Here is a 72,089-nt window from a genome sequence, read left to right on the forward strand (position 1 = left end):
TTTAGGTCTGGTTGGCTTAAAATATTCAGTCGTATAATTTACTTTCTAGTGTATTCTGTCGGCACTATCTATAATAACTGCCATGGTGACTCCCTTACATGGACGAAGTTTGGTAAATTGATGTTGATGTAACCATGTAAACATTGGCGTCCGATCACAGAGAGCTTGGGGCAATGCAGATTGTACTGGCCAAGGTGAGAGAAAGCAGCACTGCATCTATACTGTCACAACAAATATTATAAAAACAGACATTTTGAGTCCCCTTGCGTAGCTTTAATGGAGCGGTAACTGCCTCAAATTCTTTCCTACAATACAACAGTGACTACACTTCAAAAGTACCTCCTTAGCTGTAAAGGAGAGGTTGAGTAGATTGGGACTCTACTCATTGGAGTTCAGAAGAATGAGAGGCGATCTTATTGAAACATATAAGATTGTGAAGGGGCTTGATCGGGTGGATGCGGTAAGGATGTTCCCAAGGATGGGTGAAACTAGAACTAGGGGGCATAATCTTAGAATAAGGGGCTGCTCTTTCAAAACTGAGATGAGGAGAAACTTCTTCACTCAGAGGGTAGTAGGTCTGTGGAATTTGCTGCCCCAGGAAGCTGTGGAAGCTACATCATTAAATAAATTTAAAACAGAAATAGACAGTTTCCTAGAAGTAAAGGGAATTAGGGGTTACGGGGAGCGGGCAGGAAATTGGACATAAATTTAGATTTGAGGTTCGGATCAGATCAGCCATGATCTTATTGAATGGCGGAGCAAGCTCGAGGGGCCGATTGGCCTACTCCTGCTCCTATTTCTTATGTTCTTATGTTCTTAAGGATGTCATGAGGTTGTGGGAGACACTATACAAACGAGAGTTCCCTTCTTCTTTTAATTCAGGGAGACTCCAGGACAGTCAGGGAGGGTTGGCAACTCCTACGGTACAGCGAGAAAAGATGCGGAATGGGCACAACAAGTGGCGAAGGGGGGGCGCAGCACCGTTCGGGACCTCGCCCACCCCTCAATGTCATGGATGCTATTACCTGCTCCCTGCACCAACACCGCCCCCCGGCCCTCCCCAGTGCTCAGAGGCTGGCACTTTCAGGATCTGAATCGCAGACTTCAGGAGGTGGGGGGGTTTTAATACAAGTGTGGCGTTGTTTTAAACATTAGTTCCTTTCCTAAATCTGACAGGATTAGCATTTTCTCTGTATACTGACGTTTAAGCACTGCTGAGCCTTCTGCAGCCAGTCAATAAACATGCGAAGGCAAGCAATTCCTTCAGAGTTATCATGAAAGCCCCTCAGGATCAGCAACTGATATAAATTATTTTAAAGGAGCCCGGTCTTCGGAGATATTTTTTTAAAAAACCAGTTCAGCAAACCTTTTTCTTTTCTTTTCGTCTTTGTTGCGTGTCAGCCGTGGCTCAGTGGGTAGCATGCTCGTGTCTGAGTCAGTAGGTTGTGGGTTCAAGTCTCACACCAGATCACAACATCTCGGCTGACACTCCAGTGCAGTACTGAGGGAGTGCTGCACTGTCGGAGGTGCCGCCTTTCAGGTGAGATATTAAACCAAGGCCTCGTCTGTCCTCTCAGGTGGCTGTAAAAGAAGAGCCGGGGAGTTCTCTTGGGCCAATATTATCCCTCAACCAACATCACTTAAGAAAAGAACAGATTATCTGGTCATCGTCACTTTGCTGTTTGTGGGAAGGTCTTTGATAAGGCACTGCATAGTAGACTCCTGACTAAGGTCAGAGCATGTCGTGTCAGGGTGTCTCAGTGCCACTGCGCGCTGTCCCTGAGGAGGCTGCGGTGGGGATGAGACCGTCACCCATCTCCTTCTGGAATGTGCCTTTGCAAAGATGGTCTGGAGAGAGATGCAGTGGTGTTTGTCCCGAGCAGCTCTGTAACACAGGATTCTGTGCGCTACAGGCTGTTCCCCGGGATGCGCACTGATAACAGACATCAACTGCTGCTTGGAAGACCTTTGGTCTAGCCCGAAACTTGCTGGTCTTCCAGTGCAAGGAGCTGTCCTCGACTGGGTGTTGCAGGCAGGGACATGAAACTGGGTGTGGCCGCCACAAAGGGTCTGTTGGGAGAGGCCATCATTTACAGCCCTCCTGTCATTGTATACCAAGGGGCTGGAATCAGGGAAAAACCCCCTCGGGAAGAATGTAAACTAACAAATGAATGTAATGCATCTGTAATTAATAAGCTGCATTGATTGTAATGCAAGGAGGCACCCTAGAGTGTCATGAACTGAATTATCATGTACGATGTGTAACTGTATTGTTTGAATCATATTTGAACTGTACTTTATGTATCTTGTAAATTGTATAATCTGTATCGTCTAGATTTGAAATGTAATATGGCAACTGTATTATATGCATCGTTACAAATTTTGTGAATAAAGTATATTCATAAAATTTGTAAAAGTTGTTATGATCTGGAATGCACTGCCTGAGAGGGCGGTGGAATCAGATTCAATAGTAACTTTCCAACGGGAATTGGATAAATACTTGAAGGGAATTTACAGGGCTATGGGGAAAGAGCGGGGGAATGGGACCAATTGGATAGCTCTTTCAAAGAGCCGGCACAGGCACGATGGGCCAAATGGCCTCCTTCTGTGCTGTACCTACTATGATACAAGGAGTAGTTGAGGCGAATAGCATAGATGCAGTTAAGGGGAAACTAGATAAACACATGAGGTAGAAAGGAATAGAAGGCTACGCTGATGGGGTGAGGTGACGAGGGTCGGGAGGAGGCTCCTGGGGAGCATGAACACCGGCATAGAGTTGGGCTGAGTGGCCTGTTTCTGTGCTGTACATTCTATGTAACAAATTGGCTGCCGCATTTCCGATATTACAACAGTGACTGCATTTTGCTTCATTTGCTGTAAAGCGCTTTGGGACGTCCATAAGACCACAAGACCATAAGAGATAGGAGCAGGAGTAGGCCATTCGGCCCCTCGAGCCTGCTCCGCCATTCAATGAGATCATGGCTGATCTGATTTTTACCTCAACTCCACCTTCCTGCTTTTTCCCCATATCCTTTGACTCTTGCTGATCTAAAATTTGTCTAACTCAGCCTTGAATGTATTCAATGACTCAGCCTCCACAGCTTTTTGGGGTAAAGAATTCCAAAGATTCACGACCCTCTGGGAGAAGAAATTCCTCCTCATTTCCGTCTTAAAACGGGCGACCCCTTATTCTGAGACTATGCCCCCTAATTTTAGATTCCCCCATGAGGGGTAACATCCTCTCAGCATCTACACTATCGAGTCCCCTCAGAATCTTGCATGTTTCAATAAGATCTCCTCTCATCCTGAGGTCCTGAAAGGTGTTATATTAACACAAATCTTTCTTCTTTACCCTTCCTCTCTCGCAGTGGCTATTCATGTGGGGGTACAATTCCATAGGGTTTCGCACCCCTTCCCCTCTCCCCCACCTCTGGTAACTTGCTCCAGGGGGCTATGTTTCATCTGCAAGTCTAAATGGTGAGCCTCGGTGGGCCATTCTCTCATGGCGGGGGGGTCGCATAGTAAATCAACCTGTGCTTGACCTATCAGCGAGCATGGACTATCCTGGAGATCGACGGGCTGAATGGCCTATTCCTGTTCCCATGTTTCCTATATTTAACTGCAGCGCCCCCTACTGCTGCCTTAGCTCAGATCAACTAACAGTCAGGGCACCAATCCAGGGCCACAAGATTTACTGATACTCACATAATTCAGCTGTACGTCAAGGCAGGCTTAATTATTTTTATATTAGATTGCGTACAGATGATGCAGTGGTGTGAATCACATAAGGATCAGAGAAAAAGAGGGAAAGAAAGAGAAGGAGCGAGAGAAAGAGGGAGAGAAAGAGAGAGAGAAAGAAAAAATGAAATTACATTAATATAGTGGCTTTCACAAACTTAGGACGTCCCAAAGCACTTTTCAATCAATGAAGTACTTTTGAAGTGTAGTCACTGTTGTAATGTAGGGAACGAGGCAGCCAATTTACACACAGCAAGATCCCACAAACAGCAATGAGATAAATGAACAGAATGTCTTTTAGTGATGTTGGTTGAGGGATAAATATTGGCCCAGGACATCGGAGAAAACTCCCCTGATCTTCTTCTGAATAGTGCCATGGGATCTTTGACGTCCACCTGAGAGGGCAGATGGGGCCTCGGTTTAATGTCTCAGCCGAAAGACGGCACCTCTGACAGTGCAGCACTCCCTCAGTCCGCCTGAAATATATGCTCAAGTCTTTGGAGTGGGTCTTGAACTCACAACTTTCTGCCTCAGAGGCGAGACTGTTAACACTGAAATATTGCTGACATGCTACATTGTAGCAGAGTGAGGGATGCACAAGAGGCCAGAACTGGAGGAGCGCAGAGATCTCGGAGGGTTGTAGGGCTGGAGGAGGTCACAGAGATAGGGAAGGGGGGCGAGGCCATGGAGGGATTTGAAAACAAGGATGAGAATTTTAAAATCAAGGCTTTGGTGAACCGGGAGCCAATGTAGGTCAGCGAGCACAGGGGGTGATGGGTGAACGGAACTTGGTGCGAGTTAGGATACGGCCTGCAGAGTTTTGGATGAGCTCAAGTTTATGGAGAGTGGTGGATGGGAGGCCAGCTAGGAGAGCATTGGAATAGTCTCAAACTTTCCAGCCATGGAACTAAAAAAGCAGCATGGGTAAATAATAAAGATGAGACTGACTGTCTAACAGATCCAGGCCCATAAACATCCAAATCATCTTTGGGACGATTTTCTCTCTCCGCTCCTGAAGACGCCGAATCAACACTAGGACACTTTTCCAGCGATGCCACTAACCAACCCTCCCACCCCAAATACTTGACTGGGTGGTCATTCTTCAGGCTTGGGTTAAAACAGCGAGTGTTATCAGGCTATTCAACATGTACAGGCATCACCACCCAGCCCACCCCTGCTCTCACTAAACGACCACACACACGGGGGCCTTGATCTTGACTTTGTGCGAGAGTGTAAAACGGGTGACATCGTGTCTGCAGCCCGTTGGAGTCAGCAGAGATTTTAAAAATAGGATTAGAGGGGAGCTGAGGAAGGTTAGAGGGGAGCTGAGGAAAAACTTCTTCACCCAGACAGTGGTGGGGGTCTGTAACTCACTTCCTAAAAGGATGGTCGAGGCAGAAACCCTCAATTCATTTAAAAAGTACCTGTACATGCAGCTGAAGTGCCATAACCTACAGGGCTACGGACCAATGCTGAAAAGTGGGATTAGGCCGGGTGGTTCATTTTTTAAAATTCGTTCATGGGATGTGGGCGTCGTTGGCGAGGCCGGCATTTATTGCCCATCCCTAATTGCCCTCGAAGGTGGTGGTGAGCCGCCATCTTGAACCGCTGCAGTCCGTGTGGTGAAGGTTCTCCCACAGTGCTGTTAGGAAGGGAGTTCCAGTATTTTGACCCAGCAACGATGAAGGAACAGCCGATATATTTCCAAGTCGGGATGGTGTGTGACTTGGAGGGGAACGTGCAGGTGGTGATGTTCCCATGTGCCTGCTGCCCTTGTCCTTCTAGGTGGTAGAGGTCGTGGGTTTGGGAGGTGCTGTCGAAGAAGCCTTGGCGAGTTGCTGCAGTGCATCCTGTGGATGGTACACACTGCAGCCACTGTGCGCCGGTGGTGAAGGGAGTGAATGTTTAGGGTGGTGGATGGGGTGCCAATCAAGCGGGCTGCTTTGTCCTGGATGGTGTCGAGCTTCTTAAGTGTTGTTGGAGCTGCACTCATCCAGGCAAGTGGAGAGTATTCCATCACACTCCTGACTTGTGCCTTGTAGATGGTGGAAAGGCTTTGGGGAGTCAGGAGGTGAGTCACTTGCCGCAGAATACCCAGCCTCTGACCTGCTCTTGTAACCACAGTATTTATATGGCTGGTCCAGTTAAGTTTCTGTTCAATGGTGACCCCCAGGATATTGACGGTGGGGGATTCGGCAATGGTAATTTTCGGCCGGCGCGGACACGATGGGCAGAATGGCCTCCTTCTGTCATAAATTTTCTATGATTCTATGATTCATCTATGAGACCTAAAACAGGCTGGCGACTCGCCATCGCCCGTTTTACATCACCGCACAAAGCCGAGATCTGCCCCGTGTCCTGTCTCCAGCAGGAGTCCCTGGACAGTGATCAGGAGCAGGAAACGTGCCTGAGTTAAGAGCGATGGGTCTAATTTCAGCCCCCATCCCCTCCGACTACTGAGGGCACCGACTCAGTCAGATGGAGGGATCGATGCTAGGCCCACCTGCTTCAAAGACCTCGGCTACCGCTGGCTGTGTATTGATTCGTGAGGCCACAGGTGTCGCTAGACACCAGGTTTCTGTTCATCAAACGACCCCAATGTCACGTCAGGTCGGAAACAAGTTTTAATCTTTTGACTTTGTTCTGCTTAGTCCGTTGAGCAGGCCTGTGACTGGGAGGTGCATGGGGCCTATCAGCTAATTGCAGCTGTTAACGAGCAGTCACAGACTATCTAACCAGCAGCGAGTAATCAAGCACAAACCTCATGGAACCACAAACCTCTCCTCTGCAGTTTCTGTCACGTCAGCAGGCTGATTGTTGTATTCAGTGAGCACGTGCACAATGTCTTCAAAGGGATGTTCACAGTCAGGGGTTGGATTGTGTGTCTGTACAGCCGACGTTCAACGGACATTAACAGGTTCCGAAAATCAGAGTGACTTTATCGTGACTTCTGTTTAACTGGGAATTTTTATTCCCCTCCTGATTTCTTCATTTCTTGAATTGCTTTCTTTCTAAAGACAAAAAGATTTTCTTTCTGAGTTTCGTGCTCAGCAAAGGGGACGAGTGTTTTTTTTTGGGAATGGAATGCCTTCTGATTTTGGATATCCAGGGGCGAAATGAAGGGTTGACCACTTGTTATAGATCCCGTCCTGATATTCAGTACCATTGCTTTTATTAGCTGAGGCATAGAATATAAGAGCAGGGAGGTCATGCTGGAACTGTATCAAACAGTAGTTAGGCTACAGCTTGAATATTGTATACAGTTCTGGTCACATTACAGGAAAGATGTGATTGCATTAGAGAGGGTTCAGAGGTGATTTACGAGGATGTTGCCAGGACTGGAGAATTTTAGGTATGAGGAAAGATTGGATAGGCTGGGGTTGTTTTCTTTGGAAGGCTGAGGAGAGATTTAATTGAGGTGTACAAAATTATGACGGGATTAGACAGAGTGGATAGAAAGGATCTATTTCCCATGGCAGAGTGGTCAAAAGCCAGAGTGCATAGATTTTAAAGTAATTGGTAGAAGGATTAGAGGGGAGTTGAGGAGAGTTTTTTTCACCCAGAGGGTGGTGGGGGTCTGGAACTCACTGCCTGAAAGGATGGTAGAGGCAGAAACCCTCAACTCATTTAAAAAGTACTTGGATGTGCACTTGAAGTGCCGTAACCTACAGAGCTACAGACCAAGAGCTGGAAAGTGGGATTAGGCTGGATGGTTCTTTTTCGGCTGGCACAGACACGATGGGCCAAATGGCCTCTTTCTGTGCTGTAAATTTCTATGATTCTATGAATGTGATACACCCGTTTTGCGCTAATCCCAGTGTCAACATCAAACACTCCCAGATCAGATACAGCACAGGTTAGATACAGAGTAAAGTTCCCTCTACACTGTCCCATCAAACACTCCCAGATCAGATACAGCACAGGTTAGATACAGAATAAAGTTCCCTCTACACTGCCCCATCAAACCCTCCCAGATCAGGTACAGCACGGGTTAGATACAGAGTAAAGTTCTCTCTACACTGTCCCATCAAACACTCCCAGACCAGATACAGCAAGGGTTAAATACAATTTAGTGTCAATTGATGCTGAGCTGGGCCAGTCTTGTGCTGTGGATCTATGCAGAGGTGAAAAGCAGAGCCCACTGCAATCACTCATCACATATAGTGGATTCCCAAACTCAATTCTGTGGAATGCGATTGTTGAATTCCCATCGTGAGAGGGCTAACTGGAATAATTGGGAGAAGACACGGGAGACTCAAACTACAGTCCTCCTGTAGCACACTATAACTGACTCAGATTATGGAGTGTAGTGTTACAAATATGCAGCAAAATATTGGCACAGGAAAGATGCAGATTGGAGTTTGGAAGCATTGTCCCCTGACACAGATTGACCCTCTCCCAGCCAGAACATATCGAGTTTCCAAACTCCAGTCCACACCAATGAAAAGGGAATCAATTGTGCCCTTTTATTCAATGTTTGCTGTCCATATATAAAAACAGAGACTGAGATACCGGCCGAGGTAAAGCACCATATGGAAGTGATATATTCCCTTCTATGCATTGTGTAATGTACATTTACAGGAGCTGGTGCTGAGACACACAAACAAACATTAATACTCACGTACGTACACACACCCAAAGAGGAAGTGAGGGGAGAGGATGGTGCCCACTGACATACTCCCCTAACAGCACTTTATTACTGTTAATTGTTCATTGCTAATCCGTGCAGGCAAAACCCTTACTCAGCACTGAATCAAGATACAAGGTGTGAATCATTCGGACACACTGACGTGAGTGTGGTCTCAGAATGCACAGTGAGTGGTCAGTGTGGTCTCAGTGTGTACAGTGAATGGTCAGTGTGGTCTCAGTGTGTACAGTGAGTGGTCAGTGTGGTCTCAGTGTGTACAGTGAGTGGTCAGTGTGGTCTCAGTGTGTACAGTGAGTGGTCAGTGTGGTCTCAGTGTGTACAGTGAGTGGTCAGTGTGGTCTCAGTTTGTACAGTGAGTGGTCAGTGTGGTCTCAGTGTGTACAGTGAGTGGTCAGTGTGGTCTCAGTGTGTACAGTGAGTGGTCAGTGTGGTCTCAGAATGTACAGTGAATGGTCAGTGTGGTCTCAGTGTGTACAGTGAGTGGTCAGTGAGGTCTCAGTGTGTACAGTGAGTGGTCAGTGTGGTCTCAGTGTGTACAGTGAGTGGTCAGTGAGGTCTCAGTGTGTACAGTGAGTGGTCAGTGTGGTCTCAGTGTGTACAGTGAATGGTCAGTGTGGTCTCAGTGTGTACAGTGAGTGGTCAGTGTGGTCTCAGAATGTACAGTGAATGGTCAGTGTGGTCTCAGTGTGTACAGTGAGTGGTCAGTGTGGTCTCAGAATGTACAGTGAATGGTCAGTGTGGTCTCAGTGTGTACAGTGAGTGGTCAGTGTGGTCTCAGTGTGTACAGTGAGTGGTCAGTGTGGTCTCAGTGTGTACAGTGAGTGGTCAGTGTGGTCTCAGAATGTACAGTGAATGGTCAGTGTGGTCTCAGTGTGTACAGTGAGTGGTCAGTGTGGTCTCAGTGTGTACAGTGAGTGGTCAGTGTGGTCTCAGAATGTACATTGAATGGTCAGTGTGGTCTCAGTGTGTACAGTGAGTGGTCAGTGAGGTCTCAGTGTGTACAGTGAGTGGTCAGTGTGGTCTCAGTGTGTACAGTGAGTGGTCAGTGAGGTCTCAGTGTGTACAGTGAATGGTCAGTGTGGTCTCAGTGTGTACAGTGAGTGGTCAGTGTGGTCTCAGTGTGTACAGTAAATGGTCAGTGAGTGGTCAGTATGGTCACTTTGTGTACACTCAATGGTGTTTAAATTGTTTTTTCAGTGAACAGCATGCGGTCAGTGTAGAGTGTGTGGTCAGTGTGGCCTCAGTGTGTACAGTGAGTGGTCAGTGTGGTCAGTGTAGAGTGTGTGGTCAGTGTGGTCAGTGTAGAGTGTGTGGTCAGTGTGGTCTCATTTTGTACAGTGAGTGGTCAGTGTGGTCTCTGTGTGTACAGTGAGTGGTCAGTGCGGTCTCAGTGTGTACAGTGAGTGGTCAGTGTGGTCTCAGTGTGTACAGTGAGTGGTCAGTGCGGTCTCAGTGTGTACAGTGAGTGGTCAGTGTGGTCTCAGTGTGTACAGTGAGTGGTCAGTGTGGTATTCGTGTTTACAGTGAGTGGTCAGTGTGATTTCAGTATGTACAGTGAGTGATCAGTGTGGTCTCAATTTAAGCATTGAGTTGTCAGTGTGGTCTCAGTGTGTACAGTAAATGGTCAGTGAGTGGTCAGTATGGTCACTTTGTGTACACTCAATGGTGTTTAAATTGTTTTTTCGGTGTACAGCATGCGGGTAGTGTAGAGTGTGTGGTCAGTGTACAGTGTGTGGTCAGTGTGCAGTGTGTGGTCAGTTTACAGTGTGTGGTCAGTGTGCAGTGTGTGGTCAGTGTACAGTGTGTGGTCAGTTTACAGTGTGTGGTCAGTGTACAGTGTGTGGTTAGTGTACAGTGTGTGGTCAGTGTACAGTGTGTGTTCGGTGTACAGTGTGTGGTCAGTGCAAAGAGTGTGGTCGATGAACACTCATTGCTTAGTGTGATCAGTGTTATAAAGAGTGGTCAGTGTACATTTTGAGATCAGTGTACAGTGAGTGGTCAGTGCAGTCAGTGTTTTCAGTGAGTGATCAGTGTGCGGTCTCAGTGTGTACAGTGAGTGTTCAGTGTGTACCTTGACTGGTCATTTTGTATAGAGTGTACAGCAAATGGTTAGTGTGGTCAGTTCTTGTCTTGAATTAAGAATATGATCAGTGTATAATGTGGTCTCAGTGTGTAGAGTTAGTGGTCAGTGTTTATAGTGAGTGGTCAGTGTGGTCTCAGCACGTACAATGAGTGGTCAGTGTAGTCATTGTCTACAGTGTGTACAGTGAGTGGTCAGTTTGTACAGTGAGTGGTCAGTTTGGTCTCAGTGTTTATATTGTGTGGTCAGTGTTTACAATAAGCGGTCAGTGTGGTCTCAGTGTGTACACTGAATGATCAGTGTGATCTCTGTGATTACAACGATTGGCAGTGTGATCTCTCTGTGTACAGTAAGTGGTCAGTGCGGCCAGTGTTTACAGTGAGTGGTCAGTTTGGCCAGTGTTTACAGTGAGTGGTCAGTGTGGTCTCAGTGTGTACAGTAAGTGGCCAGTGTGGCCTGTGTTTACAGTGAATGGTCAGTGTGGTCAGTGTTTACAGTGACTGGTCAGTGTGGTCAGTGTGTACAGTGAGTGGTCAGTGTGGCCTGTGTTTACAGTGAATGGTCAGTGTGGTCAGTACTTACAGTGAGTGGTCAGTGTGGCCTGTGTTTACAGTGAATGGTCAGTGTGGTCAGTACTTACAGTGAGTGGTCAGTGTGGTCTCAGTGTGTACAGTGAGTGGTCAGTGCAGTCTCAGTGTGTACAGTGAGTGGTCAGTGTGGTCTCAGTGTGTACAGTGAGTGGTCAGTGCAGTCTCAGTGTGTACAGTAAGTGGTCAGTGAGTGGTCAGTGTGGTTTCAGAGTGTACAGTGAGTGGTCAGTGTGGTCTCAGTGTGTACAGTAAGTGGTCAGTGAGTGGTCAGTGTGGTTTCAGAGTGTACAGTGAGTGGTCAGTGCGGTCTCAGTGTGTACAGTGAGTGGTCAGTGTGGTCTCTCTGTGTACAGTGAGTGGTCAGTGCAGTCTCAGTGTGTACAGTAAGTGGTCAGTGAGTGGTCAGTGTGGTTTCAGAGTGTACAGTGAGTTGTCAGTGTGGTCTCAGTGTGTACAGTGAGTGGTCAGTGCGGTCTCAGTGTGTACAGTGAGTGGTCAGTGTGGTCTCAGTGTGTACAGTGAGTGGTCAGTGCGGTCTCAGTGTGTACAGTGAATGGTCAGTGTGGTCTCAGTGTGTACAGTGAGTTGTCAGTGTGGTCTCAGTGTGTACAGTGAAGGGTCAGTGCGGTCTCAGTGTGTACAGTGAGTGGTCAGTGTGGTCTCAGTGTTTACAGTGAGTGGTCAGTGTGGTCTCAGTGTGTACAGTGAGTGGTCAGTGTGGTCTCAGTGTGTACAGTGAGTGGTCAGTATGGTATTCGTGTTTACAGTGAGTGGTCAGTGTGATTTCAGTATGTACAGTGAGTGATCAGTGTGGTCTCAATTTAAGCATTGAGTGGTCAGTGTGGTCTCAGTGTGTACAGTAAATGGTCAGTGAGTGGTCAGTATGGTCACTTTGTGTACACTCAATAGTGTTTAAATTGTTTTTTCGGTGTACAGCATGCGGGTAGTGTAGAGTGTGTGGTCAGTGTACAGTGTGTGGTCAGTGCACAGTGTGTGGTCAGTGTACAGTGTGTGGTCAGTGCACAGTGTGTGGTCAGTGTACAGTGTGCGTTCAGTGTACAGTGTGCTTTCAGTGTGTGGTCAGTGTAAAGTGTGTGGTCAGTGTACAGTGTGTGGTCAGTGTAGAGTGTGCGTTCAGTGTACAGTGTGCTTTCAGTGTGTGGTCAGTGTACAGTGTGTGGTCAGTGTACAGTGTGTGGTGAGTGTACAGTGTGTGGTGAGTGTAGAGTGTGTGGTCAGTGTACAGTGTGTGGTCAGTGTACAGTGTGTGGTCAGTGTACAGTGTGTGGTCAGTGTACAGTGTGTGTTCGGTGTACAGTGTGTGGTCAGTGCAAAGAGTGTGGTCGATGAACACTCATTGCTTAGTGTGATCAATGTTAAAAAGAGTGGTCAGTGTACATTTTGAGATCAGTGTACAGTGAGTGGTCAGTGCAGTCAGTGTTTTCAGTGAGTGATCAGTGTGCGGTCTCAGTGTGTACAGTGAGTGTTCAGTGTGTACCTTGACTGGTCATTTTGTATAGAGTGTACAGCAAATGGTTAGTGTGGTCAGTTCTTGTCTTGAATTAAGAATATGATCAGTGTATAATGTGGTCTCAGTGTGTAGAGTTAGTGGTCACTGTTTATAGTGAGTGGTCAGTGTGGTCTCAGCACGTACAATGCGTGGTCAGTGTAGTCATTGTCTACAGTGTGTACAGTGAGTGGTCAGTTTGTACAGTGAGTGGTCAGTTTGGTCTCAGTGTTTATATTGTGTGGTCAGTGCTTACAATAAGCAGTCAGTGTGGTCTCAGTGTGTACACTGAATGATCAGTGTGATCTCTGTGATTACAGCGATTGGCAGTGTGGTCTCTCTGTGTACAGTAAGTGGTCAGTGTGGCCAGTGTTTAAAGTGACTGGTCAGTGTGGTCAGTGTTTACAGTGAGTGGTCAGTGTGGTCTCAGTGTGTACAGTGAGTGGTCAGTGTGGTCTCAGTGTGTACAGTGAGTGGTCAGTGTGGTCTCAGTGTGTACAGTGAGTGGTCAGTGTGGTCTCAGTGTGTACAGTGAGTGGTCAGTGTGGCCTGTGTTTACAGTGAGTGGTCAGTGTGGTCAGTGCTTACAGTGGGTGGTCAGTGTGGTCTCAGTGTGTAAAGTGAGTGGTCAGTGTGGTCTGTTTGTACAGAGAGTGGTCAGTGTGGTCAGTGTGTACAGTGAGTGGTCAGTGTGGTCAGTGTGTACAGTGAGTGGTCAGTGTGGTCAGTGTGTACAGTGAGTGGTCAGTGTGTAAAGTGAGTGGTCAGTGCAGTCAGTCTGTGGTCAGAGTGGCCTCAGTGCGTACAGTGAGTGGTCGGTTTGGTCTCAGTGTGTACAGTGAGTGGTCAGTGTAGTTCCTTTGTGTATAGGGAATGGTCAGTGTAGTTTCAGTGTGTACAGTGACTGGTCAGTGTGGCCACAGTGTGTACAGTGAGTGGTCAGTCTGGTCTTTTTCTGTGTACATTGCATGGTCAGTGTGGTCATTGTGTACAGTGTGTATAGTGAGTGGTCAGTATGGTCTCAGTGTTTATATTGTGTGGTCAGTGTTTAAAATAAGTGGTCAGTGTGACCTTAGTATGTACATTGAGTGGTCAGTGTGATCTCTGTGATTACAGCGATTGGCAGTGTGATCTCTCTGTGTTGAGTGAGTGGTCAGTGTGGCCAGTGTTTAGAGTGAATGGACAGTCTGGTCTCAGTGTGTACAGTGAGTGGTCAGTGTGGTCTCAGTGTGTACAGTGAGTGGTCAGTGTGGTCTCAGTGTGTACAGTGAGTGGTCAGTGTGGTCTCAGTGTGTACAGTGAGTGGTCAGTGTGGTCTCAGTGTGTACAGTGATTGGTCAGTGTGGTCTCAGTGTGTACAGTGAGTGGTCAGTGTGGTCTCAGTGTGTACAGTGATTGGTCAGTGTGGTCTCAGTGTGTACAGTGAGTGGTCAGTGTGGTCTCAGTGTGTACAGTGAGTGGTCAGTGTGGTCTCAGTGTGTACAGTGAGTGGTCAGTGTGGTCTCAGTGTGTACAGTGAGTGATCAGTGTGGTCTCAGTGTGTACAGTGAGTGGTCAGTGTGGTCTCAGTGTGTACAGTGAGTGGTCAGTGTGGTCTCAGTGTGTACAGTGAGTGATCAGTGTGGTCTCAGTGTGTACAGTGAGTGGTCAGTGTGGTCTCAGTGTGTACAGTGAGTGGTCAGTGTGGTCTCAGTGTGTACAGTGAGTGGTCAGTGTGGTCTCAGTGTTTATATTGTGTGTACAGTGACCACTCACACCATCTTATCCTTTGCCTTGACCTCAAATCTGTGTGACTCCACACCTCCCTCAGTCTCCCTCAAACTTCAGTCTTTGGAGTTTGGCTTTCCCTGCTCAGTTCACATTTTTCTCTTTTCTATTGATTCCAGTCTTGGTGTTATCCTGTGTTCTGGACCTTAATAGAGTTGTCAACTCTGATTGATTGTCTTCCTGGAGATGTCCAACTGCCCCGCCCCCACACTCCCTCCATTGGTCACCCAACACGTCCATCCTCTTGGAGCTCCACATTTGCACAACAATTGGAGACTGAAAAGACTCTTTGTTACCCAATTGGATGATTTTTGACTGTCAGTCGAACGGCCTTTCTCCCCCCATCTCCAATATTTTTATAACCAATAAACAGAAGTGTTCAAAAAGAATGAAAAAAACACTATTTTACTTAATGCCCCTCTGATTTTTCTGCCGTGTGTTTGCTCTCAGCAGCATCCTGGAGATTAATCTTCAATTCTTGGAGACTCCAGGACAGCCCCGGAGAGTTGGCAACCCTAGATCTTAACCTTTCATGAGCTTTAGCAATCAAGAAATGGGGTTATCATGGGGCTTCTCATTTCACTGTCACCCCCCTGGGCAGTAACCTGTCGGAGCAGATAACCTCCCCACCGCAGAACCTGCTCGATTTTTGTTCAAATTGATTTCAATAGGATGAAAAATGGAGCAGATTTTACATCAGGCGGGCGATCCACTTCGCCAGGCAATGAAAGTGAAAATTATCCCCATTGTCACGGGTCCCAGTCTGATATAACGGGCATCGTAATGGAGCATTCTTACATCGGATAAAAATCTGGGTATCAATTGTGAAGTTCAGCACATTGTTACTGTCACTTTAAAACTCCCTTTTCCTCCCACGATCAGAAACTTAAAGTTGCAAAAGTAAATGAACCTAAGATAATGCAGGAGCCCAGAGTGAGGGATGCAAACCAGCATTTGTCATTTCTTTATTAATAAATTACAATAAAATTTAGACTCTAATATTCCAATCAGGATGCAGATGGAGTGCCAGTGTGCTGCAGTTTAGCCACTGGAAAACATATCACATGGAGACTAGCGGAACAAAAAGTGCCATTCTGGATCTTACACGGTGGGGTGACAGAGAGAGAGACAGACAGACAGGCAGACAGACAGTGAGGTTGAGAGAGAGAAAAACAGAAAGTGGCAGAGAAAGATAGAGAGAGAGATGGCCAGAGATCGAGGCAGAGACAGAGTGAAAGAGAGAGAGCGAGAAAGAAAGACATAAAGAAGCAAAGGCAAAGAAACATAGAAGCATCGCACCTTACAGCACAGATGGAGGCCATTCAGCCCATCGCACCTGTGCCTGCTCTTTGAAAGAGCTGTCCAATTAGTCCCCCCTCCCCCTGCTCTTTCCCCATAGCCCTGAATTTTTTTCCTTTTCAACTATTTATCCAATTCCCTTAAGAAAGTTACTATTGAATCTGCTTCCACCGCCCTTTCAGGCAGTGCAATTTACCAGAGATTTCCCACTTTTTCACTGCACCCAGTCCATATTGGGAAACTAGATAAAGAGATTTGAGATCCATAGACCCAGATATCCGACCTGTAGAAACCCATGTCTGGTAGAATTTCTGTGTTCCCAATATGGAGTGCACACACTGTCCCCATTGGGACACACCCTACTTACCTGAGTCTTGAGTGTTTAGGTGCAGGCTTGAAAGACCCAAGGCAAGCTGGAATTTAACTGCCTAAATCTATGCAGCCCCAGAGCACGCAGCATTAAGCAACTTCCCGCTAGCTGTCCAGCCAGGACCATCTTACCTATTAACAAGCATTGACTTTGAGCGTTACCTGGAACCAAGTAGGGCCACTTCTAGGCTTGAGTGTCAGGCGTACCTTTCCAGATGAGGTCAATCAGGAGGCAGGCTAGTCAATCATCAGCAGTACCATGGAATCCTACAGACTTGCCTGCTTCAGTCATTAGGTTGAGTTTACCTCAGAGGGTTGACTTGGTTCCATTCTCCCATTGCCTGCTGTGTCAACTTGGAACCAAATTGATGGCCAAGTTACTTAGAGATATGAGTTGTGAAAGATAATGCTGGGAAATGGGCCATGCACAGTGGTGCTGGTAGACTCATTGGGGTAGAGTTTCCACATAACCTCTGCTGAAGCCGTGGAGAAACTACGCAAATGACCCTTTACGCTGGGGTAACAGAGGGAGATCAGGGGACCCCCCCCCCCACCACTGTGGAAATTTCAGACAGTCGTATCGAAAGTATCCCGTAAAATGCTGCGCCATGACATAAACCAGTGGGCACTTTGTTTTCTCAAAAAAGCATTCAAACGAATGAATGCTCATTCCCTTCACCCTTGATGCACTGTGGCTGCAGTGTGCACCATCTACAAGATGCACTGCAGCAACTCGCCAAGACTCCTTCGACAGCACCTCCCAGCCCCGCGACCTCCACCACCTAGAAGGACAAAGGCAGCAGGAGCACCATCACCTCCAAGTTCCCCTCCAAGTCACACATCATCCCAACTTGGACATATATCGGCCGTTCCTTCATCGTCGGTGAGTCAAAATCCTGGAACTCCCTTCCTAACAGCACTGTGAGAGAACCTTCACCACACGGACTGCAGCGGTTCAAGAAGGCGGCTCACCACCACCTTCTCAAGGGCAACTAGGGATGGACAATAAATGCCGGCCTTGTCGGCGACGCCTACATCCCAAGAATGAATAATAAAAAAAATGAAGCATTAGAGGCACAAGCATAGTAACAGAAAATGGGACTTGGTGGCATATATCTAGGGTGTCCAGGGAGACAAAGGAGATTTGCGGTAATCACCATGAGAGACCTGTTTGGAGTGGTAAGGGTTGGAAGCAGACAAATGTAATCCCTGTCGTTAAGACAAATCCAATCCCAGGCAACGACAGGCCTATTAGCTCAAAGACTATTCCAAAGGGTCAGCTGAAGGAGAACTTGTTTAGAAATGACCTTATCATAGTCACATAGGTTTAGGAGAGGGAGATTAGGCCTCTCTAATCTCCTTGACTTTCTTGAGTAGATTACAGATAAAGTTTCAATTCCCTAGGAGTGCTGCACTGTCAGAGGTGCCGTCTTTCGGTTGAGACATTAGATCGAGACCCCGTCTGCCCTCTCGGGTGGATGTAAAAGATCCCATGACACTATTTCAAAGAAGTGCAGGGCAGTTCTCCCCAGTGTCCCGGCCAATATTTATCCCTCAATCAACAAGACTAAAAACAGGCGATCTGGCCATTATCACTTTGCTGTTTGTGGGATCTTGCTGTGCCCAAATTCACTGCCACGTTTCCCTGCAGAACAACAGTGACTACACTTCAAAAGTACTTCCTTGGCAGTAAAGCGCTTTGGGACGTCCTGAGGTCGTGAAAGGCGCTACATAAATGCAAGTTCTTTCTTTATGTAATGGTATCTCCAGCTCGTCAGGGCGTTGGATGCAGTATGGCTGGCTGACATCGCTTCAGAACAAGAGTCTGGCAAGAATATCAAGAGAACCATTGGGGAAAAAAAAATATTCTTAGCAGAAAGAAAATTGCCATGACAGACGAACACAGTGATGTTTCAGATTTAAAAAAACATATTTACGAGAGCATAATTGGCAGCCTTTCGACTGGGCCTTGGGCTTCATTAAAACTGAATGAACAAGAAGGCCATTTTCTCCGAGTCTCGTGGGTGATATATGATCCAGTTAGCAACTATCTACAGAAATGGAGAGATCCATAGTGAGTATGCAGTATAGAGTTACTGAATATTTAAAAATATAGTCGCGACCTCACCACAAGATTCCTGACTAGCGAAGCTATCTTTGGATTATTAGGCAGACTAATAAGAATAGTATACTCTTAGGGCCTTAGGAAAAAATTTTTGATTCATCCCATCCCAGCAGTGTAGAGGGAGCTTTACTCTGTATCTAACACACGCTGTACCCGACCTGGAGTGTTTGGTGAGACATTGTAGAAGGAGCTTTACTCTGTATCTAACCCGTGCTGTACCCGACCTGGAGTGTTTGATGGGACAGTGTGGAAGGAACTTTACTCTGTATCTAACCCGTGCTGTACCCGACCTGGGACTGTTTGATGGGACAGTGCAGAGGAAGCTTTACTCCCCATGTAGATATACTCTACCTGATCTGGGAGTGTTTGATGGGACAGTGTAGAAGGAGCTTTACTCTGCATCTAACTGTGCTATGCCTGACCTGGGAGTGTTTGATGAGACAGCATAGAAGGAGCTTTACTCTGTATCTAACTGTGCTATACCTGACCTGGGAGTGTTTGATGGGACAGTATAGAAGGAGTTTTACTCTGTATCTGACCTGTGCTATGCCTGACCTGGGAGTGTTTGATGGGACAGTGCAGAGGGAATTTTACTCTGTATCTAAACTGTACTGAATCTGACCTGGGAGTGTTTGATGGGACAGTTTAGAAGGGGCTTTACTCTCTATCTGGACTGTACTGTACCTGATCTGGGAGTGTTTGATACTGATATTAAAAAAATAGAAAGTTATTATTCCCTGCACATCGATACCCCTTACCTTAACGAACATAAAATTCCTTTGCACATTTTTTTCAAAAAACAAATTAAAATTGAGCAAGCCATCGCCAAAGCTGAATAGTTTTAATCAGCGTAAGTCAGATCAGTTTGGCTGGAGATTTGGAGCGTAGTGTTGATTGGTGACCGTGGCACAGCTGGTTGGCTCAGATCTTTAGCCAGCGCCACACTGTAAACGGACGTGTTATCGATGCGGCTGTAGTCAATCAGCTGCTGTGTAATATTGACACTTCCAGCTGTTTAAAGTGACTGTGTGCCAGCCTCACCCCTGGGAGGAGAGCAGCAACAGGAGCAAGTCAAGTGAAGCAGTCGCAGGATAAATGTTACACAGCCTTGCTGAGTTCGATGCTGATTCAAGTCCGTTTAGATTGTTGGGATCTACTGAGTGAGTCCCAGACCCACTCCCGGGTACAAACAAGCTGGGAAAACAACTTCTAAATGTCCCAATGATGAGATTTCCATCACAGAAAATTACTTGCAGTCTATGAACATCAAGGTAATTGCAGCTTTGAACGTCAATTAACAGCAACTGTGTGGAGTGGATGCATCATATTTATCATTTCATAAATATGACCTGTTTCCATCGGCAGGAGGGCCGGTGAGCAGAGGGCACGGATTTAAAATAATTGGCAAAAGAGCCAGAGGGGGGGATGAGGAGAATTTTTTTTTTTTTACGCAGAGAGTTGTTTTGATCTGGAATGCGCTGCCTGAAAGTAAATTTCAAAAGGGAATTGGATATCTACTTGAAAAGAAAAATTTGCAGGGCTATGGGGAAGGAGCAGGGCGCGTGGGACTAATTGGAGAGCTCTTTCAAAGAGCCGGCACAGGCACGACGGGCCGAACGGCCTCCTTCTGTGCTGTAAGATCCTATGGTTCTACCATTTTTTTATCCCATAGTAACAAAATGTTCTTTTAAATTTCAAAAATCACATCCATACCAGTTAAAATTGAGGCTGAAACTCTTATCAGTGCTTTAAGATTCAACTTTTTCCATTACCTTACTTACTTCCCCAGACAAACCCATCTGTAACTGGTCCCACCCTAAATCTCACTTATCCCTCATTCCTGTCCCAACTGAGCACTGACTCCCCATCCTCAGTGCACCGAATTCAAAATCTTTGGCCTGGTTTACCAAACCTCTCCCTGGCCACACCCCATCCCACCTTCTCCTCCAGCCCTACCTCACTGCCCGCACCTTCGATCCTCAGACTTTGCCCTCCTGTGAAACCTATCTCCTTCCTTGGCGTCAGAGCCTTCAGCTGTCTTGGCCCTACTCTGAGGATCCCCCTCGCTTTATCTCGCCGCCTTGCTACCTCATTCCTGAGCTGAAAGGGAGGGAGTTTCAGAGAAAAACGGACAAAAAGGAAGCACTATTCTCTATGATAGATTATGTTAGTGACTTCAGTCTTGTTGCTTACAGCACACGCAGGGTTAAATCTAGGTTCCCTGACAGAAATTGAGTAAAGATGGTTGACCAGGACAGGGTAGAGATGCAGTATGGTTCATTAAAGCCTTGATATGTGCGTTTTTAGTGCTGCCATTTTTTTCTTGGCTGGGGGCATGCCAAAGGTCATCCAAAGTGTTCTGGAACTGATAGACTGTTCCTAAGAAGAAGTCTTTTCAATTAAATTACAAGAGTCCTGGAGATCATTTAAAGGTGTATGTTTGATTGGCAGTTCTAACTGAGATTTAATTTCCTTTCTTCTGACACATCTTCAAAGAATTTTAGAGAAATATTTGGAGCTGACTTCCTCTGGGTCATTTTGCAGCAAAGATAGGAGCAGGCCACATTCATCATGCTCAGTAACAGTGAACCACCATGTGACAACAACAACAATGAATAAATTGCATTTATATAGCGCCTTTAATGAGGTAAAACATCCCAAGGTGCCTCACAGGAGCGTTATCAGGTGAAATTTGACACCGGGCGACATAAGGAGATATTAGGACAGGTGACCAAAAGCTTGGTCAAAGAGGTAGGTTTTAAGGAGCGTCTAAAAGGAGGAGGGAGAGGTAGAGAGGCGGAGGGGTTTAGGGAGGGAATTCCGGAGCTTAGGGATGAGGTAGCTGAAGGCACGGCCACCAATGTTGGGGCGAAGGAAAACAAGAAGCCAAAATTGGAGGAACGCAGAGATCTCGGAGGGTTGTAGGAGGTTACAGTGATAGGGAGTGGCGAGGCCATGGAGGGATTTGTACACAAGGACAAGGATTTTAAATCTGAGGTGTTGCTGGACCAGTAACCAGCATGGGTCAGCGAGCAGAGGGGTGATAAGAGACTTTGCTTCAAGACCCAGTTTTATGTTGAGTGTTAGTACAGGAGAAGCGACTTTGTGCTCTCCCAAGGAGGCATAGTTAAGTGTATAATTACTGTAAATGTAATACTTGTTCTTGCCAACATTCAGTTTACCTGCTAACTGTGCAATAAATCTGACCAGTAGTTAACAGTCGAAACCATTGTCTGATAGAAGTCCAGGGAGTGACATGATAGCGTGCGATACCTTCAGTAAGCTGAAATACAGCAACAAAGGTTCTTTATTCACTAGATATTGGGTAAGTAATGGAGCACTCTGATAGGGAGGGAGGGAGGGCTCATCTACAAGACTGGTCTGAGATGCTGAAACTGAGGAAACTATCGAAGGGCCCAATTTTTCGGATACATATATCAGGAAATTGCGGGTGTCGCTGAAGTCTGGTATGCACAGTCAGTGGACGATTTTCCCCACATGCAATGTGTACTCAGAAAACCAGTGTAGCACTCCTCAAAACCCAATCTCTTACATAGAATGCACAGCACAGAAACAGGCCATTTGGCCCAACAGGTCTATGCCGGTGTTTATGCTCCACATAAGCCTCCTCCCTCCCGACTTCATCTCACCCTATCAGCATATCCTTCTATTCCTTTCTCCCTCATGTGTTTATCTAGCTTCCCTCTAAATTCATCTACGTTATTCACCTCAATCACTCCATGTGGTAGCGAGTTCCTCATTCTAACCACTCTCTGGGTAAAGAAGGTTCTCCTGAATTCCTTATTGGATTTATTAGTGACTATGTTATATTTATGACCCCTAGTTTTGGACTCCCCCAAAAGTGGCTCCGTCACTCAGTGTCCATGCTCCCTTCTCCACAGAGCACTTTGGGACATTTATTACATTAAAGGTGCTAATTAATACAAGTTGTTGTTATTATTCTCAGTGCGAAGCATGCATTGTCTAGACATAACCAAGTCATTCGCCTCTGCTGTCAGTATAGCGGGGAGGTGACCTGTTTCCAATCCTCCATCACTGGTAGGGTGCAGAAGGCTGTCCTCTCGGGGAAGCATTGTGCATCTTATTGACATCATTAGGAACTGAATGCAGGATGGGATTGACCCTACCCCATCCCATCCCTAGGCATTGCCTGTCAGTGCCCCAGCACTCAATCTTGCCATAATGCTCTGTCAATCAAATAAGCAGTATAACTTGTGGAAAGCTCTTGGTGTTGTCTATCAGCTTCATTTTACGTCAAGTTGAGGACTGTTACTGTTAGTGTCCCAACAAGCACCACCAGTTCAGAGGGAGCACAGGTAAGATACAGAGTAAAGCTTTCTCAACATTTCCTGATCAGCACTCCCGGGTCAGGTAATGCAGTTAGATATTAAGTAAAACACCTTTTACACTGTCCCATCATGCAATCCCAGGGCAGGTACAGCACAGCTTAGGTACAGAGTGAAGTTCCCTCTAAACTGTCCTATCAAACATTCATGGGTCAGGTACAGCATGGGTTAGATACAGAATAAAGTTCCTTCTACATTGTCCCATCAAACATTCATGGGTCAGGTACAGCACGGGTTAGATACAGAGTAAAGCTTCCTCTATACTGTCCCATCAAACACTCCCAGGGCAGTTACAGTACAGCTTAGATACAGAGTAAAGCTCCCTCTAAACTGTCCCATCAAACATTTACGGGTCAGGCACAGCATGGGTTAGAGTAAAGTTCTTTGTATGTGCCTCAGTCTCAAAAGCAGAACAGCTTCTGAAACACGAGGCGGAATTTTCCAGTCAATAGAAAGTATAATGGGCAGCTGATTCAATATCGCCAAATTAATACCTCATCAAAGTTGAGAGTTCTGCCCACCATGTCCTTCTCTATGGCATCGATCCCGTGGCCTCTATGAATGTGATTAGCAATTTAATGCCAATTAATTTTACACTGTGGGCCGATGTCCAGTAAGAAGTGGATTAGCTCCAAACCTATTTCATTTGGGATCCTTATAGCATCAGAGGCAGGAAATGTGCATTGAAGTAGGCTGGATTTGACCCCATATCTCACAACTTATGTCCAAGCTGCTGCACCCCCCAGTCCTCTGCCTTCAAATAGCATTAAAGGTGGGTAATCCAAGTTGGGAAATGTTTCTGTATCAGAGGTTCTGGACTCACCTCCCTCTCAGTGCTGGGACATAGCCAGAGACCCTTTACCTATTCCTTACATTCATGTGGTGTATCAGGCAAGGTCGGGTGAGAGAAAATGTATTTATTGCAGGTAACACAATGCAAAACTATTCAATTGTATCCCACTATACTCTACTGCATCCTATTTAACTGCTCTCTCGTCTACTGCATTGCACTCTACTGTGTTGTACTGTTGTTTACTGTGATGTACACAGTCTGCTACACTAGACTTAACTATTTTACTGCACTTTAGTCAACTGCTACACTCTTCTCTATTCCACTGTACTCTACTCGACTACTCTAGAGAACTCTATTCTATTGTATCCTACTCGACTATACTTTATTCTATTGTACTGTACAAAATCAGATTATCAGATTGGGATATCTCGAGGACGTGTTAAGTGCTATATAAGTTCTTTCTTTCCATCAGGCGACCTAAATTCAGTTAAGAGACCTGAATTCTGGACTGATTGAGATGCGTCTTAGTTGATAGGAGCTCGGGATCCAGTTTGCCTAAAAAGGTTTGCGACCTGCCCACACCTAATTTAGCTCTGCCCCTTCCCCACATCCCCCCAAGCCCCCACAGCAGGCTCCCATCTCCAGGCTACAGTTGCCCCTCACAGACTAGGGCTGCTGCACAGGATCTGTCTGTAAATAACATACGAACATACGAAAATGACTGGTAAGAAAAGACCAGCTGGTCCATCAAGCCTGCCCCACACTTGTGATGAAGGTTATGCTGCAAGAGTTGCCGTCTTTCGGATGAGACGTTAGACTGAGGCCCCGTCTGCCCTCTCAGGTGGACGTAAAAGACCTCATGGCACTATTTCGAAGAAGTGCAGGGGAGTTCTCCTCGGTGTCCTGGCCAATATTTATCCCTCAACCAAAATCACTAAAAAACAGATTATGTGGTCATTTAATCTGATCTTATTGCTGTGCCTGTACTTACCTGTTTGCTGTTAAATAAACATTGAAAAAAAATCTTATAATGTTAATTTATTAAATGATGAAAACTGGAACTACTCATTTCCAAAATTCCACTATAATCTCTAGCAGATTTTGAAACTGAACTCATTTGAAACTATTCCCTCTGGTGGGGGAGTCCAGAACAAAGGGGGGGTAACTTTAAAATTAGAGCTAGGCCGTTCAGGGGTGATGTCAGGAAACACTTCTTCACACAAAGGGGAGTGGAAATCTGGAACTCTCTCCCCCAAAAAGCTGTTGAGGCTGGAGGTCAATTTCACAACTAAGGTTGATATTTTTGCTGGGTAAGAATATTAAGGGATATGGGAACCAAGGTCGATAAATGGAATTAAGATACAGATCACCCATGATCTAATTGAATGGCAGAACAGGTTCGAGGGGCTGAATGGCCTACTCCTGATCCTATGTTTCTACTGGCAACAAAGCTTAACATTTGGGGTTGGGCCTCAATGAAGCCCCAAATTCCTCTCAATGCGTGTGCTCACCGCTTCCAAATACTGTCCTGGGCCACAGATGGTCAACTAGACCAGTGACTGTCAAACTGAACCTCTGGGTGAATAAGGAGAGGGCAAAAAAATTCAGGAGAAAAAATGGCCATTCATCCAACTGGAGATGTTTTCAAAATTTAAGCATTTAGTTATTGCTCAATGAAGTTCCTTTTGATTCATGTACAAAGTCAATTCTCTGCTGTTGTGTTTGTAACTTTCATCCCACCTTCCCCTGAAGCAATAGGAATAATATCCTGGGATCCCTGCTGTCTGACAGTGTGAAAACTCCCTCCGATGACCATTGCTTTGGCTCCCCTTGAAATAATTACGGAATGGGCTGTCAATCTTTGTTTGGAGAGATGCTGTCAGCAACTCGTAAGATCAATAAGTAGCCATGTTCCAGCATCCCTGGCTAGATCCTCATACAGACTCTGGCTCTTCACTCAAAGTCAGCAAGAGCAGAGCTGGGAATTCTGTAAATCCCCACTACACAAAGTCAGTGGTCATGGCTGATGAATAACCGTTCTGTCAATTGACCTTCCAGTGAGATTTTGACAATTATTTGTTGAACTGGATTCAGCTGAGCGACTCCTTAGATCAAATCAACTTGCTTACAACGGAATTACTTTAGAAAAAAATGACTTACCGATAGGACTGGTGGGAAATTGTACCGACACAATTGAACAGTGATTCACAAATCATACAATTTTTTGATTTTTTTGATTTTCATTTTATTTTTGTCGCCTTTCAATCTCCGTCCCTTCTCCTGAAGCCAGGGTGAGTAGCCACTGGCTCCAGTCCATCTCTGGTCCTGCATCCATGTTTTCCGTGCATCAGCCTGGGCAGTGGGTGCCAGCAGGCTATTTGACTGAGGGTGAGAGTGCAGTCAAGCCCGCTCTCGTTCTCACCCAATTCCAGCCCACCTCCACTTTCCAACTGGAGTTACTGGACGGCGGTCAAGGGCAGGAACCCTGGCCTGATTTTCTCTTCCCTCCTAGGCTGTGATCAGCTAAGTCAGCAACAGAACAGGAATCAAAGATAGCGCCTTCTGGATTGCGCGGCCGAGTGACATACCGGGGTAGATTTCTGTCTTTACTCCGTGGGCGTTAAGCATCGTCTGGGTGGAGCGAAGAAAGGAAAATCTTACAGCAAGGAGCCCGTGCCCCTTACAGGACCCGGCAGATTTTGCTTCCACTGGAGAAGGTGCAAAAAAGATTTACTAGGATGTTGCTGGGGAGACCAAAACTAGGGGCCATAAATATAAGATAGTCATTAATAAATCCAATTACCATTACCATCGCTGAATCCCCCATCATTGACCAGAAATTTAACTGGACCAACCACATAAATACTGTGGCTACAAGAGCAGGTCAGAGGCTGGGTATTCTGCGGGGAGTGACTCACCTCCTGACTCCCCAAAGCCTTTCCACCATCTACAAGGCACAAGTCAGGAGTGTGATGGAATACTCTCCACTTGCCTGGATAGGTGCAGCTCCAACAACACTCCAGAAGCTCGACACCATCCAGGTCAAAACAGCCCGCTTGATTGGCACCCCATCCACCACCTTAAACATTCACTCCCTCCACCACCGGCACATTGTGGCTGCAGTGTGTACCATCCATAGGATGCACTGCAGCACCTCCCAAACCCGCGACCTCTACCACCTAGAAGGACAAAGGTAGCAGGCGCAAGGGAACACCATCACCTGCACGTTCCCCTCCAAGTCACACACCATCCTGATTTGGAAATATATCGTCGTTCCTTCATCATCGCTGGGTCAAAATCCTGGAACTCCCTTCCTAACAGCACTATGGGAGAACCTTCACCACACGGACTGCAGCGGCTCAGCTAGGCGGCTCACCACCACCTTCTCAAGGGTAATTAGGGATGGGCAATAAATGCTGGCCTCGCCCATGAATGAATTGAAAAAATACCAGAACTGAGAGGTTATATCTATCAGGAAAGATTGAACAGGCTGGGGCTCTTTTCTCCAGAAAAAAGAAAGCGGAGGGATGACCTGATGGAGGTTTTTAAGATTATGAAAGGGTTTGATAGGGTAGACGTAGTAAAGATGTTTCCACTTGCTGGGGAGACCAAAACTAGGAGCTATAAATATAAGATAGTCATTAATAAATCCAATAAGGAATTCAGGAGAAACTTTTTTACCCAGGAAGTGGCTGGAATGTGGAACTCGCTACTACAAGGAGTAGTTGAGGTGAATAGCATAGATGCATTTAAGGGGAAGCTAGATAAACATAAGAGGGAGAAAGGAATAGAAGGATTTGTTGATGGGGTTGGATGAAGAGGGGTGGGAGGAGGCTCGTGTGGAGCATAAACACCGGCATGGACCAGTTGGCGGAATGACCTGTTTCTGTGCTGTACATTCTATGTAATTCTATGTAATTTCAATGGGAGGAAAGTCAGATGAGTTCTGTTCCCGCCTACCAGATCTTCCTATCGTCCCTTGATTATAGAAGATGATTAAAGGATTTGATGGTGTAGTAAACCGATTAGTAACAAAATGTTCTTTTAAATTTAAAAAAATCACACCAGTGTTGGGTAAAATTGAGGCTGAAACCCTTATCAGTCCTTGGTTATCTCAAAGTTCAACTTCTCCAATATCCTCCTTGCCTTTCTTCGGCAAACCCCACCTCATCCAAAATTCTTCCATCTGTAATCGGTCCCACTCTAAATCCCACTCACCCATCACTCCTGTCTCCGCTGACCACCGACTCCCCCATCCTCAACACACTGAATTCAAAACCTTTGTCCTGGTTTACCAATCCCTCCCTGGCCTCAGCCAACGCCGCCTTCTCCTCCAGTCCTACTCCAGATTAAGGGGTGATCTAAATGAGATGTTTAAGATGATTAAAGGATTTGATAGGGTAGATGGGGAGAAACTATTTCCTATGGTGCGGGGAGCCCAGAACAAGAGGGCATAACCTTAAAATTAGAGCTAGGGGTGACGTCAGGAAGTGGAAAATCTGGAACTCTCTCCCCCAAAAAGCTGTTGAGGTTGGGGGTCAATTGAAAATTACAAAACTGAGATTGATAGATTTTTGTTAGGTAAGGGTATTAAGGGATATGGAACCAAGGCGGGTAAATGGAGTTAAGATACAGATCAGCCATGGCCTAATTGAACGGTGGAACAGGCTCGAGGGGCCTACTCCTGTTCCTATGCTCTCTCGCCCAGGTGATGCTTAATACACATGGAGTAATGGCGAGAATCGACTCGATTTACCAGTTGAGCTATTACAGAGTTTCTTGTAAGGTTTTAGTCAGTTATTTATTGTATTCCGACCATTGATTTTGGTTCGAAACATCCGATTCTGGGACCGCAGATCCCACGTACAACACAGCGAGAGCAAGATGAAACACCCTGAAATCCTAGATATGCTAAAACATTGCCTCTTTCAGAGGCTTGCAGTCTCTGCCTTAGTTCCAATCTCTGCATTAGGGTTAGGAAAATGGAAATGGATATTATTGCATTGAAGTGAATGATAATCTCAACATTCAGCAGAATATAATAATTCAGATGTGCCCACAGTACAATAAATAATGCATGCTCTGGAATGAGTTATAGGCTTTAATTTAATCAAGGTATGACGGTGCTGTATGAATGTCAGTGGAATGTCGGCACTGAGGTTAAATGTTCAGTCTTTCCCCAGCAGCTGTATAGTCATCATTAGGACTGTGTTTTGGAAGGATGTTACGTCAGTATTCTACTAGAAAGCATCTGTATTCATTAGCTGTTTAATCACACCACAGAGCTTAAGCAACACCCTCTGACCTCCTCCAAAAGGCATAATCGGCTTCAGCACAATTACAGCTCAATAATACTCATACGCTCCCCCTCAGAAGGTCCAGTTATCAGATCGCGTCACCGATTCCACAGAAACGCAGCACAGGCTCATCACGAAATGCTTCGAAGGAGGCTGGCGGGGTCTGTAGTCAGTGAGAGTCGACTGACACATGTTTGCATCCCATCCTGTTTAATCATTCATTCCACTCGACCTAATGCAAAGCACTCCCTCAACAAAAGTATCTTCTGTCACAGCAGTAATTAGATTCGTAACCATGGGCAGCTGTCTCCCTGTGACACTGGCCAGTCGAGTGGCTGAATTTAACGGTGAGCATCGGACGCCGGATAATTGGGCACCCTTGCTGCTTGCATCATTAATATTTAAATATTAAAGCTGGATTAAGAACACTGCACAATTGGAGTGAATTGGAAGTGGCCTGTTCCATTGGAATTCTAGGCAACATGAGTGAATAGGAAGGGATTTGGCCCATTGGAATTGTATACAATACTGTGAATTAGTAAGGGTTTGGTCCATTGGAATTATATATAATGGGAGTCAATAGGAAGGGGATTATTCCAACAAATTTCTATAAATAGGAGTGAATGGAATAATTTATTGGAATTCTATTCAGTGCTTGTGAATAGGAAGGGATTCAGACCATCAGAATTTTATACAGTAGGAAAAGGAAAGGACTTTGGTTTACTGGAATTCAATATAATGGAAGTGAATGGGAAGGGGTTTGATCCACTGGGACTTTGTACAGTATGAGTGAATGGGAAGGGGTTTGATCCACTGGAACTTTGTACAGTATGAGTGAATGGGATGGGGTTTGATCCATTGGGACTTTGTACAGTATGAGTGAATGGGAAAGGGTTTGATCCATTGGGACTTTGTACCATACGAGTGAATGGGAAGGGGTTTGATCCATTGGGACTTTGTACCATACGAGTGAATGGGAAGGGGTTTGATCCATTGGGACTTTGTACAGTATGAGTGAATAGGAAGGGGTTTGATCCATTGGGACTTTGTACAGTATGAGTGAATGGGAAGGGGTTTGATCCATTGGGACTTTGTACAGTATGAGTGAATAGGAAGGGGTTTGATCCATTGGGACTTTGTACAGTATGAGTGAATGGGAAGGGGTTTGATCCATTGGGACTTTGTACAGTATGAGTGAATGGGAAGGGGTTTGATCCATTGGGACTTTGTACAGTATGAGTGAATGGGAAGGGGTTTGATCCATTGGGACTTTGTACAGTATGAGTGAATGGGAAGGGGTTTGATCCATTGGGACTTTGTACAGTATGAGTGAATGGGAAGGGGTTTGATCCATTGGGACTTTGTACAGTATGAGTGAATGGGAAAGGGTTTGGTTCACTAGAATTCCATGCGGTGGACTTTCCATCATTCATTGGACAGGCAGTGCCTTTTAATAGGGAGCAACTCACCTTGATCAGTGACTGTGATTTTTTTTCTTTCGTCCACCGATAAAAGGGCTGTGGTGATTGGTGCAAGCATCATCTACGGAGAGGTCATGAACTAAGGTAGGTTATGGACCATATCGAATGCAAATTGGGGAGTACACAAGCTACTAACATCTCCAAAGCTGGTTTCTTTTCCTCCCCCTTCCTTTTCCCATCAACTTTCTCTCATCCATTCCTGAAGGCAGCTGGCATACAGTTGGATGAATGCCAAATGCCCTTGGTTAACCCTACCTAGGTGGCCATTCTTTATGTGAGCCTTGACACCAAGTGTTGACGGTATATTCAACTGCAAGGGAGCATTACAGCTCATTACTGTAACCTGATGCGCATACATGAACATCCCAGCTTGGTGGAGTTGAGGGGGGTGCATTAATTAGTGATCAGGAGTGCAAATCCTGGTCATTTTCTCCTCCTTCACCCAGGGGTGCTGAGACCAATAAGTGAGACTAAAGTAGTGGACAGTGGAATGTCAATGGATGTTATTTATATGGACTTCCAGAAGGCATTTGATAAGGTCCAACATAAGAGACTGTTAGCTAAGATAGAAGCCCATGGTATCGAGGGAAAAGTATGGACTTGATTAGGAAATTGGCTGAGCAAAAGGCGACAGAGAGTAGGGATAATGGGTAGGTACTCATATTGGCAGGATGTAACTAGTGGAGTCCCACAGGGATCTGTCTTGGGGCCTCAATTATTCACAATATTTATTAACGACTTAGATGAAGGCATAGAAAGTCGCATATCTAAGTTTGCCGATGACACAAAGATTGGTGGCATTGTAAGCAGTGTAGATGGAAACATAAAATTACAAAACGATATTGATAGATTAGGTGAATGGGAAAAACTGTGGCAAATGGAATTCAATGTAGACAAATGTGAGGTCATCCACTTTGGATCAAAAAGGGATAGAACAGGGTACTTTCTAAATGGTAAAAAGTTAAAAACAGTGGATGTCCAAAGGGACTTAGGGGTTCAGGTACATAGATCATTGAAGTGTCATGAACAGGTGCAGAAAATAATCAATAAGGCCAATGGAATGCTAGCCTTTATATCTAGAGGACTAGAGTACAAGGGGGCAGAAGTTATGCTGCAGCTATACAAAACGCGGGTTAGACCACACCTGGAGTACTGTGAGCAGTTCTGGGCACCGCACCTTCGGAAGGACATATTGGCCTTGGAGGGAGTGCAGTGTAGGTTTACTAGAATGATACCCGGACTTCAAGGGTTAAGTTACGAGGAGAGATTACACAAATTGGGATTGTATTCTCTCGAGTTTCGAAGGTTAAGGGGTGATCTGATCGAAGTTTATAAGATATTAAGGGGAACAGATAGGATGGATAGAGAGAAACTATTTCCGCTGGTTGGGGATTTTAGGAGTAGGGGGCACAGTCTAAAAATTAGAGCCAGACCTTTCAGGAGCGAGATTAGAAAACATTTCTACACACAAAGGGTTGTAGAAGTTTGGAACTCTCTTCTGCAAATGGCAATTGATACTAGCTCAATTGCTAAATTTAAATCTGAGATAGATAGTTTTTTGGCAACCAAAGGTATTAAGGGATATGGGCCAAAGGCAGGTATATGGAGTTAGATCACAGATCTGCCTTGATCTTATCAAATGGCGGAGCAGGCATGAGGGGCTGAATGGCCTACTCCTGTTCCTATGTTCCTATGTTCAATTGTATCCTCCATACTGCTAACTCTGCCAACATTAGCTAACTGAACACAGGATGAGGATCACACCAGGGAGTTTCTTACTCTGTATGGATAAATTCACTGAGCCTCTAAGATAACACGAAATAACATCAGCATTCTCATCCTTATGGAGAGCAGAGTGAAATTGATGAAAAATCAGAAGAGGGATGTACGTCACTGATAACCTTGATAGCCATCTAATATTAACTGGCATAACAGAAAGATAGGGTATGGTGGTGTCGTGGTTACGTCACTGGGCTAGTAATCCAGTAAAACCATGAGTTCAAATCCCACCATGGCAGGTTGAGAATTTGAATTCAGCTTATCAAAAGACTGGAAATAAAAAGTTGGCCACAGCTTAAAAAGTGACCGTGAAGCTGTCGGGTTGTCGTTAAAACCCAACTGGTTCGCTCATGCACTTTAGGGAAAGAAACCTGCCGTCCTTACCTGGTCTGGGCCTATATGTGACTCCAGTCCCACACCAATGTGGTTGACTCTTAAATGCCCTCTGAAGTGGCCCAGCAAACCACTCTGTTGTATCAACCTGCCACCCAGAGGTTGAAGAAGAAGACCTACTGCCACCTTCTCAGGGCAACCAAGGCTGGTCAATAAACCCCAGTCTTGCCAGCAGCATCCACATCCTGATCATGAATTTAAAAATTAGTTGCTAATAAAGAAAGTCTAGCAGAGGGCACCTTACTCACACGAGTCCCTATTAAAAGAAAGAATGAGGTCATAGGAATTGGAGGTTCAAACCTCAATATCTCCCTTGCTCTTTGGGTAATCTTGCAGTCCACATGCAAGGGTCAATCAACAGTGACTCATCCCTGTCGTGTCCCGACTGCCACCCCAGATGAGATCAGCTGACTCAGTGCAAACCAGGGATCAAACCTCGGATCTTCCTGGTCTGTACAGTTCAGCTTCTCACCGGATAAAGGCTCTGAGCCATCAGGGGAGTGTTGTGTACGGCGAGCTAACCTGCAAGACTGGATCTCTTGTCACTGCTGAGTGCACCAATCCAACACTTGCCAGCTCTACTGCACTTGCAATAAATTCTAACGCTGCTCTGTTAAATGACTAACAATGGTATACTATTATATTCACATGGCTGTCGATGGGTGGACTATTCATATGCTAATATGAGGCAATGTTGAGAGTTTGATTAAAAAGGTCTTCAAAGGCAGAGTCAGCCCTTTATCGGGAGCCTTTATGAATGGAGTGACTTTATTGTGAGTTCAGAACAGTGGTACATAAATCTCATCCTATGTAACTAACTCAGTTCAGCGAGTTCATCCACACAGAACATAAGAAATAGGAGCAAGAGTAGGCCATACAGCCCCTCGAGCCTGCTCCACCATTCAATAACATGGCTGATCCTCGACCTCAACTCCACTTTCCCACCCTATCCCCATAGCCCTTCATTACCTTATTGACCAAAAATCTATCGATCTCAGCCTTGAATATACTCAACGACTGAGTATCCACAGCCCTCTGGGGTAGAGAATTCCAAAGATTCACAATCCTCTGAGTGAAGAAATTTTTCCTCATGCTAGTTCTGTTGGGGAGGGTTTAAACTAGTATGGCAGGGGGATGGGAACCAAAGGGCAGGTACAGATAAGACAAATTCAAACCAGGAAATGGGAAGTAGAAACGCAGTTCGAGACGTAGTTAGCGACTCAGAAAGGCAAAAGAAGCAAAGGTTAAATAGTGTTCAGCACGGGAATTTGGCGGGGTTAAAGGGTATATACTTCAATGCAAGGAGTATTACAAACAAAGCAGATGAGCTAACGGCACAGATAGACACATGGCAGCATGATATCATTGCTGTAATGGAAACCTGGCTTAAAGAGGGGGATAATTGGCAGCTCAATATCCCTGGGTATTGAGTTTTCAGGCAGGATAGAGTGGGTGATAAAAAAGGAGGTGGGGTAGCATTATTGTTTAAAGAATCAATTACAGTTGTGAGAAGGGATAATATGCTAAATGGATCATTAATCGAGGCCATATGGGTTGAGCTAAGAAATAAAAAAGGGGCAGTCACAGTACTCGGAGTGTACTATAGATCCTCTAATAGCGAAAGGGAGATAGAAGAACAAATATGTAGGCAAATTTCTGAGTGCCAAAATAAGAGGGCAATAATAGTAGGGGACTTCAACTACCCGAACATCAATTGGGATTCAAACAGTGTGAGGGGCACAGAGGGCGCAAAATTCTTGATTGGTGTCCAGGAGAACTTTTTTGGCCAGCACATGACAAGCCCAACAAGAGGGGATGCAATTCTAGATTTAGTCCTGGGAAATGAAGATGGGCAAGTGGGTGAAGTGACAGTGGGTGACCATATTGGGGATAGTGACCCCAATTCAGTTAGTTTTAGCATTATTATGGAAAAGGACAGAGTTAAATCAGGAGTAAACGTTTTAAATTGGGGGAAGGCAAATTTTACAGAACTAAGAGGTGATTTGGCAGAAGTGGACTGGACACAACTACTTGAGGAGAAATCAGTGGCAAGCCAGTTGGAAACACTAAAAAGTGAAATTCTACGGGTCCAATGCAGACACGTCCCCTCAAAGAAAAAGGGTGGCACTGCCAAATTTAGAGCCCCCTGGTTGTCTAGAAGTATACGCGGCAAGATAAAGCAGAAAAAGAAAGCTTATGACTGTCACAGAAAACTAAATACTGCAGCAAGCCTAGAGGAGTATAGAAAGTACAGGGATGACATAAAAAAGGAAAAAATATCAGTTAGTAAGATTAAAGAAAACCCAAAGATGTTTTATCAGTACATTAATAACAAGAGGATAGCTAAGGAAAAGGTGGGACCTATCAGGGATGATAAGGGTAACTTGTGTGTAGAAGCAGAGGACGTGGGTAGGGTTTTAAATGAATATTTTGTCTCCGTATTCACAAAGGAAAGGGATGAGCTGGATATAGCAGTTAAAGAGGAGAGGTGTGAAATATTGGATCAGGTAAACATAACGAGAGAGGAAGTACTAGAGGGATTGAAATCCTTGAAAGTTGATAAGTCACCAGGGCCGGATGGATTGTTTCCTAGGCTACTGAAGGAAGCCAGGGAGGAAATAACGGATACTCTGAGGATCATTTTCCAATCCTCACTAGATACAGGGGAGGTACCGGAGGACTGGAAGACTGCAAACGTAGTACCATTGTTTAAAAAGGGTACGAGGGAAAGGCCGAACAATTATAGGCCGGTCAGTCTTACCTCGGTGGTGGGCAAACTATTAGAATCAATATTGAGAGATAGGATAAACTGTAACTTGGAAAGGCATGGTTTAATCAGGAATAGTCAGCGTGGATTTGTTCAGGGAAGGTCATGCCTTACAAATCCGAATGAATTCTTTGAAGAAGTGACAAGGAGGATTGATGAGGGTAGTGCAGTGGATGTTGTCTACATGGATTTTAGTAAGGCATTTGACAAGGTCCCACATGGCAGACTGGTCAGAAAGGTAAAAGCCCATGGGATACAGGGAAATGTGGTGAATTGGATCCAAAATTGGCTCAGTAACAGGAAACAAAGGGTAAAAGTTGATGGATGTCTTTGCAAATGGAAATTCGTTTCCAGTGGTGTGCCACAGGGCTCAGTGTTGGGTCCCTTGCTGTTTGTGGTATATATTAATGATTTGGACTTGAATGTAGGGGGCATGATTGGCAAATTTGCAGATGACACAAAAATTGGCCGTGTAGTTGATAGTGAAGAGGATAGCTGTAGACTCCAAGAAGATATCAATGGGTTGGTAGAATGGGCGGAAAAGTGGCAAATGGAGTTCAACCCGGAGAAGTGTGAGGTAATGCACTTAGGGACGGCAAACAGTAAAAGGGAATATGCAGTAAACAGGAATATATTGAGAGGGGTAGAGGAAATGAGAGACCTTGGAGTGCATGTGCACAGGTCCCTGAAGGTGGCAGTACAGGTAGATAAGGTTGTGAAGAAGGCATACGGAATGCTCTCCGTTATTAGCCGAGGTATAGAATACAAAAGCAGGGATGTAATGATGGAACTGTATAAAACGCTGGTAAGGCCACAGCTGGAGTATTGTGCACAGTTCTGGTCACCACATTACAGGAAGGACGTAATTGCTCTGGAGAGAGTGCAGAGAAGATTTACAAGGGTGTTGCCGGGACTTGAAAATTGCAGCTACCAGGATAGGCTGGGGTTGTTTTCCTTGGAGCAGAGGAGGCTGAGGGGTTACTCGACTGAGGTGTACAAAATTATGAGGGGCCTAGATAGAGTAGACAGGAAGTACCTGTTTCCCCTACCGGAGAGTTCAAGAATTAGAGGACATAGATTTAAGCTAATTGGCAGAAGGATTAGAGGGGACATGAGGAAAAACTTTTTTACCCAGAGGGTGATGGGTGTATAGAATTCGCTGCCCCAATTGGTGGTAGAGGCAGGAACCCTCAATTCTTTTTAAAAAATACCTGGACCTGCACCTAAAGTGCTGAAAGCTGCAGGGCTACTGACCGGGTGCTAGAAGGTGGGATTAGAATGGGCACCTGGTTGTTCTTCGAGCCGGCATGGACACGATGGGCCGAATGGCCCCCTTCCGTGCTGTATCTTTTCTATGGTTCTATCTTTCATCTCGGTCCAAAATGGCTGACCCCTATCTTAAGACTATGCCCCTTAGTTCTAGATTCTCTCGCCAGGGGAAACAGCCTCTCAGCATCTACCAAGTAAAACCCTCTAAGAATTTTATACGTTTCAACGAGATCACCACTCATTCTTCTAAACTCCAGAGAATATAGGCCCATTCTACACAATCTCTCCTCATAGGACAACCCTCTCATCCCAGGAATCAATCTGGTGAATCTTCGTCGCACCGCGTCTAAGGCAAGAGTATCCTTCCTTAGATGAGGAGACCAAAACTGTACGCAGTACTCCAGGTGAGGTCTGACTAACAAACTCCCTGGTGTGACATCCAGCCTATGCTGAGTTAGCTAATGTTGGCCAGGTTATCGGAAGGAAGGCTGTAATTGGCCTTGGCACCCCTGGGCAAAGGAGTAGCTACACTGCTCTAGCTAGAGTTCTCCTCTGGAGGGCAATGGCAGTCACCTTGATTCAAAGACCCCTGAACAAGCCAACAAGGGCCTGGAGAAAAATCATTACTGTAGCTTAATCTAAAAAAGAAAGACTTGCATTTATATAGCGCCTTTCATGGCATCAGGATGTCCCAAAGCACTTTACAGCCAATGACATGCTTTTGAAGTGCAGTCACTATTATAATGTAGGAAATTCGGCAGCCAATTTGCGCACAGCAAAATCCCACAAACAGCGGTGAGAAAAATGAACAGATAATCTGTTTCAGTGATGTTGGTTGGGGGATAAATATTGGCCAGTACGTTGGAGAGATCTCCCCTGCTCTTCTTTGAAAGGGTGCCATGGGATTTTTTATGACCATCTGAGAGGGCAAACGGGGCCTCAGTTTAACATCTTTTCCGAAAGACGGCACCTCCGACAGTGCAGCACTCCCTCAATACTGCACTGGAGTGTCAGCTTAGATTTTGTACCCAAGTCTCTGGAGTGGGACTTGAGACCCCTGACGTTCTGCGCTCAGAGGCAAGATTGCTACCCACAGAGACACAGCTAATCTGAGCACGATTCACATTATAGCACAGCTCCTGGCTGACTTCTGCCCCAGTGGTGATAGAAATGAGGCAGCACAGAGTAACACCTTAAGGTCTGGTTTCTCCCCTGCAGGCACAATGCTGCCAGCACAAGAGGTCAGTCAACTGCTCATGATGTTTTGTGAGGGCTTAGCCGAGCTGTACACACCAGTGATCAGGTTTTCCGCAGGCAGAAAGCAATAATTGTGATAGTGGCTTTAAAGCTGCTATCGGTGTCAATCAGGTGTGTGCACTGCCAGTTTCTAAAGTGACGGAAACCCCTATATAGGAGAAAGAACTTGCATTTATATAGCGCCTTTCATGTTCTCAGGGCATCCCAAAGCGCCTCACAGCCAATGAAGCCGTTTTCAAGTGTAGTCACCGTTGTTTTGTAGCCCACCGCAGCAGCCAAGTTGCGCACAGCAAGATCTCACAAACAGCAATGTGATGGGTGGCCAGATCACCTGTTTTGATGGCGTTGGTTGAGGGATAAATGTTGGCCAGGATACCGGGAGAGAAAGGTCAGTTCAAAGACTCGAACGCCAGATTGGATTGGGGCAGACTTCAGAAAGATGAGGGGTAGAACTCTGTCTTGACTGATAACACACGATGGTCAACATCGCCTCAGCCGCCTGTTATACACTGACTTCATTGGAACCAAATATCGAGCGGGGTATATAGCAGGCAACCCATGTGATGCTGCCTGTTTTGGCACTACCAGAATCTCTACCCAGCGGAGCGAGCTAGGTGGAAGGAGAAATGATCACACAGGACTGAAGAGCAACCATGGTATGTTTTTGAAAAAGAGATTGCAAAGGTACCGAATAAGCATATTCCATTAAAAAAAGGAAACTACCAGTAGTTTTAAGATGACCTTGATGATAAATGAAGAGATTAGACACTAATTAGAATTGAAGAAGACGACCTGCAAGGACTATGAAATTATAATAATGAAAAAACTAAAGGAGATTATGCGAATATAAATAAAAGGTTAAGAGCGGGATAAGAGGGAGTACGGGAATAAAATTCAAAAAACATCAAAAGAAACAGTGAAGTATTTTACAAGTATATCAGGAAAAAGAGGATTGTTAAAAGTAAGGTGGGACCACCGAGAGGAGAGGATTGTCTAAAAATTAGAGCCAGGCCTTTCAGGAGTGAGATTAGAAAACATTTCTACACACAAAGGGTGGTAGAAGTTTGGAACTCTCTTCCGCAAACGGCAATTGATACTAGCTCAATTGCTAAATTTAAATCTGAGATAGATAGCTTTTTGGCAACCAAAGGTATTAAGGGATATGGGCCAAAGGCAGGTATATGGAGTTAGATCACAGATCAGCCATGATCTTATCAAATGGCAGAGCAGGCACGAGGGGCTGAATGGCCTACTCCTGTTCCAATGTTCCTATTGTCCATTTATAGAGGATCATCGAAGAATGGATGAGATATTTAATCAGTACTTTGCATTTGTCTTTTCTAAGGAGAAGGATATCAGAGAGGAGATGAATCTTGAAGTGGTTGAGATGAATGATATTGTGATGGATAAAAGGAATATTTTTGATATGTTAGTTAAGTTAAAGGAAGACAAATCGCCAGATGGGATGCAACCGGAAATCCTGAGGGAAGTGAGGGAGGAAATTTCCATGGCCCTAGAAATTATATTTCAGGCTCGATTGGATGTGTGCTGGAGGACTGGAGATTGACCAATATAATAAACATTTTTAAAAAGAGGGACAGAGCTAATCCGGGTATTTACAGGTCAGTTAGTTTAACATCTGCGGTAGGACAAATCATTTCATCTTCAATTAAGGATGAAATTAGCATGTATCTAGATAAAGAGAAGATAGTTAGAAGTAGCCAACACAGATTTCAAAAGGGATGATCACGCTTGACAGACCCCATAGAAATTTTTGAGGAGGTAACAGGGTGACCTGATAGAGGTCTTTAAGATGATGAAAGGGTTTGATAGGGTAAACATAGAGAAGGTGTTTCCACTTGCGGGGGAGACCAGAACTAGGGGCCATAAATATAAGATAGTCACTAATAAATCCAATAGGGAATTCAGGAGAAACTTCTTTACCCAGAGAGCGGTTAGAATGTGGAACTCGTTACCACAAGGTGTAGCAGAGGCGACAAAGATACATTTAAGGGGAAGCTAGATAAACACATAAGGGAGAAAGGAATGGAGGGGTATTCAGACAGGGTTAGATGAAGTAGGGAGGGATGAGGCTCGTGGGGAGCACTAAAACTGGCATGGACCTGTTGGGCCGAATGGCCTGTTTCTGTGCTCTACATTCTATGTAATTCTATGTTACAGACATGATAGATGAGGGAAACGCAGTTGATGTATTATACATAGATTTTAGGAAAGCCTTTGACAAGGTACCACATTGAAGATTAAGCATTATGGAATTAGAGGGAGGATAGCAAACGGGATAAAAATATTGGTTAGAATGGAGAAAACAGAGAATAGGAGTTAAGGGGAGTTGTTCAGAGTGGTTGGAAGTGGGTAGTGGTGTCCCTCAGGGTTCAGTTCTGGGGTCACTTTGGTTCACTGTGCACATCAATGGTTTGGATATTAGCCTAGAGGGAATGGTGTAGAAATTTGCAGATGATAGAAGCTACAGTTAATTCTTTAGAAGACCAAAGGAAGCTGCAAAGGGATATTAATAAGATGGGGGAATGGGCTAAGATGTGACTGGTAGAATTCAATGTCAGTAAGTGTGAGGGGATAGATTTTGATAAGATAAATCACAGCAGTAATTATACTCGGAATGGATGTAGGCTCGGGGCTGTGGAAGAGCAGAGATTTGGGGGGACAGGTTCACAGGACAGTAAAGGCAGCACCTCAGGTTGTTATGGCTTTAAAAAAAATGTTAATGATGAAAGCTAATGGAATTCTAGGTTTTATCACAAGAGGTATAGTATATAAAAGCCAAGAGATAATGATGAGCCTGTATAAAACCTTAATATGACCTCAGATACTGTGTGCAGTATTGGGCTTCACACTATAGTTAGGATATTGAGGCTTTAGTGAAGGTACAACACATGTTCACTAAGGCACTGCCTGGTATGAGGAAATACAAAGAAAGATTTAAAAAGTTGGGTCTGGAACAGCGTAGATTACAGGGCGATATGATAGAAGTGTTTAGAATTCTGAAAGAAGCCCGTTTCCAGTCATTGAAGGGTCGAGAACAAGAGTCATAGATAGAAGGCAGGAGAAACCTCTTCACACACAGAGTTGTGAGGATGTGGAATTCGCTTCTGAGATTAGAGGTCCCTTTTATATGTCCACTCCACCCCTTCACTATTGCTTTAATTAGCAATTCACCACTTGCGGCAGATGGAAGAAAAAATTTCATCGGCTGACTCTCGATCTGCCAAACTGGAACACACTCATATCCTGTTATCAGGCACATGTGTAAAAGTCATGTTATTTTCTCTGACATGCTGAGGATTAAATAAACACGGGTTACATTAACCCATCAAGAGTCGAGGTCAGTCATCAGGATTTTAGTGTCTGCAGCATGGATTCAACTTATCTCCAACCTTCTTTCCTTTGATTTTATCCCCCCATTTTTTTTCTCCTTTTATCCCGTGCCTTCAGCTGCCTAGGCCCTAAGTTCTGGAATTCCCTCTCATAACCTCTCTGCCTCCCCACCTCTCTCTCCTCTTTAAAGATGCTCCTTAAAACCTACCTCTTCCTATCCTAACATCTGTGGCTCGGTGTCAAATTTTGTTTGATTACGCTCCTGTGAAGCGTCTTGGGATGTTTTACTACATTAAAGGCGCTATATAAATGCAAGAAGTTGTTGTTGTTGATGTGGTGCCAGCCATGGCCCTTGGCAGCACTGGGATATCTTGCCCCTAGTTGGCCACATTCGTGAGTGTTGGCAAGGCTATTGGACCATTACAGCCGAGCCCAATCCTATTGCCATGCGCACTTTGATCAGGATGTGGAGATGCCGGTGATGGACTGGGGTTGACAATTGTAAACAATTTTACAACACCAAGTTATAGTCCAGCAATTTTATTTTAAATTCACAAGCTTTGATCAGGGAGCCACTGAATGGCGATCAGGACTCGGGGACTCCGGCTGAATGACCTTTCCTCAAACCAGGATCGTCAAGGCATCTTGTAACATCCCTTTTACCTTAACAACCTGATCCTGCTAGGATCAGCAAACAGAATGAGAATCCAACCTGTCATCTTCTGGCCTAGATACAAGCTGACTTTACCAATTAATTCACTGCGGGGTGGGGGGGCGTTGAGCCCTGTGCCCTTACTGAGGCAGATAAAAAAAAATAAACTCTCATTTCTATAGAGCTTTTCATGACCTCAGCACATCCCAAAGTGCTTTACAGCCAGTGAAGTACTTTTGAAGTGTAGTCACTGTTGTAATGTAGGAGACGCTGCAGAAAATTTGAGCACAGCAAGATCCCACAAACAGCAAGGTGATTATGACCGGATAATCTGCTTTAGTGATGTTGGTTGAGGGATAAATATTGGCCAGGACACCAGGGAGCACTCCCCTGCTCTTTTTCGGAATAGTGTTACAGCATCTTCCCACCTGAGAGGGCAGACGGGGCCTTGGTTTAACGTCTCATCTGAAAGACGGCACCTCTGACAGTGCAGCACTCCGTCAGTGCTGCACTGGGAGTCTCAGTCGAGATTTTTGTGCTCAAGTATCTGGAGTGGGGCTTCAACCCGCCACTTTCCGACACAGACGCGAGAGTGTTACCCATGGAGTCGCGGCTGGCACGTTATTGTGAAGCAGGCGTGTAGACTCCTGGCCGCACAGCCTCAGCCCCTTCCTTCACTGTGCATTGTATGTTTTTTTTGGAAACCTTCTGCCTATTCAAAAGTTGCGAGTTTTTGTTTGAAGTGAGCAGACTGGCTGGGGGAGGCAGGCGGCTGAGTGATAAGGGAAGGATAATTTCTCTGAGCATCATTGGCATGGAGCAGGAGATTCTATTAATAGATTAGTTTCAGCGTTCTGTTCTTATAAAATTCCAGCTGACAGCTCAGATTTAAATTAAAGAAAAACGAATATAGCAAAAATCTCAGGTTATTTATTGGTCCTGAGCCAATCAGTCAGCAAAAGGGACAGCGCAATTAAAAATCAGGACTGTTGCAATTAAGATGGGAGGTTTGGAAACCCTCGCCACAGAAGCCACCTTCTTCCAGGACCAAAGCCAGACAAGGGTTAGATTGGGGTGGGGCAGAGGTTGGCATCATGACTTCCAAAGAGTCTGTTGAATAATTCTTTGTCAACCTCAAAGGTGCCAGCTGTGGCTCAGTGGGTAGCAGCACTCTTTTCCCCTGAGGCAAAATGATATGGGTTCAAGTCCTGCTCCAGAGACTTAAGCACAAAATCTAGGCTGGCACTCCAGGAGAGTGCTGTACTGTTGGAGGTGCTGTCTTTTGGATGAAATATTAAACCGAGGTCCTGTTTGCTCTCTCAGGTGGATGTAATAGATTTCATGGCACTATTTTGAAGAAGAGCAGGAGAGTTCTCCCTGGTGTCCTGGCCAATATTTATCCCTCAATCAACATCACTAAAACAGATTATCTGGTCATTATCACATTGCTGTTTGTGGGAGCTTGCTGTGTGCAAATTGGCTGCCATGTTTCTTACATTACAACAGTGACTACACTTCAAAAGTACTTAATTGGCTGTAAAGCACTTTGGGACATCCTGAGGTGCTATATAAATGCAAGTCTTTCTCTTTTTATTTCATTCCTGCTCTCATTCAAGTGGTGCCATGGAATCTTTTATGTCCATCTGAGCAGACAGATGGATGCCTCATCCAAAAGTCTGCACCTCCAACTACGCATCACTCCCTCAGTACTCCACTGAAGTGTTAGCTTAGATTATGTGTTGAAGTCCTGAAATGGAGTTTGAACCCCCATAAGAATACAACCAACTAAGCCAAACTGACATTGAAGTTAACTACAGAAATATAGTCATATGTGACTAACCCAATCATTAATCTGTTGGATGTACGACTCTATGAATAATGCTGTCATTTACAGCGATTGAACAGAGCAGTCACTATTCTTGTGAATACCATTGTGTGCTGAAAACCTCACAACCAGTCCATCAACACATTGGCAGGACAGCAGCCATAGACATTGGCAATTTGGTTTAGGCCTCCTCTGATGGTTTAGCTGGTTAAGGTCATAAGTTGCTCAGCCGTAAACTCCACAAAGGCCCGTGCTCTGATCAGCAGTCTGTGCAGGGTTGGCAGAATTGACTACAGTGGTCATATGCTGGGTTAGAGGGAATCAGTCACGGGTCTCTCTTTCTGATCTCTCTTCAGAGGCCGCTGTAGCAAGGATGACAGGTGAGGATAGGATTTGGTTCAATTGTGGCACCCCTCCAAGCACTCCCTCAGTACTGCACTGAAGTATCAGTCTAGATTATGGGCTCAAGTCACTGGAGTGGGACTTGAACCCATGACCTTCTGACTCAGAGGCAGAGGCTACCCACTGAGCCACAGCTGATACCATGTGATGTGTTAGCAGAAGGGTTTTTTTTTCAAAAAGACCTCAACATAAAATATTGAGCGATATTATATATTTTATTAAGAAAAAACTTTGTGCAATGTGAATATTGAACATTATATAATCCCCACTGTTATTTGATCCATAAATTAAGTTCCCCTACACTGAGAATGAGATGACGTATTAATCTACATAACAAGAGGGACTGCACTTGAAAGGTAATTCATTAGTTGTGAAGCACTTTGAGATGACCTGAAGGCATAAAAGACGCTATATAAATGCAAGTTCCTTCTTTCTTAATCATAAATCTGGGGCTTGTACCCTCTCACTCATGAGGCAGAAAGGTACAGCTGCATTTCGTTCCTCCAGTTTTGCCCTTGCTTTGTAAACCTTTGCCACCTTCACCATTTCCACACACTTTGTTTTTTGGAATAATTCTTGCCTGGCTCATTTACTGCAGATGTGCTGGGCTAAGAATTGTCTCTTTCCTTCACAACAACAACTTGCGTAGATATGTTAGGTCTGATGAAGAAAACATCTCAAGGTACTTTGCAATGGAGGTGAACGGACCCACGTGGGAGTAGGAAGGGATCAGGAGAAGAGGTAGATTTTGAGGAAGTGGGAAAGATGTAATGAGGTGGTGAGATTTAGGGAGAGAGGTCTAGATGGGGTTGCTTGGATGAGTGCAGCTCCAACAACACTCAAGAAGCTCGACACCATCCAAGATAAAGCAGCCCGCTTGATTGGCACCCCATCCACCACCCTAAACATTCACTCCCTTCACCACCGGCGCACTGTGGCTGCAGTGTGTACCATCCACAGGATGCACTGCAGCAACTCGCCAAGGCTTCTTCGACAGCACCTCCCAAACCTGCGACCTCTACCACCTAGAAGGACAAGAGCAGCAGGCACATGGGAACAACACCACCTGCACGTTCCCCTCCAAGTCACACACCATCCCGACTTGGAAATATATCGCCGTTCCTTCATTGTCGCTGGGTCAAAATCCTGGAACTCCCTTCCTAATAGCACTGTGGGAGAACCGTCACCACACGGACTGCAGCGGTTCAAGAAGGCGGCTCACCACCACCTTCTCGAGGGCAATTAGGGATGGGCAATAAATGCCGGCCTCGCCAGCGACGCCCACATCCCATGAACGAATTTTTAAAAAGATAGCTGAAGGCTCTATCATCAATGGGAGAGTGGAGGGAGGAGGTTAAAGCTGAGGGGATGAGAGTAGGAAGAAAAGAGGATTATAAGACTGTAGTTTTTTGGAAGTCGGGAGAAGTGAAGCCTTGGATGGATTTGAAGATGAAGATTAATTTTTTGGAATAGATGCATGGAGGGAAGCCTAAAAAAAGGTCAGCAAGGACAGGGGTGAGAGGTGAGCAGGATTGTATGGACATAGGGGTAGGAACAGAAATAAGTAACATGGAAGTTATCAGTTTTGGCCTTGAATCAGATGTGGAGTTTGAAGTTTACACCTTAAAGACACCATTTGTCTTCTGGTTAAGTATTGTTGGACAACCTACCATAATTTATTTGCATCAACTTTTCCTTTATTTCATTGAATTGGTCCTTTAGTAGTTAAGAAACTGGCACCTGATTTTAGTTTTATTTCTAAATACCAGATCATTATTATTCCACGGCCATTGTCCCCCAGGGGTGCTATGACTTCCATATCTGGTACATTTTCTGGGTCACTGAGGAAAACCCGATCAAGATGAACAATGCCTCTCATAGTTTCCTTGACACACTAGGCCATAAAGCATTACATCGACCAACTCTGAATCCAAGCCACTTGGATTTTCCCAGTTTATATTTGGTTGATTGAAGTCTCCCATTCAATAACTTTCTTGTTCTCACGTACCCTTCCAATCTCCCCAGAGAGCAAATTGTCTTCCTTCTTCTCCTGACCCGATGGTCCATAGGATACATCGTAAATTCATCAGAAGTGGGTCAAAAACTCGGTTTCTGTCTTAAGCTGTACTTCCGACGATGATGTAATGACGCAGTGGCAGAAAGTCAGAGAAAATTCAGGAGCCTGGTGTTAACTTGAATTATTTAGTGTTAGTGTGTCTACCCAGAGTGGTTCATTTTGTAGCTATCTACCCCTCACTGGATCAACTTCTTTTACCTCCCAGGTATATATATAGTGCAAGGTGAAAGACATATAAGGATACACAACCTTCTTTTCTACACACTCTATACACCTTAGTGTTATACTCACTTCCATCCTTTGGGTTAAACCATGTTTCTGATACTCCCATCACATCATAGTTCCCTACTGCCACAACAGTCTCCAATTCCAGCATCTTATCTCTAATGTTTCTAACATTCATGTATATCCATCTTATTATATCCTTGTCTCCTCTCCAGCCTCCCAGTGCCTGAATATTCCTGGTCTCCAGTTCCTGTGTGTCCCTCTGCGTTTCAGAGTTCGTAGTCACTGCAGACTGCCTTCTGCCCTACGATTCGCCTCATCTGGGATCCTGTTTTCTCCCTGTCTTCACTCCGCCTGGCTAGTTTAAATGATTTTTTCCATTGCTACCTCAATGTTCCTCGCAAGACTCTTTGTCCCTCCTTGGCTTAAGTGTAGACCTCAAAAATCCCTTCTCTTCTGTCTGTACTTCTGAGTTCCTGCACCTTGCTGCTAAAGGCTATAACTGTTTACCTAAACAGACAGTCTTCACATCTAACCTTCCGATGACTTAAGTGGGAATTGAACTCTAACAATTTGGCAACCAGAGGAGACAGATTTAAATTAATTGGCAAAGGAACCAAAGGGGAGATGAGGAAAATGTTTTTTACGCAGCGAGTTGTTAGGATTCAGAATGCGCTGCCTGAAAGGGCGGTGGAAGCAGATTCATTAGTAACTTTCAAAAGGGAATTGGATAAATACTTGAAAAGGAAAAAATTGCAGGGCTATGGGGAAAGAGCGGGGGAGTGGGACTAATTGGATAGCTCTTTCAAAGAGCTGGCACAGGCACGAAGGGCTGAATGGCCTCCTTCTGAGCTGTAAGATTCTATCACTATTTTTTTCTATCTCTTCACTCCTCCATTGTACCTGGCCCTCTCTTTGTAGATGGCCCACAGCAAACACACCTCACAGCCTCCATCATAATTATATTACTTTTGGCCGTTTCCCTTTCTTATCTTTCTCCCGTTACCCTCTTTTGGTCTTGCTTTTATATCTCACATGTTCCCTTTCGATTTTCTTTCTATTTGGTGCCCTCTTTTAATTTTGAGTTCCCTTGGGAGCTTTGTTTCACTTTCTACTCCCCTTGAGTATTTTTATTTGATTTGGTTTCAGCTCTTTGCTGTGGCTCACACTCTCACCTCTGATATCAGAAAGTTGTGGGTTCAAGTCTCACTCAAGGGACTTAAGTGCAAAATCTAGGCTTCTACTCTAGTGCAGTACAGAGGGAGTGCTACATTGCCAGAGGTGTCATGGTTTGGATCAAATGTTAAATTAAGGCCTCAGGTGGATGTCAAAGATTCATGACACTATTTTGAAGGAGAGTTCTCCCCATTGTCCTGGACAATATTTATCCCTCAACCAATATCACTAAAAATCAGATTATTTGGTCATTATCACATTGCTGTTTGTGAGACCTTGCGGTGTGCAAATTGGCTGCTGGATTTCCTACATTACAACAGAGGCTACATTTTTAAAAATTGACTGTAAAGTGCTTTGGGGCACCTTGTGGTTGTGAAAGGTGCTATAGAAATGCAATTCTTTCTTGGGGGGGTTGCTTTTGTCATCTACTTCACCCAGATGATTTCTTTCACTGTAGTGCCTCTCCACTTAACTTTTCATGCACTGTCCCTTTAAATCTACACCTGCCAGTGTTGCCCTTTTAGAAAATACTTAAAAGTTACTGATCCGCTTTTCTTTCCTGCTCCCCTCTTACTTTACCTGACTGCTGAAACTTCATGCCATTACTGAGGCCTTGGAGAATCGAGCTCTCTACTAAGTTTCCCAGTTGTGCGGAATCTCTTGTTTTAACGATAGGATTGCAGGAGTCCTCCTCGAGTGGAGCTGTCCCACTGCATCTTATTTATTTCTATAACTTTACATTCACTGCTCCCAATAGAATCTGCCGTGCTTTTGGTGTATTTCTGCCAGGATTCAAGCCCTTTGGTATATTGATGTCCTCTAAAGTTTTCTCAAGTTCGTGGAAGTCTTCCAGAACCGTTGCTTTGTCGTGGACGGGCTCGTGATCAGCCTTGAAAGGAGGAAACTGAGGAGAGGTCTTGTAGATCTCCATGGCCTCGCCCTCCCTTATCTCTGTAACCTCCTTCAGCCCTACAAACCTCCAAGATCTCTGCGCTTCTCCAATCTGGACTCTTGCACAGCCCCGATTTTCACCACTGGCAGCTGTATCTTCATCTGCCTAGACCCTAAGCTCTGGAATTCCCTCCCTAAACCTTTCCACCTCTCTACCTCTTGCTCCTCCTTTAACAAGCTCCTTAAAACTCTTTGACTAAGCTTTTGGTCACTTGTTCTAATATCTCCTTATGTGACTCAGTGTCAAATTTTGTTTGATAACGCTCCTATGAAGCACCTTGGGACGTTTTACCACATTAAAAGCACACATAAGATAAGGTACATAAGATAATAACCTTTGGATTGGAAAATTGCAAATGTCACTCCATTATTTATCAAAGGAGGGAGGGAGAAACCAGGAAACTACACACCTGTCAGTTTAACGTCAGTTATAGGAATGTTACTGGAATCTATCAAGTGGGACAGAGTGACTGAGCACTTGAACAAGTATGAGCTGATCAAAGAGAGTCAGCATGGATTTGTGAAGGATAGGCCATGTCTGGATAATCTAGTTGAATTTTTTGAGGAAGTCACTAACATGGTAGACAGGGGAGTGTCTATGGATGTTGTCTATATGGATTTCCAGAAGTAACTTGACAAGTTTCTACACAAGAGATTCTTAGCAAAACTAAAAGGCCACGGAATTGGACGTAGGTTGGTAATTGGTTGGGAGGTAGGAGACAAAGAGTAGGCATGAAGGGAATATACTCTGATTGGTGAGATGGGATGAATGGTGTTCCCCAGGGATCTGTACTCGGGCCTCAGCTTTTCACCATAAATATCAATGACTTAAGTGAAGGGATAAAGTGTTGTACATCCAAGTTTGCAGTTAACACTACATAAGGAGGCATAGTAAGTTGTGTAGATGAGAGCAAGAAGTTACAAAGGGACATTGACAGATTAAGTGAGTGGGCAAAACTATGACAGATGAAGTTCAATTTGGGGAAGTGCGAGATCATCCATTTTGTATCCAAGAAAGACAAATTGGAATATTTTCTTAATGGCGAGAGGCTAGGAGCTGTGGAGGAGGAAAGGAATTTGGGAGTCCAGGTACACAAATTACCAAAAGCTAGTGCATGGATACAAAAAGTAATGAAAAGGCTAACAGAATGTTGGCCTTTATCTCAAGGGGGCTGGAATATAAATGGGAGGAAGTGATGCTTCATTTGTACAAAGCCTTGGTCAGACCCCAACTGCAATATTGCATTTAGCTTTGGGCACCGCACCTCAGGAAGGATATATTGGCGTTGGAGAGGATGCAGTGCAGATTCATTAGAATTATGCCAGGACTTAAAGCGTTAGATTATGAGGACAGGTTGCATAAACTTGGGTTGTATTCCCTTGAGTTTAGAAAGTTGAGGGGTGACCTAATTGAGGTGTTTAAAATAGTAAAATAATTCAATAGGTTAAAAACAGAGAAGCTATTTCGTCTGGTGGGGGAATCCAGAACAACGGGGCACAATATTAAAATTAGAGCTAGGTCATTCAGGAGTGAAATCAGGAAACACTTCTTCACACAAAGGGTAGTGGAAATCTGAAATTACCTGCTCCAAGAAGCTGTGGATGCTGGGGGGCCAACTGGAGCTTTCAAGGCTGAGATCGATAGATTTTTGTTGGGTAAGGGTATCAAGAGATATGGAACAAAGGCAGGTAAATAGAATTGAGGTACAGGTCAGCCATGAGTCTAACCACCTCCCCATAACAGTCAACGGCATTACCATCGCCGAATCCCCCACCTGGGATTCACCATTGACCAGAAACTTAACTGGACCAGCCATATAAATAGTGTGGCTACAAGAGCAGGTCAGAGGCTGGGTATTCTGCGGCGAGTGACTCACCTCCCGACTCCCCAAAGCCTTTCCACCATCTATAAGGCACAACTCAGGAATGTGATGGAATACTCTCCACTTGCCTGGATGAGTGCAGCTCCAACAACACTCAAGAAGCTCGACACCATCAGGGGAAAGCAGCCTGCTTGATTGGCACCTCATCCACCACCCTAAACATTCATTCCCTTCACCACCAGCGCACAGTGGCTGCAGTGTGTACCATCCACAGGATGCACTACAGCAACTCGCCAAGGCTTCTTCGACAGCACCTCCAAAACCCGCCACATCTACCACCTAGAAGGACAAGAGCAGCAGGTACATGGGAACACCACCACCTGCACATTGCCCTCGAAGTCACACACCATCCCGACTTGGAAATATATCGCCGTTCCTTCATCGTCGCTGGGTCAAAATCCTGGAACTCCCTTCCTGACAGCACTGTGGGAGAATCTTCACCACACGGACTGCAGCGGTTCAAGAAGGCGGCTCACCACCACCTTCTCAAGGGCAATTAGGGATGGGCAATAAATGCTGGCCTTGCCAGCGACGCCCACATCCCATGAACGAATATAAAATAAATTGAATGGCGGAACAATCTCGAGGGCCTTATTGGCCGACTTATGTTCCAACTTTAAATTAAGTTGTGAGTGTAGGACAAAGGAGCACAGATTTAAATAGTTAAAAAGCAAATTTAGGACTAATATTAGGAAATTCTTCTTCACACTGAGCGATCAACACCTGGAAGGGTGGTAGAGGCGGAAATCTAGGATTCATTTAAGAAACAAGCAGATGCTGCATTGTGGGGTCGGAAGGGGAACAGTAGGGTCTATCTGGATGGATGAACTAAAATGGGCCGAATGGCCTCTCTCCTCCGTACCTATCTTGTGATCTTGTAATTTTAGAAAAGATTCATGTTAAAAAAGAGATTAGCTTCAGCCAGCTGTATCTCAAGGAAAAACTCACTGTATCTACAGCTTGTTGACCACATTTGGGTTGTCTGGACCAAAGTCCTGGTAGGATTTCAACTGGAACTAACAAAATCATTGACAAGTATAATTGGTATTTTATTTTTGTAGATCTGAAACAGATATCAAGGATGGTTTTTTTTTTTGCAGATGCTGGAAATCCGAAATAAAAGCAGAAAATGCTGGAAACGCTGAGCAAGTCAGGCAGTATCTGCGGAAAGAGAGAGGCAGGATTAATGTTTCAGATTGATGACCCCTTCATCAGAACAGGAAAATGTTACAGTCAGACAGCTTGGAAGGAGGAACAGAGTCGGGGAAAAAAGGGCGGAGAGAAAAAAGAGAACGGAGTGTGATTAGGTGGAGGACAGGAGATGATTAAATTACAGAAGTGAAAATTCTCTGCCTATTCCATGAGAGTTGATTAAGAGAGACTTCATGGAGTCATTACCATATAATGTTTCATTAGAACCTCACAGTCAAAAGCTGCTGAAAAGAACGGCCAAGATTTCAGCCGGTTTATTGTTTGGAGCAGTTCATGTATGAGTAAGCCAAATATTGAACTATTGGTTTCTCACTGTATTCTTCTCCTGCTTCTGTATAATTGTCTAACTTGTAAATAAACTTCAATTTTAGCCTGAATATAATAGTCAAACACTGTAATATTTATCGCCTTTCAGAGTGGACAGAAGAACATTACACGTGGATTCTGTTATGTATCACTGCAGTAACAGAGTAATTGCTGTTCTTGTGGCATGTTATTCTATTCACGTCACGCATAAGGGTTCAACTTTCAGTTTCAGTCTGCTTATGGGAACTGCTATTGTTTTATTGTGAACGTAATTAAAAGTGTTAGGGAGGTGGCCTGAATTGTAAGAGTCCCACTGGGCCTCCCAACAAGTGGTAAACAATAAAAGGGCAGTTCGCATACTCACTGAGGTAAATTTCCCACATTATCGCACTTCACTCAGAGGGCTGTGAATCTTTGGAATTCTCTACCCCAGAGGGCTGTGGATGCTCAGTCATTGAGTATATTCAAGGCTGAGATTGATAGATTTTTGGACTCGAAGGGAATTAAGGGATATGGGGATCGGGAGGGAAAGTGGAGTTGAGGTCGAAGATCAGCCATGATCTTATTGAATGGCGCAGCAGGCTCGAGGGGCCGTATGGCCTATTCCTGCTCCTATTTCTTATGTTCTTATTACCACCCATACAACCACAGGCAAGACCCTTCCACAACATTGTGCTTTAACCACGGATAAGATTTTAACCCAGTCACCTCGGTGGTCCGCGGATCCTTTTCATCGTCAGCCAGTTAATCTTCTCATGGTCATTGTTTCAGGCATGTCCTTTCTTTACAGCCCCTAAAACACCACGTTCATTGCTTTCTATTGGTGCCGTGTTTGTACATTTTGCTGATGCAGCATTTCACACTGGAGCCTCCCGTCCTTATTGTCCCTAATTGATAAATTGAGAACAAAATGTAGGCTGTCACCCCTGTGCAATACTGAGGAGGGGCTGCACTGCCGTCTTTCAGATGAGACTTTAAATCGAGGTCCCGTCTGCCCTCTCAGATGGATGTAAAAGGTCCATGGCACTATTTTAAAGAAGAGCAGGGGAGTTCTCCCTGGTGTCCTGGCCAATATTTATCCCTCAACCAACATCACTAAAAAACAGATGATCTGGTCATTATCACTTTGCTGTTTGTGGGACCTTGCTGGCAAATTGGCTGCCACGTTTCCTACATTACAACAGTGACTATACTTCAAAAGTACTTCATTGACTGTAAAGGACTTTGGGACATCCTTAGGTCATGAAAGGCGTTATATAAATGTAAGCCTTTCTTTTTTCTTTAGTGTCCTTTGCTTCAGGATTAGTTTGGCCGCACAGAGTTCAGCGAAAGGCAGCTGGGTAAGAGTGGTTTGCCTACCTCATCTGGGGTTGTTGTTGGGTTGGGTGACAGTTCTTGTAGTGCCTGGAGCAGGTCATACCATTCCCCCAAACACCTGCCCCTAGCTCCGTGAAGGCTTCACCCAGAACACTTGTCAGCCTTTGCTCAGTGGGCAGCTCTCTTGCCTTTATATCAGAGGGTTGTCGGTTCAAGCACCATTCCAGAGAATGGAGCCTGTAATCTAGGCTGATGCTCCAGTGCAATTCAGCGGGAGTGCTGCATTGTCAGAGGTGCCATCTTTCAGATAAGATGTTAATCCGAGGCCCTGTCTGCCCTCGCAGGAGGATGTAAAAGATCCTATGGAATTATTTTAAAGAAGATCAGGGGAGTTGTCCCTGGCGTCCTGGCCAATATTTATCCTCAGCCAACATCACTAAAACAGATTATCTGGTCATTTATCACATTGTTGTTTATGGGACCTTGCTTTGCACAAATTGGCTGCCTCCTTTCCTAAATTACAACAGTGACTACACTTCAAAAGTAATTAATTGGCTTTAAAGCGCTTTTGGATATCCTGAGGTGCTGAAAGGTGCTATATAAATGCATGTTCTTTCAGTCACTTCTAATATCGATAGACCTGTTGTTCAATTCCAGTACTTTTTAAAAAAAGCTTCTGATTTCCAAAGTTCCTGGTTCCTTTGCTGCTTCTTCAAGGGTTGGAACTGGTTAATTCTCTGGTATTGAGACTCGACGACAAGACTGATGCGACTTCCAACTTTCCATTTTTCAACGCACGGATTTGGGTTCCAACCCCGGTGATCAGAGAAATGTAGCAATGAGATTTGTTGAGATTAAAAAGTCTTGTTATCTCTTTCATCCTGGGGTTCGAGATCTTCTTTCTCTCTCTCGAGATGCTTGGTATCTGTAAACGATTTCTTTGACAACCTATCGACATTCTTTTGCTGATTTCCACCACGTTGCCAGATATCAAAGCCACTGCTTCCCGACACCCCAATCAGGGGATTACAGCTGTCGTCATGTATGTTCCATCTGCAGCAGACAACTCAGATCCTAGGTGAATAATCTGAGAAGTTTTTCTTACTACAACACTTTCACTGCTTGATCGCATGCCATATGTTTGCTGCCTCACATCCAGAACAGATGTCACTTATTGGGACTTCACTTCAGGTTCCCAAACCCTCATCAATCCATTGTTGAAGCCCTTGGCATAAATAGTAACCACAGCAACTTCAAACCTCAGAGATAGCAGCAGCACTTCTCATTACTCTGCTCGAGCTGAAAGAAAGATCGGTCAGAGTTCTCTATCGAGACCAGAATTCTACAGCAATTCATTCCTCTCTCCCTCGTTCAAAGTGGCTCAGTGGGTAGCACTCCTGCCTCGGAGCCAGAATGGTCATGGGTTCATAGACCCGCTCCAGAGACTTGAGAATGAAATCCAGGCTGACGCTTCATTGCAGTACAGGTGCTGTCTTTCACATGAGACGTTAAACTGAGTCCCTGTCTGCCTGCTCAGGTGGATGTAAAAAATCCCATGGTACGATTTCAAGGAGGAGTAGGGGTGTTCTCCCTGGTGTCCTAGTCAATATTTATCCCTTAAGAAAAATTACTAAAAAAAAACAGATTATCTGGTCATTATCACATTGCTATTTGTGGGATCTTGCTGTGTGCATGTTGGCTGCTGCATTTCCTACATTACAACAGTAGCTACACTTGAAAAAAGTATTTCATTGGCTGTTAAGGGCCTTGGGACGTCCTGAGGTCATGCAAGATGCTGTATATATGCAAGTTCTTTCTTTCTTTAATTTCCACCATCAATATCCCCCCCTCCGCTCCTATTCTCCTGAAGGTAATTCACCGCTGACTGAGGTCTGGTTCCACAGGCAAAATTGCCCTTCCTCATATGTGAGTTTTTACAATGAATGGTGACAAGCTAATCGACCATGAGAAGCATATATGCTGACTTTGTGCTCACCAGCTGTCCACGCATGCATCTCCACCAGGACTGGCTGAACAGCAATCAGGACCTAGGTCTGCTCATAAAGTTAACTCAGCACAGACTGGGGATAGAACCTGGGATCTTTGAGTCTGCACTGCTCAGCTACTGACTCCAGTAACCATCTGAGGCTTTAGCCGTCTCATTGTACTTAGTTAATCATTTAAAATAGACGGACATCACAGAAAAAGTGCGAGTTACAATACACACGAGTGTTAGCTTTGGCTCACGCTTACCTCTGAGTCAAAAGGTCATGGGTTCAAGCCCCACTCCAGAGCCTTGAGCACATAATCTAGGCAAACTCTTCATTGCAGTACTGAGGGAGTGCTACACTGTCGGAGATGCTGGTATTCAGATGAGCTGTGAAACTGAGACCCCATCTTATGGAACTGTTTGAAGAAGAGCAAGAAGACTTCTCCTGGTGTCCTGGCCAACATTTATCCCTCAACCAACACCACCAGAGCAGATTAACTGGTCATTCATCTCATTGCTGTTTGCGGGACCTTGCTGTGTACAAATTGGCTACGGCATTTGCTGACATTTACTGGATTTCAAAAGTAATTAATTGGCTGTAAAGCACTTAGACTCTCTCTGAGGATGTGAAAGGCGTGATATAATTGCAAGTACTTTCTTCTATTGAAACAGTTACACCATCTCTTAGGATAATGGACATACACACAGCCATTCTTCAAAAGGGCCACTAGGTAGTGATCAGAAGTTGGAAGCCTAATACTGAGACCAATTGTGATGCTATACGACCAAGGTATGTGGGTGTATACACCAGGTGAGGGCCAGATAGGGTCAATCATGAAGAATGGCCACTTGGGTCAAATACCAGAGGACATCCAGCACCTTTTCTCCAGAACTGTTCTCCACCATAAATCAGTGCCTTTCGGAGGGTAAAAAGAAAGTTGGGAGAGAAATAAGTTGAAAATTCTCCTGCGCTGTCTTTGAAGTCGTCAGCACACGCTTAATATGTAAATCAATAACCAATCTTAGGCATGCCAGATATCACTGGTATATAAACAGATAGGCCGTTCCATCCCCTTGTTGATAGATCTTCTACTCAGAGCTTCTGTAATGATTCCTCTGGTATTGGGCTTTGAGTAAGTTGATTTGTGGTTCCTCCCAGCGAAGGGAAATTGGATACACAAGGCAAAACCTAAAAGGTTCTGTGGAGGAAGAGAGAAAGAGGCAGAATGCAAAGCGCCGTTGTAGTTACGGGCTTGTATGATTGTTCCTGGTTATTATTAAATTAGTCCTCTCTTTTTACACAACCAGAGCTTTGTCTGAAACAAGTTGAAACCCTTGGTTATTGAGTTCTTGACGTGACACTTCATACTTGGGCGCGTTGTTCTTTATCAAGTTGAGCTAAGAGTCCTTTTGATGTTTCATCAAAGAATTTGAGTGTGGTAAAGAATTTAAATATGTTGGTCAACATGCCAAAACAAATTTTTAAGATTACTTTAGATTCAGAGAACTTCCTCCGGCTCTCTGAGGGTAACTTCTCCGCAGTCTATGGCAAAACTCTAATGAATTTTTCGAAGGTTCAAAAGAAATTTTCACCATGTCTGAAAATTCATGAGATCCCTCAATTTCCAAGACACCTAGAGGAAGAACTCTCTAAATAAAAATGAAAGAAAGAAAGAACTTTCATTTATATAGCACCCTTCACATTTTCAGCCAATATAGCACTGTAAAATATAGTCACTTGGTTTATAGCCACCAATTTGCACACAGCTAGATCTCATGAACAGTAAATGAGAGAAATGACCAGTTAGTCTGTTTGTTAGTGATGTTGGTTGAGGGATAAATGTTGCCCAGAACACCGGGAAATCTTTGCTGTTCTGAGGAAGCAGATGGAGACTCTGTTTAAATGTATCTGAAACACACCACTTCTGACATTGCAGCACTCCTTTAGGAATGCACTGAAGTGTCAGCTTAGACTGGAGTCCTGGAGTGGGACTTGAATCCACAACCTTCTGACACCAGAGGCTAGAGTGTTACTACTGAACCAAATTGCGTTGGAGAGGGGAAAATTAACCAGAGTACCCACTCCTGCTGGCTATCTAGTGACCCTTCCTGGAAAGAGTATTTAGGTCCTCATCAGATGAGGACAGCATTAGGCAAGGATGTGATGTCTTAGGAACATAGGAACAGGAGTAGGCCAGTCAGCCCCTCGTGCCTGCTCCGCCATTTGATAAGATCATGGCTGATCTGTGATCTAGCTCCATATACCTGCCTTTGCCCCATATCCCTTAATACCTTTGGTCGCCAAAAAGCTATCTATCTCAGATTTAAATTTAGCAATTGAGCTAGTATCAATTGCCGTTTGCGGAAGAGATTTCCTAACTTCTACCACCCTTTGTGTGTAGAAATGTTTTCTAATCTCACTCCTGAGAGGTCTGGCTCTAATTTTTAGACTGTGCCCCCTACTCCTAGAATCCCCAACCAGCGGAAATAGTTTCTCTCTATCCACCCTATCCGTTCCCCTTAATATCTTATAAACTTCGATCAGGTCACCCCTTAACCTTCTAAACTCTAGAGAATACAACCCCAATTTGTGTAATCTCTCCTCGTAACTTAATCCTTGAAGTCTGGGTATCATTCTAGTAAACCTACACTGCACTCCCTCCAAGGCCAATATGTCCTTCCAAAGGTGCGGTGCCCAGAACTGCTCACAGTACTCCAGGTGCGGTCTAACCAGGGTTTTGTATAGCTGCAGCATAACTTCTGCCCCCTTGTACTCTAGTCCTCTAGATATAAAGGCCAGCATTCCATTGGCCTTATTGATTATTTTCTGCACCTGTTCATGACACTTCAATGATCTATGTACCTGAACCCCTAAGTCCCTTTGGACATCCATTGTTTTTAACTTTTTACCATTTCGAAAGTACCCTGTTCTATCCTTTTTTGATCCAAAGTGGATGACCTTACATTTGTCTACATTGAATTCCATTTGCCACAGTTTTGCCCATTCACCTAATCTATCAATATCGCTTTGTAATTTTATGTTTCCATCTACACTGCTTACAATGCCACCAATCTTTGTGTCATCGGCAAACTTAGATATGAGACTTTCTATGCCTTCATCTAAATCGTTAATAAATATTGTGAATAATTCCATGGTCTAGGCTCACATGTGAAGAATGACCATTTTAGTGAGGATGGGGAATTGACCCCAGTAATGTTTCAATGTGAATGATGATATACACAGGACCAGAATTTAACTGACGCAAATGGGAAACTTCACCAGACCTCTGACGCTCGACCAACTGTTAATCTGATTGAATTTTGCTTCATCCTACAACACAGGCACCTCAAGTGAGGACCAAGAAGGATCCCTGGACAACAAGTGTACCTGCAGGTTGCAATGGGCAGAACCTCAACTGCAGCGGCGAGGGCCGGGGTGGGTGTAAAACAGGCAGTAGCGGATTGACTGCCCATTAAACACCCTGCCCGATTCTCATGAATGGAAAGGAAAATCTGGCAGAGAGTATAATGGGCAGCCGATCCGATACTGGTCGTCTTAGCACCACCCTCCCCACCCAGGTTGAAGTTCAAAGTTTCGCCCAATGTGTCAGATTTTGCTGGAGTGGGGCGTATGGCGGCATGCCCCATCAGTAAGACATTTTCCCTCACCCTTAAGCTCGAAACTTTTTTTGCCCTGTAACTTGCTGGAAGTGCGAGATCTTAACAGGGTGGCCAGGGCATCTGGGACCTTGGTGAAAGACAGGACTAACAGTCTATCTCCTTAAGAGTTAAGGATTGAGAAAGAAACAGATGAACGATGGACAAGGAAGGTGAATTTGAGTCCAGTCTGAAAGAGAAATAAAGAGAGGGGAGAAAAAGATTGGATTGGGAGAGAGAGAAGAGGCAGAAAGGAAAAGTAAGAAAAAAATGTTAACATTTTAAATTTTAAAAATCTCGAACAACAATTTTCTACCTGCAGAAGTGAGATTACAGTTTAAATTGTTCCCTTTCTGGTTGAAGGGTTTGAGTGGCGTTGCAGGAACATAAACCTTCTCATTAAAAAGGTACTTACGCTGTTAAGTACCAGCCCTAACTTTCCGCGGCGAGTTTAATTAGTAATTAATGTGCCAATGCAGCAACTTTATGAAACTCATGGGGAGGTCAAGGGTCAGCTGACGTTTTCACGAGGCTAATGGCCGAGCGACGCAAGTCGTCCAAAGGCTCGTGCCGATTTGTAACTCACGGGGTAGCTCTTCCTCGCCACAAGTTGCTGGATTATTTACACATTGATAACGGTGAGCGCCATTAAACTCACTGCTATTTTGTTAGCAAATTCGAGGCCAAAGTCTCTCTCTGACCTGTGCGCAGGAGTTGGCCACTGCCACTGCCAGATCAGGAATGTTTGCATATGTTGTCACTTTTTCATTATTTAGTGTGCGAAAATAACATTAGCAACAGGATTAGACCGCTCAGCCCCTCTAGCCTGCTGCACCATTCAATTGGATCATGGCTGATCTGCACCTCAACTCCATTTTCCCGCCTTTGCTCCATATCCCTTGAGACCCTTACCCAACAAAAACTATCAATCTCAGTCTTGAAAGCTCCAATTGTCCCCCAACATCCACAGACTTTGGGGGAGAGAGTTCCAGATTTCAACGCGTTAATAAATATCATGAGTATGTATGTACATTATGAAACAACCCCAAAAGGACAGGCATGACCCTGACGTCTTTCCTTGTGCCTTAGAATATAAAATTTATATTGCCGGCACATGCGTCAAGCTTATCTCTGATTTCACCATCCTAAAATTAATGGTCTATACCTAAAAGTTTTAGTGTTGGTATTGTCCAGCTAGTGACAAAATATGCAGAGGACAGTAAGGAGAGCTCCTGTGAGTAAGAATTTCACCACAGACTAGCAATTTTGTTTTGATATGTTATTAGCAGAATGGTTCCCATTATAAGCGTGCGATAATGCAAGGACTTGTGGCTAGTTTTGCACGAGCCAAACAGAACAAAAAAAAGGCACCAGAGGACTGTGGACCATCTGGGAGAATTAGCTGTCGTCTGTAGGCTTGACCTCATCAGATGCACTGTTAGCAGCTTAACAAGTGGTTCTGCAGCATCGCTGACGTGTCTTCCAATTAACTCCTCAGTTGCACACTGGGTTGCGATGTGTCCATCTCACAGGAGGTATACAAGCTGAAACAGTGAGTACAAAAACACACACAATGATAACCCTCTTTAACACATTCTCCAGGTAATTTCTCCACCCCTTCCCAGTCAGTAAGAATGATCTTCATCTCTGGGCAGATGTGCAGTCACAGTCTTACTGAGTAAAGTTGCCAGCCAATTAAGATTGTTGTTTGATGTTCAGCAGTGTCAGATGAGGGGGCTGCTTAAGGCAGCGGAAAGGATTTGTAGCATGGGCCAATGTTGAGCTCTGTTTGTTGGGTGGATGATACCATTAAATTCTAATTGCCACGCGTAGCACTCTCCTTGCCTTCTTCCCATCATCCACCATCCATACACCCCATCCACCAACCTAAACATTCATTCCCTTCACCACCGGCGCACTGTGGCCGCAGTGTGTACCATCCACAGGATGCACTGCAGCAACTCGCCAAGGCTTCTTCAACAGCACCTCCCAAACCCGTGACCTCTACCACCTAGAAGGGCAAAGGCAGCAGGCACATGGGAACAACACCACCTGCATGTTCCCCTCCAAGTCACACACCATCCCAACTTGGAAATATATCGCCGTTCCTTCATCGTCGCTGGGTCAAAATCTTGGAACTCCCTTCCTAACAGCACTGTGGGAGAACCTTCACCACATGGACTGCAGCGGTTCAAGAAGGCGGCTCGCCACCACCTTCTCAAGGGCAATTAGGGATGGACAATAAATGCTGGCCTCACCAGCGACGCCCACATCCCATGAACGAATTTAAAAAAACACACCAACTTGCCAAAACCTCTGCCGCACATCCTGCACTAAATCCTGCTTGCCCATCACCCCAACCCTCACTGGTCTACAGTGGCTCCCATCTCCCAGTGCAATGAAATCCAAGATTCTTGCCCTTGTTTCTAAATCCGTCCATAGCCTTGCTCAAACCTATCTCCGCAATCCCACACCCCCAGCCCTGTATGGTGTGGGAAACACATCACAGATTTACATAACAATTTTGACTTCTCGCTAAATTACAGGCCACATAACTGGCTGTTGAATAGTAGATGGTCATTTAGGAGTTAACATGTGGGATAAATTGCAGGAGAACTCTGGGATTGGGAATAATAATGCTGAGAACTGAAATAAAGAGTTCAAAATGGATTGGTCCAGAAGGGATTAGTCCAATGGGGCAAGTCGCAACTCAGCTTTGATAGGGGGGGAGTAAAGACCAACACAGGGATCAATGCCATGTAAACATAGAAACATAGAAAATAGGAGCAAGAGTAGGCCATTCGGCCCTTCGGGCCTGCTCCGCCATTCAAAATGATCATGGCTGATCGTCTAACTCAGTACCCTGTTCCCGCTTTTTCCCCCCGTCCCTGGATCCTTTAGCATTAAGAAATATATCTATCTCCTTCTCGAATACATCTAATGACTTGGCCTCCACTGCCTTCTGTGGGGAATGAGCAACACTCAGCCTGCAGGGACTTTGGCCAGTTTCGGGTTGAGGGTGAAGCTGGAGCAGCCAGGGGTAAGGCATAACTCTCCAATCGGTTTCAGTTTTCTTGGATGAAACCAAATCAGATTGAGAGATCTCTGGATGTCTTGCTCAGGCATGGAAGGAAAACCTGTCGTTTCACAGCAGAATATAAAGACACTCCCTGATCTATCAGAGGGTTAATGATGTGAGAAGCACTTTACAGATTTAAATAACATTTTGATTTCCCACTAAACTGCAGACGGCGCAAGAGGGATGAAATTGACCTAATGATTGGTAACTGATTGTGACTTCCATAATTACAGAATTTTCTCCTCTGCAGCCTGACTTACACAGAGCTAAGGACCTTGTCACAACTTGTTATTCATGAGGAAACAGGTTACATTCTCAATCAGACAACCTGTGCCGCATGACTTGAGCTCTCATTTTCTTTCTCCTCACTTTTTTTTTTAACGTGTGAAAGTTTCTCGCACACCCCAATGAGGAATGGGAAGTGTCCCGTTCCAGACACTCAGTGTCAAGCACTCGCAGGTCAGGTATACCACAGGTTAGGCCCAGAGCACTCCGTCCAAGTAATGACTTACTTTAAAGAATAGAGAGCTGTATATCCAAGTTCGCTGATGACACTAAGTTAGGCGGCACAGTAAATAGTGTAAATTGGCGCAGAAAGTTCCAAAAAGACATTGATAGATTAAGTGAGTGGGCAAAACCGTAGCAGATGGAGTTCAATGTGGGAAAGTGTGAGGTCATCCACTTTAGACCTAAGAAAGATAAACCAGAGTATTTTCTAAATGGTGAGAAGCCAGGAATTGTGGAGGACCAGAGAGATTTAGGGGTCCACGTATGGAAATCATTAAAAACTAGCGGACAGGTACACAAAATAATTTTAAAAACTAATGGGATGTTGACCTTTATCTCAAGGGGGCTGTAATGCAAATGGGAGGAAGTAATGTTACAGTTATATAAAGCTCTGGTTAGACCCCATCTGGAGTAATGGCTTCAAGTCTGGTCACCGCACCTCAGGAAGGATATATTGGCCTTGGAGGGGGTGCAGCGCAGATTCACTAGAATGATACCGGGACTTAGAGGTTGAATTATGAGGATGTGGAGATGCCGGTGATGGACTGGGGTTGACAATTGTAAACAATTTTACAACACCAAGTTATAGTCCAGCAATTTTATTTTAAATTCACAAGCTTTCGGAGGCTTCCTCCTTCCTGAGGAGGTTGCATAGACTAGGCTTGTATTCCCTTGAGTATAGAAGATTAAGGGGTTGATCTAATTGAGGTTTTTAAGATGATTAAAGGAGTTGATGGGGTAGATAGAGAGAAATTATTTCCTCTGGTGGGAGAGTCCAGGACAAGGGGGCATAACCTTAAAATTAGAGCTAGGCCGTTCAAGGGTGATGTCAGGAAGCCCTTCTTCACACAAAGGGTAGTGGAAATCTGGAACTCTCTCCCCAAAAAGCTGTTGAGGCTGGGGGTCAATTGAAAATTTCAAAACTGAGATTGATATATATTTGTTAGGTAAGGGTATTAAGGGAACCAAGGCAGGTAAATGGAGTTAAGATACAGATCAACAATGTTCTAATTGAATGGCAGAACAGGCTCGAGGGGCTGAATGGCCTATTCTTGCTCCTATGTTCCAACTGTGGGCCTCAGCCCCTGCTGAGACCAGTCTTGGATCTTCCTTAGATATGCTCTTGGGTACAGCGGTATTGGTCACTCCTTTGGGCAGTCTGAGCATTTTACATACGGAGTATGCCTGTACTGATACCTGACTATACAACCACACACACAAGGGTACAACAATTATGCTGTGAACTGGATATCATGTCTCTCACATGTGCTTCTCCAATAGTTTCGATGGAGGATTGAAACATTTGGTGATGCGAGGCCAGATAGGTATTGGTAAGCATACCGTCAAAAGAAATGTCACTTACGTAGCTCAATCTTACTTCTCTCAGGACGACATGGAAAAAAAAGATAAACTGCACGCCCTGTTCCTTTCATGGCTAACTTGCTTACTTTTCGCATTGCTTTTCATTCAGATTATTTCTTGCTCTGTTTCCCCAGTCTCTTGGCTCAATTTCTCAGGGACCCATTGATGAATTTACAACCACCAACAAAACTCCCAAATGCTTTGCAGGTTATGTTTTCTTTTAGTTTTGCCGTTTGCGCCCTTGGCTTCCCTAAGATCGTTGGCTGTTGCCGGGGCCTGTGTCCGTTGGTGCATGAGCCCCCCAGCTCCATGCCAAATACCCATTCCTTTTGTGTGAGCCTGGACGGGAGGTGTTGGCAGTATTTTCGAGCGGGACGGCGTCACATCGAAGCCTTATCCTTCGCTCATTCGACATCTGCACACAGCAGGAATCATAGAACAGTGATCAGGAGGGTGGGAACTCTGACTGTTTATCCCTCTCCCCAGCTCAGCAGTTCTGAGACCAAAAGCAACCGTATCTAAATGACTGAGATGGAAAGAAAGACTTGCATTTATACAGTGCCTTTCACGATCACACGACCTCCCAAAGCGCTTTACAGCTAATAAAGTACTGTTGAAGCGTTGTAATGTGGGAAACGTGGCAGCCAATTTGCGCACAGCAAGCTCCCACAAACAGAAATGTGATAACGACCAGATAATCTGTTTCAGTGATGTTGACTGGGGGATAAATATTGGCCAGGGAGAAATCCCCAGCCCTTCTTCGAATTAGTGCGGTGGGATCTTTTACGTCCACCTAAAAGGGCAGACGGGGCCTCGGTTTATCCTCTCATCCGAAGGACGGCGCCTCCGACAGTGCAGCGACACTGCACGAGTGTCAGCCTGGATTGTCGGCTCAAGTCTCTGCCGTGGAACCTGAACCCATAACTTTCCGACTTAGCGGCGAGAGAGCTACCCACTGAACCACGGCTGATCACTAACGAATCTGCATGCTAGGAACAGATGGGAGACGAAGCTCAGATCTTGCTTCTCTGTGTAGCTCAGTCACACAGTGCCTTTACCAACTGAGCTTTTGGACACATATTATAGTTAAACGGCCATAAAACAGAGGGAGGTTTCAGACCATGCAGTGGATGGAATTAAAATTCCACAGTTTTATTTTCAGTGCAAATTATTTACACATGTTTCTTGTCAGGGCAAGTTCAGCAGGATGGTAGAACCTGAGCTACTGTTGCATGAATCGGGAGTGTTGAGCGGAGATGAATTGTAATTTAAACATTGATGAATGATTCAGCAGGCGGCTTAGAGATTAGCAATCAGCCCCCTGACAGACTGTTCAGGTATACGAGCTGCTCCCTCGTTACCACAGCGCTGCTAATTTTCGAGATCTCTGACTGACACGGAGAGCTGCGAAAATATTAATAACGTGCGAAATTGCATCACATTCCGCTGGTGGAATGAAGGAATGTGTTTTCGTCGCTTTGAAGAACGAGGGGACGTCTCCTTTACCCCGACCCTGCTTCGAATGTTAAACCGAGGAGGCGTTTCAGATCTCTGATTTTAATCTCCTCCGCATGCCTCTTCCCTCCTGCTGCCAGGATGGGCGGCCATGATTGGTGGGGGAGGCGGTGGGCTTGTACTTAGTTCGTTGTTTTAGCTTGTCTCTTGGTTTGAAGTCACGCTGCATGGTACCGGTAATAAACGCAGCAGCACAGCCCTCTGCCTGCTCTTTTAACACAAATAGTGGCCCAACCAAACAGACGGGCAAGTCTCCTCTTTAAAATGGCTGGCAAATCAACAGCGCTCTGTGATAATATCGCACGGTGTGATATCAGCCTCGTGTTTCTTTAATTCCTCGCCAACCTTCCCTTTAGCTACCAGTTTCCTATTTTTTTTATCTCGCTAGTTAGCAGTGTCAACTGTGGCTCAGTTGGTAGTGATCTCACCTCTGAGCCAAAAGGTCATGGGGTCATGTCCCACTCCAGAGAATTAAGCACATAATCATAGACTGATACTCCCAGTGCAGTGCTGCACTGTCGGACGTGCTGTCTTTCAGATGAGATGTTAAACTGAGGCCCTCTCGGATGGATATAAAAGATCCCATGGCACTATTTCGAAGAAGTGCAGGGGAAGATCAGTTGTCCTGGTGGATATTCATCCCTCAATCATCACTAAAAAGTAGATTATCTGGTTATTATCACATTGCTGTTTGTGGGATCTTGCTGTGTGCAAATTAGCTGTCACTTTTCCTACATTACAACAGTGACTACACTTCAAAAAAAGTGCTTTTCTGGGTATTTGTGTCTGTGTGTGTTTGTGGCTATATATCTGATGGTATATCTGACGGTGTATCTGACTATGTGTGTGTATCTCTGCCTGTGTATTTGGCTGTGAATCTGACTGTTCGTATGTCTATGTATCTCTCTGTCTGTCTGTGTATCTCAGTGTGTATACATGCATGTGTCTTTCTGTGTATCTCTCTGTATATCTTCGTACGTCTCTGTGTATCTCTCCAAGTATCGATGTATCTCTCTCTGTATCACTCTCTCCCTTTGTCTCCATGTATCTCAGCGTGTATCTATTAAGGTCACTATCTATTGCCTAGTCCAAACCAGATAGGGCTGGCACACTATCAAACTGGTGTGCGCATGTGGAACACACCCACTCATGCCCACACACATCATTCAAAAAAGTTTTTTGAAACCTAGACGTTTTTCCGTTGCTATTTTTAATTAACAACATGGCTGGACAGCCAGCCCCGAAATTGCCTGATTCTAAACACTGTGGGCAGCCAGTCGAGCTTGGACGCTGTCCTGATAAAATATCTCCTCTTTCCAATGTTGATTAAATGAAAAATAAAATCCGCCTGGCAGTGAGAACAACTTGCTGGCAGTCAACACAGAGCTGGAAAGGGTTACGATGGAGGCTGGTTTTGCAGTACCATCTGGGACCTTCTTTCACCTTCAGTATGTGTGCTCAGTACAGTGGCCTTGCTGGTTGGGGAAATTTCAATAGTCAAAGAGGCCGCTGACAAATGGCGAAATTAAGACTAACTTGTTTGTTTATTAACATTCCAACCTAGTTTGAACCATATTTATCAAAAATAAATGCATCACAAATGATAAAACGCGCCCTGTGCATTAAATAATTAATATCTGCACCCCAGGCCCTCAGCTGTGGCTCAGTGGGAGCGCTCGTGCCTCTGAATCAGATGATCCTCACTCCAGAGACTTGAGCACAAAATCCAGGCTGGCACTCCAGCACAGTACTGAGGGAGTGCTGCACTGTCGGAGGTGCTGTCTTTCACATGTGACGTTAAACCGAGGCCCCGTCTGCCCCCTCAGGTGGACGTAAACGATCCCATGGCACTATTTCGAAGAAGAGCAGGGGAGTTCTCCCCAGTGTCCTGGAAAATATTTCTCCCTCAATCAACGTCACTAAAACAGATTATCTGCTCATTATCACATTGCTGTTTATGAGACCTTGCTGTGTACAAATTGGCTGCCACGTTTCCTACATTACAAACAGTGACTGCATTTCAAAAAACCTACTTCATTGGCTGTAAAGCACTTTGGGACATCCTGAGGTACGATATAAATGCAAGTCTCCCTTCCTCCTTCCCTCCCTCTCTCTCTCTCTCAGGCTTCTGATGCCATGTGGATTGTAGACGTTACCTGAGCATATTCACGATACTGCACTGATTGTTTTGTGAAATGAAGGACAACTCAGACAGGACAAGAAACCATCGTAACTCCATCGTAAATATGGCGCAATTCCCTTTGGTGTGCGTAAACAGGGTTTCTAACGCACTTCTGGCAGTGGGCCGGGAGCAGCTCTAAAAAAATTCCCGGCCAAGGACTCGTCGTTCCTTCTCTGATTCTTTCTCTGTGGAACTCCGTCAGTCTTCCCATTCTCCTGCATCCTTTAGGCCTTTAACAAAATGTGGAATGGTTCAATACACTACAGGCCCATGCCCACTGGGAATGGTACAGAGGCTGGTCCAACTTCCATGTGAAAGGATTGAGAGATCTGGAGGAACTGAGATGAACAGTGAGTAAGATACCTGCCTCCCAGCTCTGACTACACGAGTATACTCTTGCCTTGGCCGGCTTCATGTAACTGTCATTATCAATCTACCACTTAGATTTTCCCATACACCGACTCCCATCTCAACTTTGTCCTTTCACATAGTCCTTCCCCTGCTGGGAGCCATTGTCTCACTTACAAAGAAGCCAGTCTTGAGCCATATGCCCTGTTTAGCTCTGTCACTGTAACATGCTTTGTTACTGCACGCAGTCCACTCCATCTCATTAGTTCAGAAATGGGCCATCTGTCCCAGCTAATTTGCAGTATCTTCCTTGCATAACAGCTCCCAGCACCATACAGAAGTGTTGATTAAACAGTGGAGTGTCACACACTTTACACGATGCGAAGTGTGCATGTTGCTTGTGTCATTGCTTGTATGCCAGTAGTGAGAGTGAAGAGGGCAAGACATAGGAACTGCATGACATTGTTACAGAGCTTGGGGGATACCTACAGCTTCACCTCCCTTTACCCCCTGAAGCACTTATGGGCTGGTTGTTAATCTTACAGCACAGAAGGAGGCCATTCGGCCCATTGTGCCTGTGCCGGCTCTTTGAAAGAGCTATCCAATTAGTCCCACTCCCCCGCTCTTTCCCAGTAGCCCTGCAATTTTCTCCCCTTCAAGTATTTATCCAATTCCCTTTTGAAAGTTATGATTGAATCTGCTTCCACCGCCCTTTCAGGCAGCGCATTCCAGATCACAGCAACTCGCTGCGTAAAAAAAATTCTCCTCAACTCCCCCGAGTTTATTTGCCAATTATCTTAAATCTGTGTCCTCTGGTTACCGACCCTCCTGCCAGTGGAAACAGTTTCTCCTTATTTATTCCATCAAAATCCCTCATAATTTTGAACAACTCCATTAAATCTCCCCTCAACCTTCTCTGCTCTAAGGAGAACAATCCCAGCTTCTCCAGTCTCTCCACAAAACTGAAGCCCCTCATCCTTCACACTATTCTGGTAAATCTCCTTTGCACCCCGTTCTAAGGCCTTAACATCCTTCCTAAAGTATAGTGCCCAGAATTGGATGCAGTACTCCAGCTAAGGCCTCGAGCTGAAGCACTTTCAGGGCACGAGCTATCAGGAGGTTTTGGCAGAAAGGAAAAGCCATTGAAGTGAGTGAGAGGCCTAGAGTTAGGTCTAGCACTGTCTATATGAGAACCAGTTACAGACAGCATCTGGGTTTCCAGCTTGATTTTTGTTCTATTAAAAAAAACGATTGGTGATTGCCTGAGGGAATTCAAATAAATTGTGACAAGTTTCTACAAACTGAAGGTTCTGTGAAGAGGAATCAGTCAGTTTATTTGAAGTCTGCCTCTGTTTCTTGTCAGTCACCTTGGTGTAGGTTATCGTCAGAATTAAGAAACACGCTGCAATTCTGTGTACTGTTTCCAGATCTTTGTAATAGTCAGTGCCAGGTGTTGACACCAAGTCGTTCCTGGAGCAGTTATACAATGAATAAGCTGCATGTATTTTTGAAGCTGTAAAGGACGGTCGATGCTTATAGGTTAGACAGAGCTTAACTGTTCATGGTTAGATGGAGGTAGCAATGTTTATCACACTTGTAGATAGAGAGGAAAGAACTGAAAAGCATTGGCATTCACAGACAACAGCCCACAAGACCGGAGGTGGACTGTAAGGTCTCCAGAGAAGCAATGGCACTGATGTGGGCTTCAGCCCTCTACAGTTACAATTTACACTGTGAGTGGGAAAGGCTGGGAGTGACTGGGTAATGTTGTCAGTGGGAGTCCTGTTATACACACAGTCAGTGCTGAGACACTCAGTCCTGTTATACACACAGTCAGTGCTGGGACACTCAGTCCTGTTATACACACAGTCAGTGCTGGGACACTCAGTCCTGTTATACACACAGTCAGTGCTGGGACACTCAGTCCTGTTATCTTCAGTCAGTGTTGGGACACTCAGTCCTGTTATACACACAGTCAGTGCTGGGACACTCAGTCCTGTTATACACACAGTCAGTGCTGGGACACTCAGTCCTGTTATACACACAGTCAGTGCTGGGACACTCAGTCCTGTTATATACAGTCAGTGCTGGGACACTCAGTCCTGTTATATACAGTCAGTGTTGGGACACTCAGTCCTGTTATAAACACAATCAGTGCTGGGACTCTCAGTCCTGTTATATACAGTCAGTGCTGGGACACTCAGTCCTGTTATATACAGTCAGTGTTGGGACACTCAGTCCTGTTATACACACAGTCAGTGCTGGGACATGATGTGGAGATGCCGGTGATGGACTGGGGTTGACAATTGTAAACAATTTTACAACACCAAGTTATAGTCCAACAATTTTATTTGAAATTCACAAGCTTTCGGAGGCTTCCTCCTTCCTCAGGTGAATGTGGAAATGAAATCCTCGAACCCTTCGCATTTATAAATCACAGAACAATACCTGGTGATAATACCTGCTACTAACAATATTCTTCAGAGTTCCATTTCTGAAATGTGCTTGCTTTCGCAGATAATATCGTGTTGTTGGCTGACTCACCTCAAAATCTGATCGACTCCCCATCAATTTTGGCTTGAAAGCGGAAGCCCAGCAGACACCAAAAGATAACATTTCCCACCCACAGGGAAAAAATTTGCAGGGCTACGTGGAAAGGGCGGGGAAGTGGGACGAGCTGGATTGCTCTTGCTGAGAGCCGGCAGGAGTGCAATGGGCCGAATGGCCTCCTTCTGTGCTGTAACCATTCTATGATTCCCCTTCTCGAGTATCCAAATCCGGTGCTGCAGAAAATGCACTTTGGTGATTTTGTCCTGTAATACCACTGCGGGATATTGGCTAGAGCTGCAGTTTAAATCATGACAAGCCCATGACCTGCTGCCCGCCCACTGTAATCATTTTTTTTTTGTATGTCGTAGGTGAGGTCATTCAGTTTTCACAGAAAAAACAGACCAAATTGCAGTACGTGATCGAAAACATGAATAAAGGTCCTGAGACGCAATATAACGTAAAAGAGTTTAACTTATTAACTTTAAACCGTAGCCTTGAGTCAGGGATGTTTGTCAGTGTTATTTTGTTTTTCAGTTATAGAATCATAGAATCATACAGCACAGATGGAGGCCATTTGGCCCATCGTGCCTGTGCCGGCTCTTTGGAAGAGCTATCCAATTAGTCCCACTGCTCCAACTCTTTCCCCGCAGCCCTGCAATTTATTCCTTTTTAAATATTTATCCAATTCCCTTTTGAAAGTTGAATCCGCTTCCAGCGCCCTCTCAGGCAGCGCAATCCAGATCATAAAGTTGTCGGCTCTTTTGAGGTTGCTCGTGAGGTTTTCGGAGTTGGTGGGGCTGAGCGAGTCTCTATTTTATTGGTGATGGTCAATGGATCACTGAAGATTCCCCTTATTAAGTTTTTACCTCATAGAATCATAGAATCATAGAAAATAGGAGCAAGAGTAGGCCGTTCGGCCCTTCGGGCCTGCTCCGCCATTCAAAATGATCATGGCTGATCGTCTAACTCAGTACCCTGTTCCAGCTTTTTCCCCATATCCCTTGAACCCTTTAGCATTAAGAAATATATCTATCTCCTTCTTGAACATTTTTAATGACTTGGCCTCCACTGCCTTCTGTGGTAGAGAATTCCACAGGTTCACCACCCTCTGAGTGAAGAAATTTCTCCTCATCTCGGTTCTAAATGGCATACCCCGTATCCTGAGACTGTGACCCCTGGTTCTGGACTCCTCAGCCTTCAGGAACATCCTCCCTGCATCTAGTCTGTCTAGTCCTGTTAGAATTTTATATGTCTCGATGAGATCACCTCTCATTCTTCTAAACTCGAGTGAATATAGGCCTAGTCGACCCAATCTCTCCTCATACGCCAGTCCTGCCATCCCAGGAATCAGTCTCCTGACTGGTTGAGATCAACATTTGCCACCTTGTCTCCTGCTCTAACCCATTTGCCCCACAGCATCAAACCCCATCAGAAAGAGCCCATCAGTATCTGTCCTGCTCCTCAGCCTGCGTCTACGCCTGGGAGGCGCATTAATATCAGGACAGCAAATTGGTAACTAGGGACCACAATTGAGCAAATAGTCTGTTTTATTTAGTGGTGTTGGTTGAGGCATAAATATTGGCCAGGCCAAACTCCCCTGCTCTTCTATAAAAAGTGCCACAGGATTATTAACATCCATCTGAGAGGGCAGTTAGGGCCCTGCTTTAATGTCTTATCTGAAAAGTAGCATCTACTGACAGTGCTGTACTCCCTCAGTACTGCACTGGGAGTGGCAACCTAGATTAAGCACTTTAAGTCTCTGGAGTGGGGCCTGAACCCACAACCTTCTTACTTTCAAGAAGATGAGTGCTACCCACTGAGCCACAGCTGAAAGTGGGTAGTCCCAGCAGAGACCTCCCCCCCCCCAGCTAGTTCCGAACGCCGCTTCGAGTGAGGGCTCTTGCCTCAATTCTCTGACCCACGCTTGCTACGACTGAGGCCCAGGGCTGGCAGCAAACGCTCGCAATCTTGGCCCTTAAAACTGGGAGCGGCT

General features: G+C 45.0%; 1 long non-coding RNA gene across 1 annotated transcript; it reads left to right on the forward strand.

Annotated features, from left to right (window-relative positions):
• Positions 1–19,164: 19,164 nt before the first annotated feature.
• LOC137304308 (uncharacterized) lies at positions 19,165–51,665 on the forward strand. Its single transcript, XR_010958550.1, has 3 exons — positions 19,165–19,394; positions 30,096–30,145; positions 51,172–51,665. It is a non-coding gene; the product is annotated as an uncharacterized lncRNA (long non-coding RNA).
• The last annotated feature ends 20,424 nt before the right edge of the window (positions 51,666–72,089 follow it).

This window comes from Heptranchias perlo, chromosome 37, assembly GCF_035084215.1.
Source record: "Heptranchias perlo isolate sHepPer1 chromosome 37, sHepPer1.hap1, whole genome shotgun sequence".
NCBI classification, from domain to species: domain Eukaryota; kingdom Metazoa; phylum Chordata; class Chondrichthyes; order Hexanchiformes; family Hexanchidae; genus Heptranchias; species Heptranchias perlo.